Raw genomic sequence first — 60,948 nt, 5'->3', positions numbered from 1 at the left:
TATTAAAATCCGATTGTCCGGATCTCACGGGGTGGGGGCTACCTGCCTCGGGTTTCAAAATGGGGTAGGTACTGTGTCTCCATGCAGGATCAGGCGTGTTTTACACTATATTGTTTTACAGTACCTTTCACACTAGCAGTAAATTCAAGTTCTGGTAGTGACCGCCTATTCAGAAAAAACAAAAAAAAATTAAAAATAAATGGCACTAAGGGCCTGTGTTTCCTCCCGGCGAGGTCCCGCGCCCCTCTCCGAACTCCAACTCCCGGCGTGCACGGCGGCGCTGCCGCCAGGGGGGCGGGGCAGCCGCCGACAGCCAATCGTGCCTCGCCAGGAGCAAAGCGCGCCGCGAGTGGCGGAGAGGCGCGGGCGGGTCCGCACCAATCGGGTTGCGGGGTGGTGGACGGTGCCGGGGCCAGAGTGGGGCCTGGCGGGCGGTGTGTGTGCGGCGGGCCCTCCTGCCGGCCTCCTGCCGCTGCCCTCCGCAGGCTGTGCCTGTGCCCTCCGCAGGCCGTGCCGCCTCCGCGGGCGATGGGGGCGCGGGACTGAGCTGCTCGGCCGGGGACGTCTTTTGCGACGGTACGAGGCCGAAGAGGGGAACAGGCCGCGCCGGGGGACGGGAACCGGGGAGGCTGGGGAAGGGTGGGATGGCCGTGAGAGGGGGGCGGCGTGGCTGGCTGAGGTCCCTCCTGCCCTGCCTAACCGCGTCCCGGAGCTCACGTCGGACGGTCGCTGGAGGGTTGTGCCTCCGCCGGACGAGGGGCCTGGGAGCTGAGTCCCGGGGCCTTTACAGCAGCCGGGCTGTCAGCTCCGTCGCTTGGGGAACGCTCAGCGTGACGGCGGAGGTGTGAAGCGTTCCTCTCCTGGGCCTCCCTGGTGAGGACACAGTGGAGAGGGAGACCGACAGAGAGGTCTGCGGTGCCTTTGCTAAGCTTTGGTCTCAAAGCTGCAAGGAGGAGAAAAGAGCCGGTACCTGAGTAACTTCCCTGCTAGGCCCCCAAGTTCTAGGTAACTTCTTAAAACTTTTAGAATAGCTTAATTGTGTTTTCACAAAAAATTGCCAGGGGTCCTTGATGAAGTTGGCTGTTGTAGGTGATGGAGAACGTAAGGACTTAAGTTGTTTCTTCAGTTGTGGCTGAGGAGAGAGGAAGAAGGGTCTGGGGAGGACAGGAGTGTGGCCTAATGCGATAGAAGGCGGGTAAAATTTGGCTTCATGCTTTTTCAGGAGATTAGAAGGAAAAAGGCAAAAGGTGATCAGGATGGAGAGGGTGGTACAAATAAGCTGGTGCTTGGGGCACAGAACTGGAAGTCAGAGACTTTGGTTAGCATCAGCTCCACAACTGATCTGATTTTTAAGTTTTGAATAAGTTTCTTTGCCAACTGTGAAAAGTAATTAGTAATACTTAACAGAGAATTGGTTTTGTTTTTTTTTTTTTAATTTAGAGTTGTCTGCTTTGGAAATATAAGTTATTGTTTATTGGTTGAGCTGCTGTATCTCCCAGTTGATCTCTTTTGGGCTTGTGATAGTCAAAAAAAAAAATAGCCTGGAGACTAATCATTGGCATGTACTTTTTGCATTGGCACTCTCTTTCCTGAAGGAAGGGCCAATGACTTAGAGATTAACAGCATTTTTTCAATGTGAAAATGTTGGAAGTTATCATAACCAAAGTGCATATTTGTGGTTTGTGGTTTTTGATGAGTATGATTAATTTGTGTTGCTGAAGGGCCTACCTTCAGTAAGAAAACTATATAATGTTTGTACAATATGATTTATTTGGGAAATGATGTTTAAAGAATATGACCACCTAGAAATTTAATTTCTTTTATTTTTATGCAGGGAAAAATGAAAGAACACAAATTAACAATACTTATTTACTCACACTTCTGCACCTTAAGAAAAGTTACTTGCCTGAGTTGCTACTGGCAACACCAGGACCACAGTTAGCATTTAGTCATTTCAGAGGCATGTAATCAGTCTTTTGAAGGAAACTAGATTTTTGCACCAAGATGTAGCATTTCGTCTGAGTAAACTTATGCTTTTATTGCCTGTTAAATAGTTATTCCTTATTAAACAACTTTGGAATTGGATACTCCTAAGCTAACACGTGTCTCCTTTGAAATTGATATGGTGGCTTGGACTTCGGCATGAGCAAGGCGTGACCTGCTTTCTTTCTTTTTATTGAGAGAGTACTAGTGAAAAGAAAAAAAAAAAACAAACTCCCTCCTCTCAAACCCTTTTTGCCTTTGAATGAGGATGGCGTTACACTAGGTATTTGATACATAGATCCAGATTAAAACTTAATGTTCACTGTTCTTGATGCAGCGTTAATATTTTGCTGGCTTTTCTGGTTAATTTTTGTGTAAAATTTGATGATTGCTAAAGGTACTCTGAAAATACATATTTTGAATTTACATGTGTTTATACAGAAGGATGTTTATAGACTTCTAGGGTGCCTTGTTGTGAGAAAACTAGGGATTTCTCGGAAATATTTGTCAGTAGTGTAAAAAAACTAACACAAACATACTCCCGTAAGGGGTGACTGGTCTGAAACAAATCGAAATCCTTTTATGACCTGGTGACCCGCCTGGTAGATGATGGAAAGGCTGTGGATGTCATTTACCTGGACTTTAGCAAAGCTTTTGACACGTCTCCCATAATATTCTCCTTGGGAAGCTGGCAGCTCATGGCTTGGATGGGCGTAGTCTTCGCTGGGTAAAAAACTGGCTGCGTGGCCAAGCCCAGAGAGTTGTGGTAAATGGAATTAAGTCCAGTTGGCAGCCAGTCATGAGTGGTGTTCCCCAGGGCTCAGTTTTGGGGCCAGCCTTGTTTAATATCTTTATCAATGATCTGGATGAGGGGATTGAGTGCACCCTCAGTAAGTTTGCAGATGACACCAAACTGGGTGGGAGTGTCGATCTGCTGGAGAGTAGGATGGCCCTGCAGAGGGACCTGGACAGGCTGGATCGTTGCGCTGAGGCGAACTGTGTGAGGTTTAATAAGGCCAAGTGCCAGGTCCTGCACTTGGGTCACAACAACCCCATGCAGCGCTACAGGCTTGGGGAAGAGTGGCTGGAAAGCTGCCTGGCTGAAAAGGACCTGTGGGTGTTGGTAGGCAGCCAGCTGAACATGAGCCAGCAGTGTGCCCAGGTGGCCAAGAAGGCCAACAGCATCCTGGCTTGTATCAGGAATAGTGTGGCCAGCAGGAGCAGGGAGGTGATTGTGCCCCTGTACTCGGTGCTGGTGAGGCCGCACCTGGAATATTGTGTCCAGTTTTGGGCCCCTCAGTACAAGAAAGACATTGAGGTGCTGGAGCGTGTTCAGAGAAGGGCAACAAGGCTGGTGAAGGGTCTGGAGCACAGGCCTTATGAAGAGCGGCTGAGGGAACTGGGGTTGTTTACTGTGGAGAAGAGGAGGCTGAGGGGAGACCTTATCACTCTCTACAACTACCTGAAAGGAGATTGTAGTGAGGTGGGTGTTGGTCTCTTCTCCCATGTAGTTAGTGATAGGACGAGAGGAAATGGACTCAAGCTGTGCCAGGGGAGGTTTAGGCTGGAAATTAGGAGAAATTTCTTCACAGAAAGGGTAGTCAAGCATTGGAAGAGGCTGCCCAGAGAGGTGGTGGAGTCCCCATCCCTGGAAGTGTTCAAAAAACGGGTAGATGTGGCACTTGGGGACATGGTTTAGTCTAGTCTACCCTTGATTGGTTTAGTGTGGACTTGGTAGTGTAGGTTAATGGTTGGACTGGATGATCTTAAAGGTCTTTTCCAACCTAAACGATTCTATGATTCTATGAAATATTATTAACCAAACCTACCTGTTCTCTGCATAGGAAGTTTAGATTTCCAGTTTACAAATTTCAAGAGCCACATCCTTACCAGTTCCATCCATGTTCCATGAATTTTAGTCCTTGGTTTTTTAATACTTTTATGCTTATAACAAATCAGTGCCTTTGTGCTTTTGTTCTACCTGTGTTTTAATTGATGGTAAGTGTTGTGGTATTAGTAACAGATTTTTTTCCCCCCCCAGCAGGTATTTTGTATGCATGGTGCAGAAAAAATGAATTCTACTATGAGTGAGGAGCCTGATGCACTATCTGTAGTTAACCAGCTCCGAGACCTAGCAGCTGACCCGCTGAACAGACGGGCCATTGTTCAGGATCAAGGATGCCTGCCAGGTCTTATTCTGTTTTTGGACCACCCCAACCCTCCAGTTGTTCATTCAGCTTTACTAGTAAGTATTCTGGAGATAAATTTGTATGTCAGTAGGACAGTTTGTAACTGTTAATGTGTCTTAAACAAGTAAAAATGTGAAAAATAAAACCTGTTTTCATGTTATGTTGAGATTCATTATATGTGGTTTTTAAAAACATGTATTTCAAAAGTTGTTTAGCAATGACACATTATTCCAGGGGAATTTATGGGTTTTGGAAGAGATTAATTTACTTTGCATTTTTTCCCTAATACAGCTATTTCACTTTTTGTGGGGAGGGAGGTAAGCGCCCTTAAATCTCTTTGTAAAGATGAAGTCCCAGAGCTTGGCAAATATACACAATGATTTGACATTCATATTGGTTGAGGGGGAAAAAAAAAAAATCATAGGATGATTTAGGTTAGAAATGACCTCCAGAGGTGATGTAGTCCAATCCCGTGCTCAAATTAAGTGTACTCAGATCATGGCTCAGTGTTGTGTCCGCTTGATTCTTGAACACCTTGAAGGATGGAGATTCCATAACCTCTCCGGTACTGTGTTCCAGCATTTGACCACTGTCATGGTATTAAAAACAAAAAAACCCAAACAAAACCCACCCAAACCCCAAAAGACCCAACTCAAAATCTATTAATACCTAATACAACTTGTTCCAGGTTTTGTCTGTTTTCTTCTCATTCTAAATCATAAACGTTAAAATCCTGATTTCTCATCCTGATTCTAATTACTAACTTAAAAGAGTGTATTTCTTGCTTAGAAACAGGACAAACAAAAGTCAAGATTTTGTTAAAAGTCTAATTCAATTTTTCTAGTAAGATTTTAAGTTACTAAAATGTATGTGGTGGGTTTTTTCATATTCTTGTGTCATTACTGAATTCTAAACAATGTGAAACTAAAGAATAAAGGCCTCTGGCTTTTACATACAAGTATACATTATTCTTTACACCATTAAGACCTACCTGTACCCTAATTCTGTATTATTCATTTGTTTTACTTTCATAGTGGATATTAGTGGACTTCTTGGAATTACTTCAGTGTCTCTGATACTTTCTGGGTTCAGGGAATGAGGTCACATAATCCGGGAGAACTGTATCCTGCTGATTGGTTTTTAGGTTAGCCTTGCCATAGCATTTGTCAGACTGTAATGTTCTTCACTGGAAGAACTTTGAGTTGAGTTTGCAGTTCTTGGGAATACGTTGCATTAGTTTTCTTTCCAGTGCAGTTTCCTTAGGTTGTGGTCTTAAAAGAGGATCTTGTTTGGATGCCTCACTCTCTTTTTCCTTGCTTTGCTCCTTTGGGCTGTGTATTCTCATTGCCTGCACAAGATTCGATAATCAGTCTGTGATCATGTTACAAAAATTACATGAAAAGGACTGACTTTGTCAGATTGATGAGGGCTAATCCAGTTTGCAGTGTTGTTCCACAGCCCCAGATATTATTCAAGTTGTGTTGTAAGGGCATCCTGTTGGGTGGGGAGACAGCTGTATTGTTCCATTTAGTGATAACCTACAATTAGAGTGGATTAAGATTCAGTATTTAGAGGAGACCATGTTATATCCCAGGATGCTGGCTGCAGTCAGAAATGGATCAGTTTACTGTGAAAACATGTTTTTTGTCTGCTACTCAGACTTCTTGTGTTCATGAGTTCTTGAACCTCTTAGATTCTGTAGCTTTTAGTATCTTTGCTCATAACTTTTTAGTCTTTATTTTTGATATTTTTCCATTCTGAAAGGTCTTTTTGTTTTTGTTTTTCTAGCCATCCCATTAGTCAAAAATGTGCACTTTAAATTTCTTATTGTATTATTCTGTGATTCCCATAGCTGAAATTATAAATAATCTGTATCATAGTAGTTCCCTATTTAACTTTTTTGGTATGTTGCAGAATCTTTTGGGGAGGGTGTGTTCTTCCCCATGTGCAGTTTCAGTTCAGTCCTTTCTTCTATCTGATAGATAGAAGTGATATATTTTTCTATAGTTTTCTCTGGTTTTAATTCCGGGAATTCTTTACAGTATGCTTCAAATGCTAAAAGTTTTGAATGTGTTTTAAATAAAACAATCAGAAGTAACCCAGGCAATACTACTTTTTTTTTTTTTCTCCTAAATTTGGACTAAAATTTTCAAAAATAGGACTCTGAAGTTAAGAAACTACATTAACATCTCACAAAACATTAAAGGTGTCTTTTGTTATTAAGGTTGACAACAGTGTATTTTTATGTTCAAGTATGGAGATGGTCCTATTGATTATGATGAAATTACTTGTGAGCTTAAAGCTAATGTAGATAAGTGTTTTGCTGAACAGAGGCTGAGCCAAAGTCTGTAACAGTAATCTTCCTTGTGCCTTCAGTAGACTGCAATTTAATAAGCATAACTGATGTCACTTCCTTGAAGGTGCAGACCTTGCATCTCTCATGGCAGGCAGGGGCAATAGGACTTCCTAGGGTTGAAAAGTCAGGTCACTTAAGTCATTCTGATAACTTTGTCTTTGGTCTTATTTTAGTGGAAGTTACATTTGTGTGTAAGAGTATGTAACCAATGGAAAGAGACTGCCTACATTTTGACCCTTACAATTAGCTGTTAAGAGAATGGGTTTTTCTTTGACCAACAACATTCTATCCTTACTAAATTGCCTGAACAGAGACTAATAAAAATGAGAAACTTTTTCCACCAGTAAGGACACATTTCTTAACATGAAAGTTAGCAGTTCAGAGCTATCATTCAGGTTATTTCCCCATAGTTGAAAAGTAAGAAAATAAATGCATATACAGTATTTATAAACTGCAATTATTGATACTGATCCACATCGGGAAATAGCAAAAATCATATTTAGAGTTTTTATCATGCCAGGCTTTCTCAAAAGGCAAGAAAATGGTCTTGAATTTTACCTAATATGTGCTGAAGATGATTTAGGGGGAAAAAAAACCCTAGATAATTAGTTCTCTATCTCTGAAGGGATTAAGGAGCATGTTATTTTTAAAGCAGCTATTGAGCAGCAGAGCTATTATATGACTATTTAAAGAATTGGTGCACTTTTAAACCTTGCTATCACAAACCCCATTTTATAAAGCATTGCATTGTGTATTGCAGGATTTTGCAAGTGCAGTCCTTGTACCTACATCAGTAAAACACTGACAAGCACAACGCACAGTACGCCTTTGGAGGCTCTGAGAAAACTTTGTCACCACTAACAATAGAGAGATGTCTCATGAAAAGAAGGGCTGATGTTTTAACTGGAAGAGTATTATGTTAGGAGGATCATGCAAATATATACAGTTGCTGACTGGGATCAGCAACATGAAGTTGTGCAAAGAAAGTCAAATAACCAAAGCCTTGGGCAACAAGTAAATGTAAATTCTCAGTTTAGGTAACAGTAACCTTAGCAGCTTGCTGCTGCTTGTATTCTTACTACTGCATGGAGTGATGAATATTGCAGCTAGTCTTCAGAAGCTTATAAACATGGTAGACCTCTTTCTGTGGACAGTAGAAACTTGGCGGTGCTCAGTTTTCTAGTACTGGGGGAGCCCATAGAATTCATGGAGATTATACTAGAAGCATAGCGTATAAAAACTACTTTAGATCTCAGATCACATAAATGTTTGTTGGAAGGGACTTCTGGAAGTCATTCACTTCAGATTCCTGCTTGAATTGGGACTGTCACCAGCACTCGATCAGGTCAGTTGTAGCTTTGTCTCGTTGATTCTGCAGTCCCACTAGGTCATCTGTTCCAATGTTGAACTACCTTCATAGTGAAAAAACTTCTTGTAATATCTAATTTGAACTTCCCAAGCTGCAATTTGTGGCTGCTCCCCCTTGTTACATTGTTTGCTGCTGTAGAGGAAAGTTTGGCTTAATCGTTTTTGTAAAGACTTTTCGAGTAGTTGTAGACAGCTGTTAGATTGTCCCTTAGACTCTCTTAGCCATTATAAACAAACCCAGTCTCTCAGCCTTTTCTCATAGGTTAGATATTCTGTGCTTTCTGTGTATTTATAAGAATAAAACAATTTTTTTGATGTTCACAGTAGGTGATAATACTCTTTATCTTCTTACTAGAACTCACATTGTGAATGTTTTGCAGATGTACACTAATAAAAATGAATGATAGTATTTTGGACATGTTGCTGATTTGCTGTGGTCCTCTTTCCTTTAGGCTCTCCGCTATTTGGCAGAGTGCCGTGCCAACAGAGAAAAGATGAAAAGTGAATTGGGTATGATGCTCAGCTTACAGAATGTAATACAAAAGTAAGTTTGTGATGGGTTGTTGGATCCAAAGACAGTGTAAACTTAACATTCCGATGCAAAGTAAAACTTTGACCATGAATTCGTATAGGTTTTAATATTGCATCCTTGCTTGTTGAAGTTATGTGGCTGCAATAAATCAATGGTTTTAATTTTACAGTATAGCAAAGTAATTAGACTGTAGTCTACAAGAAATATTCATTTGAAAGTAATTTGCCAAACAACAAATTTCTTGCCCTTGTTGCAGATAACTAATTTTGTCTCTTCCCTTTAGGTTCTCTTATAATCCTTCTCATCATTGTATAAGGGTGCCTTGCACTAGTGCATTTAATGAAATTCGTTGGCATCTGCCCACTTATTCTTTGAATCCCACCTTTGGGAAGGGCAATTGTATATGCAATGTATTTGTTTCAATGTATTTTTGAAGGTGTATCTGCAGTTCTGTGTTGAGGAAACATCTTGCAGGTGTAGTACAAGTTAGCGAGGTTTGTAGTGGTCGCTAATTTCTTTGTAGCATGTGTCAACTGGGTTATGTCTCTTAAAATTTGCAACTTGGATTTTATTAAGATTGTTAACTGTTGAGTCTGGAATACTGGAAGATGTGTGGGTATATGCACACTGGAGAAGATGCACATGTGCACTTAACAACAGAAATTAATATGACGAACTAAGATGAATCATTATTAGCAAAAAAAACCCCAACCCGCTTCAAAGACTAGCCTGCCATAGCAAAAATGAAGGTGCCATCAAGTTATCAAAAGGTGATTATTTTTCACACAGTTTGATAGCGCTCTAGTTAACTGGACTTTTCAGATGTGAGCGACTGTTCCATGAGGGAGGAGAAAAGTCATATTGCTGCACTGTGTCTCAGATGAATGTTTAAAACAATTATTTAGAAAAGGGTGAAACACAAGTAAATCGTATATGGAAGATTCAAGTGGAAAGCTTTTGAATCTTTAATATGTTAGTTGAATCTCTAATGTATCACTTGTGGTATAAGTTACAAGTTTCTTTTAAAAAAAAAAAAAAAAAAAGCTAGACTTTGCTAGTTCCTTCATCCCATAGCCCCTCCAGTTTTTGGTGGTGTATCTTTTGTTGTTGTATCTCTGTCTGATACTGCTTATCTAAAGGTGTGAACCTTAAGAATTGGAGGGGAAATTCTGGTCTGTTCACAAGTCCTATGTGATATATGATCTAAGAAAGATTAAAATTGTTTACTTTTAAGTACTTCATTAATTCTGCTGAAACAAGCAAGATTATGTATTGGTGTGACATTCAGCTTTATGCCTAAATATCGTCTTGGTATTCACCAGTTACCCAAAACACAAGGATTTAAAACAAATATGTTAAATAGGATGTGGAACTAAATGACTAGAATTCAGAAGAGAATAGTTCTCAAGTTTTTTGAATAATGAAATAATTATAAGTTTTTAAAATTATAGGTGTTTTAATAGGATGTATGGGGGAAAAATGGAATTAAGTCTTACAGTATTCAGCTTTTTTAAGGACAAGCATATGGTAAAATATACAGAAGTCTTTGCTTGCTACTTCTATAATAACAATAAGAACTGAAATGTTTAGGTAATAACAAGCATGTATTTCAGAATAACTTACTTTTAGTACAGATTACGTGTCTATTTAGTACACAGAGACATCCTTAAGAAGTTGTTGAAAGGGGAATGGTAGTTCATTATCAGTCTGCAGCTTACAAATATTACTCAGGAAGCAGTCTAATTAAAACTTTTGTTTAAAGAATTTTATGGAAATCTCTTAGACAACATTTTTTTTCTACATTTCAATTTCAAGGACCGAAAGAGTGTGAAGTTCAGAAATGTGCAGAAAAGGAGAGATAAGTCAGTAAAAACTGGAAATCTTGTAGGTGTTCTTTTTTTCTAGAAAGCTCTTTGGCAAGAGTAAGAACATACATTTGATTTGTATGCTTGTAACATTTGGAAAGTGTGATATCATGAAAATTTAAAAACATAGCATCTTCGAACACAAGACTTTGTCATGTGCTTGTCAGGATTTTAGGCTTTAATGTTGACAGGAAATGCTGAAGCAAAGTTTTGTATTGCCTGCAGAAATATGGAGAAAGATGGTAGAAAAGTGCTGAGAAGATAGATGTAGAATTATTTTTGTCACAAAAAAACCAATGGTTTGGGGTTCTGTTTTTTTGTTAGAAAGTGTGTAGGGGAGAAAAGAAGGTCTCTGTCTTCTTCAGATTTGCTTTACAAAATGCAGATTCCACCTTTTAATGTGATTTCAGTTTACCAGAAGATATTGTAGTCCTTTGAACTGAAACTAACAAACGCAGTAATATATGCTTTGGTCTTAATGACTTCATGCTGTGCGTTCCAGTGTACTTTCCAGAATCTGCATATCTAGCTCATCGTTCTATCTAATCTAAAATCTTTTGATTATTTCCACAATTTAATTTGGTATCTAGAATATTTTTTTTTTTGTGATGTGTTATAAAAATGCAAACAAATCATACAAAGAGAGATAAACTTCTGTCAGTATTCTGCTTTCCCAGTTATTGCACAGCTCTTTCAAGCGAGACAGAGCCCAGCATCTTCTCGACCAGAAGGTGTAGTCACTGGCTTTTTGTTCTTGACAGGTTAAGCACATCGTGTGGTCTGAATCTTTCCCTTTCATCAAGGATTTTGTAACTCTCACTGTTCATTTTCATTGACTTCTCACTTAACTAAATAATATCCAGTGGCTTTCCTTGTTCGGTACTGAATCGTGACAAACTGTATTCTGCCACTGATAAAGCTGTGTTACATCTTTTCAAGCAGTGAAATGGAGCTCATGTGCACAGAGGCAAGTCGCAAACTGAGTATTTGTCATATTTCAAACTTAAGTTGATGTTCAGCAGCGCTGAGCTGACACTGTGCTTAGGAAGTGAAGAGTTTGTTTAGAATTCCAGTTCTCTTTTGCTTTCAGTTATGTAAATCCTGAAATTTGAGGGCTTTTCTTACCATGTGAGTGTCTATAAGCCTTGAAGGTCTCTGTATTAGAGACCTCAAGTTCAGGTGTGGATTTTCTTGTCGTAACCTGCCTACAGCTAACCAGTCTAACAGACCTTTAAATGGTTGATGCCATCAACTGGAAAGTAGTTGGAGTTGGTTTGCTACTTACGATTTCTCGTAATAGTACATGGGAGCCTTAGGCACAGGGCAAAACCCTTTTGTTGCAAGTAATATACAACCAATGGAAGAAGAATATAGCACTTGTTTGAACTTGTTATCATGAAAGTAAAGTACTATTTCCTTCATAAGACTACTGAGGATGAGAGTTGAAATTGAGTGCCACCTGTTTATCTAGTGATAAGCAGTAAATTACACTCTGTACTGCATCATGGAAAATGGGTAGGAAATACTTGAGAGACATCCAAGTTTAACTGTAGTTTTTGAGGATACTTCATGTCTCATTTCATGACTTATCAGTCACCTAGTATTATCTGATCAGCTTTTTGGTATTTGCTTATAACAAGCATTATAGCTCATTTGTGAAAATCTTTTTCCTGCTTAAAACAAATGTTTGGCAGACTCCTTAGTTGATACTATGTTTCACCTAAGGAATAAAGGATAGGTTTTAGGTTCACTGTGACAGTGATTTTTCAAGATGTATGAACACTAGCTTTTGCTAACAGAAGAGTAACAGATTTTAGATGTAAAGACTGGAGCTTATAGGCTCTAGAGCTGAAATATGAAATGTCAGCTCTGAGGAGTACAGAATAAAAATTTGAAGGCAGTGAGATATTTATATATTTAGGATTTTTTTCAGACTGAACTTGATTTGGAACATGTATGACTTTATGAGATACTTCATATGAAAGGCTTTATATACTTCCACATTTTCTAGGACATATGAGAAGCTGTTCAAGTTTCACTGAATACTTCAAAACATTTTTCAAATATAAAAATTTCTGTTGCCCTATTCTACACTTGCTGTTTTCTTCTTTAGCAGGGGAGATTTCTTTTTTGTTCATCCACATCTGCTTATTTTTAAGTGAAGCTTGATGCATCTGTCCATGTTATAAGCTAGGAGTAGTAACTGTGTTGGAGAGAAATCAGACCTTTAAAATACCTACCTGCATGTTTCCAGACTTTTTTTTTTTTTTTATGGCTGATACTGCTTTATTGCTATCACAAAAATGTTTCACTCCCTTGCCAGGTGACTGAGTACCTATAAGCGTATGTGTAGAAGTGTTTACATAAATAGATAAAAAGCAGAGGAGATACTGAGGCTCATTGGAGAATGGTGTTTCATTGTATTCCAGCAGTCATCAGCAGTTATTTAATACTGAAAACTGGTTTAGTTGCTGGCTTTATGAATTGTGTGGAGGACTTAATGTGTCCGTATGGACTTTATAAAATGTTATTAGCAGCTTCTAGAATTAAAATTAATTAGGATTTATAGCCTACAAGGAAATATACTAATTTGTGTTCAGAGCAAAAGTGACTTTTGATGGACAGTAAAGGTCAAAGTTCATAATTTTTCATAATCTTTATGAGCAGCATAATGGTACTGTTTAAATATAACTAACATGTATTTAAAAAAAAAAACTGATGAAGAGTCAATATACTAAATAGCTCTTACTATGGAACGGCAAATTACTGAGAGTAAAATTCCAATTACTTAGCTAAAAGAGCTTTTCAAGACAGTCTTCTTTGCCAGGGTGTCAGATTTAACAAGCTGAACTAAATCCAGTGCATTAATCAGCTCTTCCAATTTATTACTTGCCTAAGAAGATTAGGGCAATTAATATGTGTTTAATTAGAGTCCCTTGCAGATCTGGTAAAATACATGCAGTCTGTAATTGCTGACTTCTTACTCAATTTTAATTTTTGGTAGTCTTAATTACCTATACTTTTTGAAAATTTAATTATTCGTTGAAACCAGCAAAGTTTAAGTTTATTATATTTGACAAAAAAAAAGCCAAGTATTTCAGGTAGTATTTGCTGAAATTAAAATAGTAGGGATGTAGCATCAGAATAGTTTTATCATTTTTGTTGTGTGACATACTTTTTCTCCTTTGTGAGAAAGGAGGAATGGTTGGGGGAAGACAGGGCAAAGGCCGTGTATGATTAGCAAGAAAAGAAACTATGTATTTAAAGGGATATCTGATGATGAAGGGGATGTTGCCATCTCATAACTGGCTTCAAGATGATACTTTGAGAAATTATAGCTAAAAAATTCTGTAAACTTTCCACATCTACTGCATTTCTACATTTATGGTATTGATTGGAATACTTAAATTCTGATCTGCAAAGGAGGAGGAAACAGCTTTTTACAGACTGTAGAGATTTCATTTTTCTGTACCTGAATCACTTAGTAATGTTATTTTTGTAATCTTTATTATGTGCAGGTTTTTTACGCATCAAAATTGAGAAATAGTTGAGATTGGGTAATGGGAAGCATGTTTCTGTTGCACGATTATTTTTGGACTCTGCCATACTTCTGATTCTGTACTAAGAAGTTGTGTTTTTGGAGAAAAACATGGTTATCCTGCTTCTTAAATATTCCTGTGAGCAGGAGGTTCCAAAAACTTTGTTTCTAGAAATGATTTACAAATTGCAGTGTATCACCTGGAGCAAGAGTAATACACACATCTCTCTGTCTATTCCATGTTAACTTTCTGGCCTTTCCTTTCCTGTTATTTTCCCAAGCCTCCTTGTTTTACCCACTTTGTAACATCTTGTCTATTAGAAGGTAAGTGTTTCTAGAACATTACGCTATTGGTCGCCTGCGCATCTCTTTGGGCTGTGGGGTTCCAGTCTATTCAGTGTTGTATTAATAATAGATGGTCACAGCGGGAAGACGTCTGCAGGCTGTTTTATTCAGCATTGTTAAGCAAAGTGGCTTAATAGCCCACTCCCCCACACCTAGTTTCTTTAAGGAATGTTTTTATTGTGTGTTTTGTTAATCTTATGAGTTTCAGAAATAGATTGGGTTCTGAAATTATTTTTGAAAAAGCATCCTCTGCCAAAAAATGCCAATGAAATATTAGGAAATGTAGGAAACATCGGTATATACCATAAACATCTTTAAATATACCATGTTATTTGTTCTAAGTGGCTGAATGCTCTTTGGAGGAGATTATATATATATGGGAAGGAGTGGAGGGGCAGGGGAGAGGATGGGTTCTATGCTGTGGGCTACCTAGAGCACTAAGGCATGTGTTCAGTACATCAATTCTTTAAAAAATGTTTCAAGACCTTTTTTTGTATTCCTGTAGTATATTTAGCATTATGAAGGACATCGGAAGTCACGATCTCAACACAGAGATGCAGGCACATGGACAAATGGTAACAATAAACACAAAAAGCATTAAGTAATGAAATGGTGTAAAATCCTAAACTATTGGTGTTAACCTGGACTTTAGTTATGATGTGATGGGCTTTCTGGGAGAATCTTACGGGTTTTGTGAGATAAGAAAATAAGGTTTAAAGGTTTGGAAAGATGGATGTTGTTTGTAAGAATAGTCCAAGACTTGACTGCCAACAATTCAAATGTAACTGGTAATTTAAATGTTGAAATATTACTGTGGATTTAAACTTCGCAGGGGTTAATAGAAATTAGCAGTCATCTAAATAACTGTTCTAAAGGTTTATCATGAGAGGTGCAATTTAGGATGAGCTTATTGGTTTTGTTTGTGTATGTAGAATTGGTCACTGAGAAAAATACAGAAGAGTGACCAAATGGAAGGGTCTGCCCTGTGCTCTACAGGATGTACTCGATGGTCTTTTGATGTTTTGTTGTTGGTGTGGGGTTTTTTGGGTTTGTTTTTTTTTATCTCGGGACTTGTCTGTAGTCAAAGAGGTATTACAAAGTCATAGTTTCTTCTTGCATGCAACTTACTTGCTTAGTGAGCTTTGTGATCGGTACTATTTCTGTAATCAACAGTTCAGGTGGTGGCCAACTTCAAGATTTAGCTTTTGTGTGTTTGTATTATTATTTTTTTAATTCTGTCATGTGTGTAATTCCTATTGTAATGCTTTTGACTGCAGTCAGGAATACAGTTTGGTTTCACTTCTTGCTCTCCAAGCTACTACTTTTACCTTACAACATTCCACTTGGTATCTGGCATCTATATCGGGACTCTTGGTTGTGCAGCTTTTCATCATCTGGTGTCTGTCTCAATTTAATTCAGGTACTATACATCCATAGACTTTTTAGTATATCAGTTCAATACAATACTAGTTCAATAGACTAGGTTTTTAGTATATTAGTTCAATACATTTGCACACTCAATGACAGCGGACCAGCTATTTTTGTTACTGGTTTCTGTGCAGCACTTGCAGTTAATGCACAGCTTGCTTAGTAAATCTCTGACACGACAGTTCTGGCATTTCAACAGTTTCTCTCGTCCCTTTTCTTTGATATAAATATTTCATTTTCTTGGTATTTAGTGAATTCCACATTAGCTAATTGACAAATAACAAGGTAACAAAGTAATCAATCATTAATGCAGTATTTTTAATTGGTCATTTATGTAACATGAGATTTAGAGACTACCTGTAAGTTCTTCAAAATCATGACCTTCAGCTGGTTTACAGTGACTGCCATAAGAATATGATAACAAGTAGTGCAAATTTCATGCCCTGTTACCTAACCATGGAATTGCCTGAGTTCTACAGTGGTGATTTACATGCAATATTTGAAAAGTCACGTTATCAAATTATAGGTTCCTAAAGCTGGAAAAGAATTTTCAGTACCTGTTACTGAGTGAATAGGCGTTATTCTAGTGTTGCTTTTCTTGGCAAAAAGAGGGCCACAATAACAACTGCTTTGAGTGCTTTGTATTTAAATGTGGTGTAATCAGTTGGGAAGTTAGAAAATGAACTAGTAGCTTTTCATTATAGGCAAGCAATGTTGTAATGAGTATTGCAGAATAAAAAAAAATACTTTGAAACACTGGAAAAATGTGCATAAAGTATAAAATAACTTTGGTAAAAATGCTTATATTTGAAAGCCTTTTGTGCTCAATATCTTAGCCAGTTTCTTCTTTATTTAGAAACTGGCTGGAGCAGGGAGTTAAGTATTTTAGAAAGCAGTATAAGCTTAAGGTGTTTTTACTTCCTATTTTTTTTCTAGACTCTATAGTAAAACAAATATGGGACTCTGAGAAACATTATGATTTTGAATATAAAAAATGAAATTGTTTACAGAGTGTGGCATATTGTTCTGATATGTTAAAAAGAATAGAATCTGAATTGGCATTTAACTAATTGCTGACTGTATGATAGGAAACAAAACCGATACTATCATGCTGAACTCAGTGCCTCACATGGCATGCCAAAAGGCAGCTGTCTTCTCTTCTTGTGGTGGGGTTCAATACTGAGGTGGGAGGGAAGAGATTTTAAGTGGATTGGCAGAAGAGTCAGGAATAGTAATGGCAACACAGGGTGCCTTTAACACTCAATAAACCTTGTCATCAGCTGGTGTCAAAAGCATTTTAGGAATACAGTGACCTTCACTGGTTACTATTGAGTTTACGAGAAAAAGTGCTGAGGTAGGTTCTTTGATATGCTGGCTTTTTCTGACAGCTTACTAAAATAAAGAGCAAAGAAGGCCTAAGATGCTTTGAAAAAAAAAGTAGCAAGTTGTGTTGTGAAGTACTTAATACTTACCACAGGTGCAGATTAACAGTATTGTAGGCTGGAGCCATTTATCTATGAAAAGGGACTTGATATATACTTAGCACTGTGAGATTTCTCATCTTTCCTTGCCATTATCATGTCTGCTTTTGGGCTATAGTGAGCTTGTCCACAGGTGATGCTTGTCCCTCATTTTTGACCTTCATGCTAAGCATCCCCCAAAAAATTGCAGATTTTTTTCTATTAAATCATAAGTGTCTGGATTACACCCCTCACTGCATGCTCTTCAAGCAAGAAATGTAGTTAGGTGCTGCTGTATGATTAGAACTTACATAGTTTCACATGGGTATTACAGGCCACAAAGGGAAATTATTCAAAAACTATTAATTCTTCATTAGCAGTTTTTGAATGGAGCTGTTATTTCAAAAGCCAGTGAATTTTACTCTGGAACAACTAATGCAAAGTGAATATGTTATTCTGAATTAGATATATTTCTATGCAGGAATGTGTTTTTATACTTAGTTGTTTTGCAGTACATGTTACAATGTCTTTTTCTGCAAGATTTCTGTTGAATTTTGCAGGAAGAAGTCCTAACTTGGAACAAACTAAAATTGTTAATGCGTTCTGTAATTACACACTACATCATCAAATTCACACAAAAATTTTTTTTTAAACATTGGTGCATGCTTCAACCTATTTTGGATGACTGCTGTCCCTTTGGCTAGCAGTGAAGCTGCTAATACTGTCTCACTTTAAAAAAAAAAAAAATCCATTGCCAACAAATAAGTGGTTCAAAAGTATGAAAACAAGATATTTAAATAGTTGTTGCTTTCAAAGTTACCTGCTTCAAGTCTCTGCTGAATAGATTAATATTAAACTATATTAGCAAATGAGTCAAATACAAAGCTTACACACAGATAAGCCTACATAGACTAAACCTGCATTTTTTTGCTCTGGTACAGGTTGGTGCTATGGTTTAATTCTTATTATTCACGCGGGTTTTGTTTAGGGAAGCCTTTATCTCTAAGCTTGCAAACGTTTGGGTTTTTTTTTTTTTAATTTCTCCAGTAGATTTCAGGGAAATAATTAGATGAAGCTTACTTCTCAAAATTCAAATAAACTGTGGTTTTTTTGAAGACACAAAAGGATTTTCCAGATAATTATATACTATCATCATATATTAATATATGATATATGTAATGCTATTAGCATGCTGATGATACAAGCAGTGGTATTTGGCTTCCTTCAAGATGTTCCTAAAATGCTTCAGTACTGAGCCTAATTCCAGCAGTACCAATACTTCTACCTGGTCACTATAGCATTATTACCAGGAAGGACTGGCTTTTTAATGGCAGTATTTGATATCTTCCACTGGAAAGGGCTGGAGAGTTGTTACTCTTAAGATTTTTGTTATTAACCCTGATGCAATTTGTTGAAGCCATATAATAAACACGATTTGTGCCATATAAATGCATTAAATGATTACTGTTCATTAGCAGGCAAGATGTTGGAACTAGCTACTGTGAAATTCAACATGGAGTTTGTGTCTGTTACGCAGACTCTTGTCTAGCAAATGCTACTCTGAAGCCTTTTGAGTTTAGTTGAGTAACAGGCCTTGATTTTTTTTTTTTTTTTTTTTTTTTGAGATGGAGAATATGTCCATATGGTAGATACCAAGCTGTGGAAGATCAAAAGTTGATCTTCCATTTAGCATATAAATAGCAAGAGTTAAACAAATTGGATGAATAGCTGGGTTAAACATATGGCATATGTTCAAATCTGTTATTCCATTCTTGAAAGTTTGTTCTCTTGTGATCAGAGGACAATAGAATGAATCAGGAAAATGTTCTAAGCATGGGTAATTACTCAGTTTGCTAAATGTTTGAGATTATATCACAGTCACTGATTTTACAGCAGTTAATGCTACTGTACTGTGATTTTACTCAGATATACAACTTACATTTAGGCTTTTTTTTTGTTTTTCAGCAGTCTTCAGTACTTCCCAACATTTACATGGGGTTTCTCTAAATTTCCAGGATCAGTAGGCATATATCTTAAATTGAGCTGGAAGTGGCACTGGGTAATCCAATCCTCACTCCTAATTGCAGTAAGGTATCGCAAAATCAACTTCAAGACATCAGGTTTCCTCGTTCCGTTCCAAATTTTTCATAGTTTAGTGTCTCCTGGTCAAATCATCACAGCTAGTAGTGTGAGTAGAGTCTGGAAGACTTGCTAAGTGGCAGGCATCTTGCAGGTCTTGAAAACATTCTAGAAAAGTCTGTCTGAACGTGCCTTGTTTCCATGGCATGACAGCCTTGGAGTAAATAAAGGTGACATGTAGCTAGCACATGGTTGATACCATTTGAGTACAGTCACATAACACAACAGCACTCAGGCTGTACGTAGATTCATCGAGCAGTCCAGCTGCTTGGTTTTTTAATTTGGAGATTCATAGTGTTGCAGCTCAGTGTGTCACTTCAAACTTGCCCAGTCCTACAGGTTCATTGTTTTTCCTGTTCTACACCTATGAATTATTTTTCCTATTGTTAACCTACTCCTATGCTTGATATGTTGTTGTTGGCCAACATAAGAATCCTGCTGTCTGTATTCTTGAGGATTTTGACTTCTTTCTTTTAAGAAAGCAGGTGGTAATCTTGTCAGCTGCTGCAGAATGTTACCTGGTCTTACTGGGTATTCTGGGGCTAGAGGGAACTCAGGTGTACTGTAATGGGTAGCATGGTAATAGCACCGTACTGAGACTGTGAGAAAGTGTGTGCTGAAGTAATGCTTTTTTTCAAATGACTTGCCTGTTGCCTGGAATGAATCAGGAGAGCAGCCATATGCTTGTGAGCCCACCGTATCATGGGATGCGCTAAAAGCCCACAAGAAAGAGCAGCATTCTTGCAGATAAGAAAGAATCTTGCCCTGGCACTGGAGCAGAACAGCCAGAAGAACAGCCAGATCAGATAACTGTCTTGAAACAGATTGCTTTTTCTCTAATACCATGCTCTTTCTTTAGGCTTGTCATTCATGCTCAAAGTTTTCATCAAAATCATGTCAATCACTGTGTCTCACTTCCAGAATCAAGGATTACTGATTTCCCACCCCCCCTTACACAATGTAGCAATTCTTTGCAGCTTACTGCTCCCTTCAGTTATTGCTAGAGATAATTTCTGTCTTTAAATATAGGAAGAATGGGCTCTGAAAGAAATTGGTCACGTGGAAACAAATACATCAATGGTCTTAAGGCATAGTTGATAGGAATATCAATTTGTTAGCCATTTTTTAAACATAATTAAATTGAATGATAAATCTCTACCAAGTATATGCTTTAAGGTTACTAATACAGCTGTATTTACCCAACAAAATATTTAGACAGAATTCATGCCAATCCATTAAATTCTTACTTGAGCTTTTTGTGTCTGTCGTGGTTTAGCCCCTGTTGGCAACCAAGCACCACACAGCCGCTCACTCACGCTTCCCCCCACGGTGTGATGGGGGGGAGAATCAGAAGGGCAAAAGTAAGAAAACTTGTGGGTTGAGGTAAGAACAGTTTAATAATTGAAATAAAATAATAATGATTATAATAATAATAACAAATTGTAGTGAAAGCAACAAAAGAGGAGGAACAAAACCCAGGAAAAACAAGTGATACAACTGCTCACCACCTGCTGACTGACACCCAGCCCGTCCCTGAGCAGTGATTGCTGCCCCCTGGCCAACTCCCCCCAGTTTATATACTGAACATGACATCATACAACATTATTCTCTTACTAAATCCAAAACACAGCACTATACCAGCTACTAGGAAGAAAATTAACTCTATCCCAGCTGAAACCAGGGCAGTGTCACATAGGATACTACATTTATTGCAGTAAATGAGGTTCATTATAGAAATAAAATGATGGTTGAAAATATCACTACTTAGGATCCTAGTGAAAATTATTAGTTCTGCCTTATAGGGGCAGTACTTGCATGGATGAAAAGGATTGGGATCAAGTGAAAATACCTACTTCCGTGTGATCATAAGTTCTCAAACTGTTTGGAAAGGTGCTTGGGTCATTCTAGAAATGGAGTCTCTCAAACTAGTCTTTTGAACTAAAAATGATGCATTCAGGCCTTTGTTACATTCACTAATTTGCTTAGGATTTTTCTGTGATAAGATTAAGTTAAATCTGAGAGTTGTTTTTACCTTTGAGTAGGGTATTTAGTATGGGATTCAGCTGAGGTCTTGCCAGATATCTGAGCCTTAACTTGGATAATGAAGACATTTTTATTCTTCAAACTCTTCATTTTTGTTACACTTGAATTGTGTGGCGGAGTTTGTTTTTTTTTTAAAAAAAAAGATCTGTGCTTTAAGGTACTATTTTTCCATTAGTATGTAAACTCCTTGAGTTGTCAATACAGGAAATTTTACCTGAACTGACTTCAAAAGGTTGAGATCTATTTCCTTAGTTTTGTGGGTTGGGTTAATCTTTCCTTCACCACTGCTAGCTTTCTTTGCTTTTACAGACCTTAATTAATAAATATTAATTTTTCTGTGTGTTGGTTTCCCAAGTACTCATGAGCAAGAGCATAGTGATGAGATACACAATGCATGTCCACCTTTTCTACTTGGCTGTAACGCAGGCTTTCCCCATGAGCTGTAAGGCTGTATGCAATGCCCCTTCCCTTATGGGGCCATGCATACTGAAACTATATATAGTACAGACACTCTGTATGTGAAAGTGTCTATTACATGTGTGTAGGTGGTGTACTGCACATGTGCTGTTCTTTTATATTGTTTTCCTTACTTGGATCTTAACAGAGTTTTGGGGAGTGGGCTGTTCTATGATAGAAAGAGTTTACCTCTAGTTGCCCTATTCTCACAGAGGTTTCTCAGCCTTGTGCAGGGAATGAGCTGTAGCTCTTCTCCATGTATCCTGAGGTGTAAGTGGTGCCCCCTTCTAAAGCTAGAAGTTGAGAATGGTCTGTCTGTCTTTGGATCTCTTATTCCTGAGTAATCGGGGGAGGGGAGGTCCATTGGTACAAGGCTGAAATTGGTCCCTAGATTACAAATTGAGTACTCTTGAACTACATCAGATTTGGTTAAGAGAGTAAAAATGTAAACCCCTGAGTCAGCTTATATACATGGGCATTTTGATCTATGTCGTGAAATGACTTGAAATTAAAATATTTAGTTGGTATTCCTGTGTGATCTCATTTTTGGCTCTATACTAAATTTACTGAATACAATTATTGTGCTAAGTAAAACTACAAAAAAATGCTATAGATTGAGGGAGAAAACTTGGATCAGTGTTTTCCTAAAATCAATGTCATGTTTGAACCAGTAAACTATTGGATTTTTAAGTTTTGTATTAGAAGTTTCTAAATTGTTATTTTAAGGTGTAATAAGCTCAATAACTTTCCTTGATGACTGTGGCTAGTAAGATCATACTATAAGCTAAGGTGAAAACATTTGAAATAACAGTTGGCAAACTGTTTAATGACTTTGAGAACAAAGCCTACCCTTTTCCATCTAACCTTGCCTTTTGTTCATGATGCCTTAAGATAAAACAATGTAGGACTGAGCAGTGAACCATCAGTCTAAATATGAGAGCAGGAAATCTCTGAAATCAAAATCAAATTACACAGCTGCTTATATTTCAGTCTTTCTAAATTATTAGGTGCACTAGACTTATGTAAGCTGTCATGAAAAACTCCTTGGAAAACAGTATGTAAGGAAAATAGTTGGCAGGAAAATTACTTACATAAAAGCTTGACTTCTAAAATACTCTTAACCTGAAAAAATAGATATCCACAAGTAGATAAAAAGGGATATGATCCATGTACATTGCTGTTTGAATTTACCTAATGACTTCTCAATTCCAGACTCACAGAATGGTTGAGGTTGGAAAGGACCCCTGGAGGTCATCTGGTCCAACCCCTCTACTCAGGCAGGGTTGCCTAAACCACATTGCCCAGGACCACGTCCAGGCAGCTTTTGAATATCTCCAAGGATGGTGACTCCACAACCTCTCTGGGCGACCTGTGCCAGGGCTCAGTCACCCTCACAGTGGAAAAAGTGTTTCCTGATACTCGGAGGGGACCTCCTGTGTTTCAGCTTGTGCCCACTGCCTCTGGCCCTGGCACTGGGCACCACTAGAAAAAGCCCGGTTCCATCCTTTCTGCACCCTTCCTTCAGCTACTTGTATACATTGATAAGATTCCCCCCTGAGCCTTCTCATCTCCAGGCTGAACAGTCCCAGCTCTCTCAGCCTTTCATCATCAGCCCCTTAATCATCTTCCTGACCCTCTGTTGGACCCTCTCCAGCATGTCCATCTCACTTGGGTACTGGGGAGCCCAGACCTGGCCACAGTACTCAAGGTGTGGCCTCAGTAGTGCTGAGTAGAGGGGCAGGATCACCTCCCTCCACCCGCTAGCAATACTACTCCTAAATGCAGCCCAGGATACCACTAGCCGCCTTTTGCCACAAGGGCACAGTGCTGGTTCACATCCAACCTGGTGTCCATCAGGACCCCTGGCTCCTTCTCCACAAAGCTGCTTTCCAGCTGGTCAGCCCCCAGCCTGTGCTGGTGCCTGGGGGTGTTACTCCTCAGGGGCAGGGCTTTGCGCTTCCTCTTGTTGAACTGCATGACATTCCTGTCAGCCCATTTCTCCAGCCTGTACAGATCCCTCTGGATGGCAGCATGACCCTCTGGCATATCAGCCACTCCTTCCTGTTTTGTGTCATCTGCACATTTGTTGAGGGTCCACTCTGCGCCATCATACAGATCATTAATGAATATATTGAACAGGATTGGACCCACTGTTGACCCATGGGGTCAATAAATACTGCTAAATACTGGCCTTCAGCTAGATTTCATGGCCTTGATCACCACCTTCTGGGCCTGGCCATTGAGCCAGTCTTCAGTCCACCTTGCTGTCTGCTCACCCACTCCATAATTCATCAGCTGCTCTATGAGGATTGTATAGGAGACAATGTCAAAAGATAGTATCGCTGCACTCCCCTCGTCTACAAAGCCAGTCATTTCATTGTAGAAGGCTATCAGGGTGGTCAGGCATGACTTCCTCTTTGTGAATCCATGTTCACTATTCCTGGTCACCTTCTTGTCCTTCATATGCCTAGAGGAAATGGTTTCCAGATTTATTCCATCACCTTCCCAGGGGCTGAGGTGATCATTCAAAGATTATCAAGAGCCTTGAGATTTCATGAATGGGTAATTAACTTTGTCGTCTCATTGTGGGTAATGGACAAACTGAGCAATTACAACCAAAAGCAGCATCACTGTAGAAGTGAGACTTTTGGAATTAAATGACACAAATCTCCTTTTGATAGAATCTGGAATGTAATGGAATCTCTGGCAAAGAAAGATACCCTCTTTAGTTTGAAAACCTCCTGTCTCTAGGTTATAAACTCAGTAGAAACACTCTAATGAAATGCTATTATAGTATGTCTGTAAATGCTATTATAGTATGTTTGTTATCTGTTTGGCTAATATGTCTTTAGAGCATGATGCATGCCACTAAGGAAATGCATGTAATAGTTTCTGTGCTTGTGCACAGGGTCTGCTGTACTTTGAGCAAGGTTACGATTGCATTTATTTCCCCTGATATAGGAGTGTGTATTTTATGTACACATATGTATAGGTACATACATGTTTATTTTAAAATACATACATAAAATATTACAGCTTTAAAAAGGAAAAGGTGGTCTTTTACACACACATATGTGTGTGTATAAAACTACCCCCCCATATATATATATATTTATAAATGTATTTATATCTTGTCTTTCTCCAAAAGGGGAAAATCCACTATATTTCTCAGCCTTTGTATTTTTTCTAAAGGAAGAAACGTAACTTTCTATGTTACCTTTGTAACATCTATGCATCTATGTAACCATCAGATGGGGCTATGCTAGGAAGATTGTCAGGGACCTTCTATTATCATTTATTGATGCTGCATGTATACTTAAGTCACATGGTGGTTGTACACCCATAATGCTATATGCTGCATACACATTCTTTCCGAGCATGCATACTCAACCCACATCACATACACCTTTGGAGTTGTAGCCAGTAATTTTCATGTCCTTTAAGTTTAGCTAAAACTTTAAAAAATGTCATTATGCTAATAAAACCTCTGCAGCACTTGGACCATGTTTACAAAGTTATTTTTAATTGTGAAGAAAATGAGAACTATTTCTTGTATCCTCTTGTGACATATACAGTACATGTCACTTGGATTCTGTGTTCATATTACTTGTACAGCCAGCCTTGGGTGAACATAATGGAAGGACAGGCAGCAATCTAGGATGACAGGAATTCAAGAAGACAGTGAAAATTAAAGGTTTGGGTTTCTGACATGCATCTTCTGAATCTTGCTGAAGTAATGTAAGATGTTACTGCCTCTGAAAGAGATGACAACCAACTCTTAGCAACTGTTACTCTGCTCTAACTAGAGACTACTATTTCCCTAGCAGGTTAGCAGAACGCTAGTCATAGAATTGTAGAACAGCCCAGGTTGGAAAGGACCTCGAAAGATCATCTGGTCCAGTCTTTCCTGGGAAAGGGAACCTAGATGAGACTATCTAGTGCCCTGTCCAATTGCATCTTGAAAACCTCCAGCAATGGGGACTCTGCCATGTCCCTGTGGAGGTTGTTCCAGTGATTGATTGTTCTCAAACAATCTCTGACTGCATAGTGACTTTATAGTATGTACCTGCACCTTCAGTGGTGAATGAAGTGCTCTACTGGAGTGTGAACGGGGGTGGCAGAAAGGTGAGGAAGAGTTCCCTTCTTTCTGCTCCTTTCATGGTGGCAGGAGGCTGGGTCGGACAGCTGTGAGCAGTGGTATCTGAAACTGCTGATGTGCAGGTGCTGGGAGGGCCGGAGTCAGTGCCCTCGGAACCCTCTTCTCTTAAGGTTGCAGTTTTTTTCTCATTTCAGGCAACAAAACCACAGCCCATGTGTTACCCTTATTTTTAGAAACACTTCCACTATTTTACTACGTTTTAATTTTACATGTAGTTTCGTTGTATTTATCTTTTTGTTACCAATATAGTGTATAAAGAAACAGGGTCAGAGTTGAACTTCACCTTGGTTTTACAATAGAGAGGGTTTACTATACTTACGTCCAGTTAGATATTTTTTTCCGTAAAGATCATAGAATCATCATAGAATGATAGAGTAGTTTGGGTTGGAAGGGACCTTTAAAGGTCATCTAGTCCAACCCCCCTGCAATGAGCAGGGACATCTTCAATTAGATCAGGTTGCTCAGATCCCCGTCCAACCTGACCTTGAATGTTTCCAGGGATGGGGCCTCCACTACCTCTCTGGGCAACCTGTTCCACTGCTTTACCACTCTCGTTGTGAAAAAATGGTTCTTTATATCTAGTCTGATATTAAGGTTTCTATTATTTTTATAGCTGTTCTATAAATTACTTTAATGAAAGAATAACACATTGATGCAAAACTTGAATTCACTCATTTTACCAGTACACTAAAAATTGTAGGTGGCTTTGTGTGGATTTTTGTGTATCTTTGTTTTAATGGAGTTGCTGAAAGTGTAGTATTGCATTAGCTGCAGAATAAAACTGGCTTATACCTTTATTGGGAATTGGTTTGCAATCTGATCTTCTTATGTGACATCCGTTGTTCTTGCCCTTGTAGCGTCTGAGTTTCACGCTGCTTCTTACTGCACAGTCAGTTGCTTATTTTGCAACAGATTCTCTTTATATAAGATTAAAATCTTGTGTTTGGGATTTTATTTTTTTAAATGTAAGAGGGGTAACTAGAGTTATCATCTATAACTTAGTGGTAGATAGTAGTAATCCTCTATTTGGAAAAGTACAGGAAATTATCCTAGTAGCTTGTTTAAGTGTGTGTGTGCGCATATGCATAACACTTACCTGTACAGACTTGTTTTAGGAATATCTTAGAATACTTCTATTGAATAAGAGCGGATTTAAATTTGTGTTTTCAAATCAACAGGTTGTTTCAGTAGTTCAGTTAATGTTAGGTCATTGATTTTCCAAGAACTATGCCAACTATAATGTTGGGAGTACAAAACATGTATGAAAATCACTGTTGATTTTTTACTTTTAGGCACTTGTATTTTATATTTGCTGACATATAGATAACTTTAAATTCTCTTTCTTTTGTGTATGTATGTATATGTATGCATATATATATTATGGCTAATATTAAGTATTTTATTTCTCATTTGTCTTTCTGAATTTTTTTTTAACTCCGGGATGCAATAGTACAATTGCATTCAAGCAAAAACTCTTTACCAACAGCATAGTGGGTGCTGTAGGTGTGATAGTGACATTTTCAATAGTGTGCTTAGTTAACTGCATTTAAAATTCCCCCCCAAAAAGGTCCTCTATTGTAAATTGCTTGATATGGACAGGATTTTTGTTGTTGTTGAAAGAATTTGCGAAAACTAATGGGTGGGTAAATTTCTTAGTATCTTGATAAGATGTCACTATCGCACAAGCTAATTTATTACTACCTCAAGACATCAGCTTGCACAGCTTTATCATCTGTTCTATTACTTTATCTAATAAATTATGGAAGGTTGAAGTTGAAGCTTTGTGAGTTCCCAGCACTTGTTTCTGTGAATTAACATAAGCTGGTTTTTTGCTGTAAGAAAGCAGAACATAAGCATGTATTTAAAATTGAACATATGCTGAAATGTTTTGCTATTTTAGGTCTCAGTTCTTTGTTTATTACCCCCCCTTTTTTTTTCTTTTGTCTTTTTTTTCTTTGAATGCTATCAGTGTACTGAATGATCACAAGAACTCACATTTTCCTCTCCAAATGAGTGCTGTTCACAACAAGGTGCAGACAATTAAAAAAAAAAAAAAAGGCTAGCTGGGACCCCCACAAGTTGAGAACTCGTAACATCCTTGCTTCAGTGTTCTTTCTTGTCCATATGGTAGGATAGAAAATGTGTTTAATGTATAGTAATTAAAGAAGTCAAATTAAAAAAAAAATCTAAAGGTACTTGTTATTTAGTGTTTGCTAAACAAAGCAGCAAAGCTGCCACTCATAATTTTAAGATTAATTGCAAGTTGCTGCGCTAATAATTTTGTTTCTCCACATAGCTTTAAATCACTGGTATAATTATAACAGGGCTGAATTTGGATAACAGATTTATATTAGTACCTTATTAGTTTTAATTAATCATAAGAAATTAATATACGTTCAGTCTATTATCTCCTTTTTTTCCATCTTAAAAAAGTGCTATCATATAGTTCATACCATAAATTTTAGTCTAATCAGAAATAACCTTTTGATTCTTCAAGAAAATCTGGGATTCTGCTTTACTGTTGGTGCTCAGTAACTTTAGAGAAGAAAACATTTGGGAAGATTACAGTTCTACAGAGAAATTATTTTTATTATGCAATAAGCAAAGTAGGAAATGAAACATATCACAAGGCAGTTGGAGATCTTTTTTTTTTTAAAAAAAAAAAGCTCAACATGAACGAAGTAGCAGTGGTGTACTGAGCATCCACTACCATGTTTTGTTTGTATTTGTCAAACTGATATAAAAGAACACAGACTTGTTTATAATAATATTAGATCGACATAAAAAATTAGAGTATAGGAAAGGAAATAGTTTTTCCTAATTTCTCCTCTCCCCTTTTAAAATTTTTGCTATGTATTGACTGTGTAATTTTATTTCTGTAGCATGTGGAGTATTCCAGTTGCAAAGACATAATTGGCATCTGTTTGGAGTACTAATGTAAAAGCAAATATTTACAAATCTTAATTCCTTTTTTCTTTAAGGAGCACTACACCGGGAGAGACTAAACTTTTAGCTTCTGAAGTTTATGATATCCTTCAGTCTTCCAACATGTCAGACATGGACAATGTGAACGAGATGAATTATCGTCGACGGAAAGCGCAGTTTTTCGTCGGCAGCACAAATAAGCGTGCTAAGACAGTGGTTTTGCATATAGATGGCCTTGATGATTCGGTAAGGAAACCTTCAGCATTTATGTAAATAAGGCATGCTGTACTGAGCTGTATTTTGCCCACAGAAATAATGTATTCAGGCTACTTGTGTGGCATCATCAATTGTTAGCAATTTCTGTGAATCATACTTTGAATCACAAGATATGTATAAAATCTGGCATAAATTGAGTTTACTCAGAATATCTATAGGAGATGTTTTAAGGCAGTTTCCTTGATGGCTTTCTAATTACTCTAAAAAAACTATTCTGTTTCCACCTCTCCTAATTTTCTTTCCTTTTTCGTGAAAGAATGGGATAAACAGGGTACCTTCAGCAGTTTCACTTAAGGATATCTTGTGATTGTATCAGTGTGTTAAACTGAAAAAAAAGTTTCCTTTTAGCTATGAGAGATTTCAGACACTGTTGGGTTTTTTATTATTCTTATTTTAGAAATGCTGTATTTTCTTTGAGCTGGTTTTGCTACATCTTTTCATTGTCTGTGAGATCTTTTCTACTGTAGTGACCAGAATGGCATTTGAGTTAATGAGGTCTCACTGAGTCTTTATGTAATGTCAGAATAACTTCTACGGATTTATCTACCATACCCCTGTAGATAACACCCCAGGGCCATGTTTGCCTTTTTACGGCTGCCAAACAGCATGTAGACTGTTTAAGCATGTTATCCACAAGTGCCCTCCGGACTCTGTATCTTCAGTTTTCTACCCATTTTAAATGATCAAACCTGATCCTTTGCTTTGTTGCTTTACATTTTGCCAAGTAAGCGTGTCCACAGGCCCAGTTTATCAACAGCATACCCGTCGTACTGTTTTCATAAGACCATAGCTAATTCTTTTAGAAGTAACATGCTGCTCTAGCTCACTTTATACAAAGTAAATATTTTTTACAGTTTTGTCCTTCCAGCACTTGCTCTGTCTAGAAAGGCAGTGCTTTGTCAACACCATTGGCTTTTGTACTCTGAAGTTTTTTTTAATTCAGTCCAATCAGTTGTCTCCTGCTAAGTTTGTTTTGTTTTTAAGCTTGTAGTTGATTTGTGTGTTCACAGGTATCTCCAAGCAAGAAATTTAATCCAATTCGACTTTCTGATTTTAGATATTCTGGCTATAGTCTCATTCTATCTTAAAAGTGTTTCTTTGTGTTCTTCGTCAAATGGAACTTAGTGAGATCTGTAGAGCTTCTCTCTTAAATGCTGAGGCAAAGGTATTCTGAAAAATAGGATATTTAGACATTCAGCTCTAGAGAGCAACACTGCACGCTTCTGTAGCTGCCTAGAGCACGACAGCATCTTTTCTTAGCTCATTGTTGAAGAAAAGAAAAATCTGACTGTGCTCTGGCTGGAGATGACTAGTGTACAAGCTCTGTATTTCATCAAATTATTAAAAAAATGTTAGTGATACTCCAGGTGCCCACCCAGCAGTTAAATATCTATAATGCTGTTTTAAATGTCAGGATAAGTTAGGACTGGGAAAATGATGAAGGATATGAACAATAAAAGCAGCTTAGTTTCATTCAACAGTTTATTCCCTACTTAACTAGCAAAGAATATTAGGTGGCACATGTGAGTGGTAAAAGGCATAATAAGTAAACGCAGGGCTGTAAATACTGTGTTTTCAGTTTACCTGTGTTTTGTCATTTAGATTTGAAACAAGAAGCTGCTGCTAGGAATGATTGCAAATCCTACAAATGCTTGTGGATTTTGAAACCTCAAATAGTAGATATTGATTATTTCAGGAAAGGAGGGGAAAGATCGGTTGTTTAGTGTGGGGTTTGTTTTTGTTTTAAGATCTAATTATGAAATGTGATGATAAGCTTGAAAAAAAGGAAAAAATGAAGCAGTACAGTTTAGTAGTATTTATTAGGGCATGGTAATCAGTGTTCAGTAGTCTAGCAGGACTATGTGCTAGAGTACAAGGTGTGCACGAAAATAACCTAAATTTCACCTGTTCTACCCTGTGCCCATGCTTCAGGATTACCATGCAGAAAGATGTCTAGATGTGCATTGCTGGGGTTTGTCCCTAATTGCCATAGTTAGACATACTTTGCAAAAGACGTTTGTGCAGCAAGGCCAGTGGCTGCCAAGTTTCCAGCTTTTTGCGGAGTCTGTATGGACCTTGGTAAATTTTGTCTTTTAAGAAGTGATTCAGCGGTTATCTGATCACCGAAAGCCTCATTTTGAATTAAACTGAGGTGCCTGTGACTTAACCTGGGATCTCAGAGTAAAAAGCCAAAGGCTGTCACAGAATTCCTATACACCCATGTAAGCATAAATTACTTGTTTAGGATAATAAGCTGCAAATAAGCTGTTGCTTCTTGTGTCCAAAAGTAGTTTTGACTGTCACCCATGCAAGGCAGCCTATCTTTGCATCAGATATTTCCTGTATATGAGAAATGTAGCCTCTCCAGCAATATTATTTTTTTAACTGTCAAAAATGTTAATTATTTCAATACATAAACCTACACAAATGAATTGTTTTGGTATATGTGCTAAACTGCTTAAAAAAAAAAAAACCCACCTGCTTCAGTTAGTTCTTCCAGATATTAAAAGAATTTAATTTACTTGTTGTGCATGAAACTATCCCAAGTACTGACCAGTAATTATTTGATAACTAATAGAAATATGCTTTGAAATAGCTTATTATTTAAAACCTTGCAGAAACTTGCAGTAAAAGTTAAATACTTCATTATTTTGAACCTGCGTAAGGTTGTCAGTTTATTTCTGGTACAGTGTTATCTTTTCTTTTTTCCCCTTCTATGCTAGCAGTCTCTCCAGGTATATTTTAATCCTTTTTGTTACTACCATCTTGTGCAAATATTAAAGGAAAAAAAAATAGAACATTCTAAGATAATGTAGAACAGCTGCAACTAGTACAGGTCAATGTAATGTTACAGCACAGTAGGCGATGTCACTTGCTTTAAACATAACATTCCATGGGTTATCAACCAAATATTTTCCCTTTGAAATAAGAATTAAGCTTATGCTGTGCAGTGATGTCTGTGAGCTGCCACAGATGAAGCAGCTGAAAGATACAACAGCTGCTTTGATGCATTCAGTCAGTATGGAGGCAAGGTGTCTGATAAATAGCAACTTAAACACTAACTACTCATCAATGAGCACTTCAGTCAATCAGAACTTAACCAGAGGGGACTGTTTAGCTGATCATACGGAGAAAAACATTCTTTGCTTTTCAGCACTTTTCTCTAATTATTTACAGTTGATTCCATCCTTCTTTGACTTCTAAAGTGTAAGCAATTTTTCCTTTTTTTTTTGTGGCAAGAGAGTCTAATATTTGTGCACTAGAATGTAAGTCTTCGTTTTTCTTTTACAAAAATGCTGTTGCGTAGCCAGCTGCCCTCAGACATACAGGAATTCCTTAACAATTAACTGTTAGCATTTTCACATGGTGTATTATGCAAGTACTTTAATTGTGGGGTTTTTATTTTTTAGTCTCGAAGGAATCTTTGTGAAGAAGCGTTGTTGAAAATTAAAGGTGTTATTAGTTTTACCTTTCAAATGGCTGTTCAAAGGTGCGTGGTCCGAATTCGCTCAGACTTAAAAGCAGAGGTAAGTGCTCAATAACCCTCCAGATCCTCACATTACTGCATTCTGTCACACTAAGCTTTTGGTTTTTTCTGTGTACTTGCAGGCATTGGCAACGGCAATAGCATCAACCAAAGTTATGAAGGCACAGCAAGTTGTGAAAAGTGAAAGTGGTGAGGAGGTAGGATATGTATCTTTCTAAATACCAATTGTTTTAGCTCAGCTGTATCTTTAATACCAGCACCTCTGTGCCAATAATATCTGATGCCAGGCAAAATGCTGTAAGTGGGATTGCTACACATACAGTACAAGGAGAATAAAGGGTATCTTATGTCAGGACATGTATCCATAGACCAGTTTTACAGAACTTATTGTTCAGAAGAAGGACAAAAATACCATAATTGTTTCTCTCCTTAATGATATGAAAAGGATCACAGTGAGCCTTTTTTTTTTTTTTTTTTGGCTGCAGTTGAAGTGTTTTTATTTCACAACTACAGTAAAAGGGCTATGTCTTCATGTGATACTTTCTTCCATGTTAAGCCAAAACTTTTCTTGTGTATCTTCTAAGCATAGTAGATTCTGGATATATAGTAGGTTCCATTTACATTCATGCTGTATGGGGGATAGGGACGAGTCTCACAACATGCATGCCTGTCATCCTGAATGTGTATATATGTGTAACTTTCATTCATTCTTTTAAGTTAGAACTTTTGACGTAATTTTAATCTGTTTTGTTTTATCAGATGCTGGTTCCATTCCAAGATACTCCAGTGGAAGTGGAGCAGAATACAGATCTACCTGAATATTTACCAGAAGATGAAAGCCCTACTAAGGAACAGGACAAAGCAGTGTCTCGTGTTGGGTCACACCCAGAAGGTGCAGGAAGCTGGCTCAGCACGGCAGCAAACTTTCTATCAAGATCTTTCTACTGGTGACTTGTATTTGGTGTTAAAAGACTGTGTGAATGAACCAACAGGGGGGCCAGTTTTCCATTGGTGTGGTGAACTGCCAAGTGCAATTTGCAATAAATCATCACAAAAATTTTAGATTAAGCAAACGTATGCTGCATTTTACATTTTATTGGACATTTAGCCTGATAGGGCAGGGGTCAAACGACAGAGGCCTCCAATCAAATTGTTCTTTCATTTGTTTTTCATGTAGATTTTTATTGCTTCACTTTTTAAAAATGGGTCCACTGTTATATACCAAATGTTTATGCGTATAGAGCTTTAAGTTTGACTTCACATGAAACACACAAGGAGAATCCATTTAACTCAAGTCTCAGGGCCTCTGTGAAAGAAAATTCTTAATAGCTCTAGTTGTGCATTAAATAAAATGCCCTTTTTATTTCTGCATCCCTTTGGACTAATGTTACCTTGTTTAATTTTCTAGATTTTGACTCCAGAGAAAAATATAGTCTGCCTCTTTTTTTTGCCTTTATTTTTGCCAACCGTGTTCACAGCATGAACATGACGTTCCCTTTTGCTATTAAACTAGAATCACTACAGACTTGACATTTTTAACCCTTTTATGTATATTGAATGGTTTTCCAGCCTGCCCTTAACCATTGGAGTGCTTGAGATTAAGAAACAAGGGATTGAATAAACACAAATATGTATACATACATTGTACAGTAAATAAACAAGAACATATTTGTAATGATGGGTGTGACTGACTGATATATATAACTAATGCATACCACTGACTGCTCTTTAGGCTAGCTGGGAAGACTGTAGCAAAAAAACCTGCGGTCTGATGTAGTGATGACCTATTGCAGCTCTGTCTGCAGAGAATAGAGGGATGTAGACTGTATTTGGTTAAGAAATGGTGTTCACTGTTAGCAAATATTTAGTGGTAACTGAAACTTTAAACTTGAAGAATAAAGCAGAACTGAATGCCTCTTTTGCCACAGTGCCACACTCCTAAATTTTGACTTTAACCCTTTTTATTTTTTTCTTAACCTAACAAATCTGATACGTAATAACTATTCCCTCCTAATGTCTTTCATGAGACTCTCATGAAGGTACATCAGCTTGGATAGGCTTAAAAACATATGCAAAAATTGGCTTTACCTTGTTACTTACAGACAGTATATGTTTAAAGATGTCTTGGTAATTTTTGTGATCAGAAGTGATGATAAAAGCAAAACTTCTGTAGGTAGAGAATAATATATACCTGAGCTGTTAGTCAACATTGTGTGCCTGAGAGGATTCAACACACAGTGCTTAAAAACTGCAGTGCCACTGCTTTGTTGCACCAGAGAAATACAGCTGAGAACTTTAAATAATGTTATAAACCTCATTATACAATGCTTTTTTTGTGGTAATGTATTTGCTATAATTATATTTACCATTTGGAGGCTCATAAAAAAAATTAATGCATCAAAGTTATTCCCCTGTGCCTACGCACAAGGAATAAAAAAAAAAAATTCACAGGCTGTCGTAATACTACAGAAATGCTGAGGAAATGATAATGTCAAATAATAATGCAGGTCAGAGTTCACCCACCCAAGCTAATTGTCATTCTAGGATAAAAAAGAAACAAAAGCTTGTTGGCAGACTAGATGTCTCATGTTTTTTAAAATATCTAGTTTATTTTTGATTCAGGTTTACACGCACAGATTGAAAATACAGGCTTTTCAGGGCATGTATTGCTTTAAATATGTAATACTACTCATACTGCTGTCTAGAATGTTACAGTACCAAATGTGTTTGAAAAGTCCTCTGTTCTATAGCCATGAAAGCAGAGTTTTATTTTTCTGCATTAACATCTGTTTGCATTTGTGTTACTGCACATCTATTTACTAAAAGACTACACCCTTTGGATATTAATGGTTCAATACCAGTAGGTATTACAGTTTGTTTGTGCATTTGGTCTGTAGGTGTGCTTTTATGACAGTATTGCAGCTCTTGTAGAACAGTTTAAGGCATCTGTAAAAGTTTTTGAAATATATTGTAAAATAATAAAAGATAATATAACTAAACAAAATATGACTGGTGCCTTTTTAAATGTCTAAACAAAGGCTGGTGCCTTTTAAAATGTTCTGATATTCTTTTAAGCTAGTTGTGGTATTAGAAGTACGTCTTTTTCATCTGTAATTTAACAGAGAGGAGTGCAAATGTCCAGTCATAATGAGACCTTTGCTGCATATCACAATGAGGCTTTTGTGTGTGTTTAGAACATGCTTGCATTTTAAACAAAATTTTTGTAAAAAATAGGTAAGTAGAAGCTACTTAAGGACATCATCTCAAATTCATTCTTGGGGGAGGGGTTGGGCATTAGATTTGGGAGGCTTTTGGGGGGGGGAGTGTTTTGTTTTTTAATAACTGATGCTGTTTAGGTCATATTTCATTAGGGAAACTAAGAAGAATCAACATTCCTGAGAAACCTCTTATTTTGAAAAAGTAAAGAAGACGACACAGCACACAGTCATTCATTTTACGCTTGTACTTTTTCAGAGGTCAGATTAAGGATAAGAAAGCCCTTTGACCTAAGGAAATGACCAAAAAAAATTACTGCAAAATTAGAGGCTTCCAAAAAGAAGCTGAACTGGGAGACAAAGCACTGGTATCGCATTGCACTAGTTGCAAAGTACTTCATTGCCAAGGAAGCCACCACATACATCATGGTTTAAGCTCCTGAATTGCCCTAGGGTTATAGCCATGTACAGCATAATAGAATAATCACTACCATGTTTCTTCATAATAAGAGTAAATGCTGATGGGATAGGTAGAGGCAAAATCGAGGCTCGTAAGTGTGCCTCTGAACAGCTGTCAAAGTACTGTAAGCATTCTGCAGTATTGTGAAATACAATATACTCTAGCTTTCCCACCCCACAATCACCTATGGCTTATTCCGTACAAAAATAGCTGATGTTGCTGAGTTTTGCCACAGGCCGTGTAAGCTGATGGGGAGAGTACTGTGTGGGGCTAATTCGGAAGAAAACATTGAATACCTAGCCAGATGCAAACTGGCAGGTGTGAAATACTCCAGTAACTGCCTGCAATGTAAAATAAAATGTGGGTGCTCCTTGTTTTGCCTGTGAACAATGCTCCAGCTGTCAACTAGCAGAGTTTAAAAACATACCTAACAAAAATTAGCAGCAGCTTTCCTTGCTGTATTCATTTTGCAGGAGGCTGGATGATACTGTCTTTCCCATTTCTTCATCTGTACCTAATTATTCAGAGTTCCTAAAATGTTGAACAAATCTATTTGTTAAAATTAAGGATTGAAAATAAGATAGAGGTGAGAACAACCTCTCAACTCATCTCAGATTCTGATTGTAATTCTTCAGGAAAAGTTGAGAGCGTGCTATTTGGCAAAAGGGGGTGAGCGGTGGGGTCACTGGAGACTTCTTCAGTGAGGTAACAGCACCTAACTAGCCTCAGGGGCGAGACTGGCTGTTAAGATTCCTGCTCTAAAGCTTAATATAAAGTGTTACAAAAAGAAATTGTCCTGTTTCTTGTAGTTTACACTTAGCAGGCAGTGCTCTACTTGTTTAGCCTGCTTTACATGCAGGTTTTGAATAGGGTTGAAAAAAGCTGATTTAAATTTGCACTACTCCACATGTATATTGGTTAAAACATGGAGAGCAAGGTCTACCTCTGTAAGCTGATGCATGTGCCACATCAGAATTTACATTATTTTAAAATGTCTTCATATTGTTGTTCATTTATGTGTATGTGGCACTAGGCTAGTTAGTGACTGAAGAGTTAGAGTTTCCCCTGTGGAATAAATTAAGAGCCATTAAAGCAGTTAAAGTTGTCTGGAGATACAAAAACATCTCAGAGGAGATGCATGCTCTTACCATATTTTTGTGCCAGTTGTGGTAGGAGTTGTTCAATTACATTAGTATCTGAAGGCTGCTACCTGGATCAAATTCCCAGCAGCTCGGCTTCTTCATGGCATGAAGGCTGCACAGAAGTTGGTAGCTAAGTAATTTCCAGCAGCACCCCTGTGTTTAATACTTGCCCAGTGCTTACAGTTCAGGTCAGCCGGCACTGCTTGTGCTAATCTGACCAGCATTTCTAAGGAGCTGAGTAACATCACAACTAGAACCAAACTTCTCATGTGAAAAGCACTCCTGTGCCAGCAGTGTGTGGCAAAATACCTGATTGGCATAAAAAGGGTCTTTTAAGTAGCGGATATAAAAAAGTGAATACCACAAACCCACCATGTGACAGGTTTGTTGCTTTTATTTCCTATCTGAGCACTGAGTTAAGCATAAATACTGAGAATAAAGGAGTACTGCTGGTTTGAGGTAATGCCGTGTGTTTTTCACACCTCTTTCGCTGAGGTCCTTCAGGGACGTGGGCGTGCTAACCCACCGGTGCAGGGAATTGCTGTGTCAGCTTCTCCGCGGGAGCTGCCCCTCTGGATGTTTGCTCCTGAAAGTTTGCCGGCACTCTGTTGACACCTCACATCCCACAGAAACGCAAACATCCATAACACGAGGCCTTTACAAACGTGTTTTTCTACTAGCCTCATTTTACGGACTCTGCAGCTGAGTCTGTTTACCCAAATTGCTCAGGAATCCTGGGAAGGGCAAAACTTTGTGAGCTGTCTCTGATTCTCAGTTCATGCTTCACCTACAACAGTAAGCTGAACTGCCCTCCGTTTTAAGTGAGGCCTTTGCACTGTGTGAACTCCTCTGGCCTGGAGCAGTCAAACCTGTCATGAGTAACTTTCCTTACTGAGTTATACATAGGATAAGCAAGCCAGCCATGGTTGAAAGCCAGTTTTCCTCTCAAAACAGTCCTTACTGATTTGTTGATGTTCTAGGTAAGGAAGAACTTACGGTAACAAATACTCTTTCTAGTTGGTTTCCCCCAAAATACTTCGCTATCTTTGCATAAGTTATGGTATATTTGAAAAGCTCTGCTGATTTATTTCAGCAGTGCTACGTGCAATACATGCCCGAGGCATTTGCTGTCTTCACACATGTTAAAGCATCACCCTGACAGTGGTGTTTATGCTCTTTCCAGCAATTAATGTCATTAGTGGTTGTCTGTCCCTGAACACTTCTCTAAGAAGGTGTGATCTCCTTCATAGACTCCCCATATGTACACCATCGTATAGCTGATGATATGAACATGATACTTCTTTTCAGTTACTTTTCAAGAGCATGTTTTAGTTAAACTCCACTCCTGCCCCTGGATCACAGGTTGAAAATGATAGCACAACCAGCTGTCCCATTTGTCATGTGACCTTTTGGCCATGCTTCCTTCACTGGGGGAGAACCCGGGGTATGTTGGTTTGTATTAAACTTCGAAGGGCAGGTAGAAGATCCAGCATGGAGACTCCTTTTTTTTTGGGGGGGGGGGAAGGGTGGGAGGGAGGGGCGGGAAGCTGGAAGCCGGTTCCCAGAGAAACAGGCTTTCCACTTGCAAAGGGCTGCTCCTCCTGGCCAGAGGAACAGTCCTAATTTAACATTACATGACACTGTCTAAAGGTGATGGTTTAATTTGTATTATGGCAAGATTATTTTTTTTCTGAATAAAAACTTAAACTACCATAATAGATTTTTGATTATAAGGCCCTAACATGGAAGTCCCACGTTTAATATTGACAAAGCCATTCACGTTCATTATCTTGGTATAAAACTAAAAGCTCATACCTTGTCCTTGGTTTTCATGGCTTTACCTCCTTTGCTACAACAAATATGTGCTGTAATGTTTCAGCAAATAACCATTATTGTTTATACACTGTAATTCAGTGGGATGTAGTAAATGGCATATTTTAAGGAGTCTATTTCTTTGCATATAAACTACCTGCAAAGCTCACTGAAGGTGAAGAGTGGCTACTACTTAGCTCTCAATTGTTGGCTACATTACTGAAACAATGAAGATATATCACCCACTATAATAGGGAAATAGCAGCCATTTAACATAGTTGAGCATTAACTCTGTCATTTAGGCTGCTGAAGCAATCTTATTATTATAGTCAATGTAGCTGGTTTTGTTTCTCCATATGTGTAGATGTTCTGGTGTATAAAATGCATTGCTGTTTGTAACAGTAAATTACATGTGCTCAAAGGCTACTGTTGCTATTTAAATGAAGTTATATCTGGACCCTTCAACAGAATAAGCAAAGATAAAGTCAATAATGACTGGTTTTGAAATCGTTTTCACTGTAGTGGTTTCAACAATGAGAATGCTCTGTGGCATCCTGCAAAATTCTGTTCTAAGAGAAAAAAACCCAGCGCTTTTGTATATAAGCCTTCACATCTTCTTGAAACATGACTTTGTGGTGCTTATTACCAAATAATGGGTGCATGTTACCCATTTCAAAGCTAGGACCCTGTAAATGAATGGTGATGGCTAGTCCTTTACCTGGGACATCTCAAAAGTCATCACCTCTTTAATATGTTTGCAGTTTCTATTTGTGTGTCTGGGGTAGATGAGTTGAGAACGTCATATTGTGCTCTGGTTTCTTTTTTCTTCAGCCTTCCACATACATATATACCACCCTCGGTATAATGAACCCTGATGCAAGTATCACTAGTGCTGTAGTTAGTCAGGTACCATTCAATCAAGGGTCTATAAATTCTGAAAGGGAAATGGTAGTTATTAGGGGAAAACCCCCAAAATAGCTTTAGAACTTTTAAAAATTGTGACGTATCTAAATTTTAAAAACAATGCTTTATTGAGACAGTGTTCATAATATACAAGATAATACATAAGGAAGCATGATGCTGACCTCTCTGTAGAGTGGATTGACATCTGGTAAACTACAGTTAAGAGCTAGACCTGAATATTACTTGTGAAGATCCTTAGTGTGTATAAGTTACCTGCATTTAAATTAGTTGGAGTGGGAAGAAAGGAAGAAAAAACCCTAATACCACAAAATGAAGTGAAAGCTCAAATGTAGCCCAGCCCTGCCTGGTCCTTCTCTGCCCCTTGTACGACACCATCACCACCAGACTGCAGCAGGGCCTGTAAACTGAGAGATGTGGGGAGGAGTGGACCATTTGCTCATGGGAGACTATTATTAAGTGAAAAAAGATGGGGCCCACAGGTGTTGTTCCCATTAGCTCTACAGCAATTAGTACCTGAATATTCCAGTAATAACTCATAAAGACCCAAATCCTGAAAATGGGCTTTTGTCTTTAGAAGCCCCTCTTTGACCAGCCAAAGCGTTAAAGCTCCAAGAACAGTGTTTCTCAGGCAAGACTGATGTCCTACTATTCTTGCTGAACAACACTACGGTTGTCTTTGTGTTTGACTTGTTAGATAGCCAACCACCACGGGGGGAGGATAGAGGGCAGTCTTTAAACACTGGTGAAACACTGGAAGAGGTTGCCCAGAGAGGCGGTAGATGCCCCATCCCTGGAAACATTCAAGGTCAGGTTAGACGGGGCTCTGAGCAACCTGATCTAGTTGAAGATGTCCCTGCTCATTGTAGGGAGTTGGACTAGATGACATTTAAAGGTCCCTTCCAACCCAAACTATTCTATCATTCTATGATTCTAAACAAATTCTCCATTTGGAGAGCTGTAAAGATGCTCAAGTCTGGCCTTCACCTGTGTGCCCACCTTTAAACAGCTTTGTGCTTAAATGCCACCAGTGAACATTTTGTGTGTTTCCTTGAGGACGGGAACACCTAAACCCAAAGTGTCCCACTGAATCCTAAGCCCCGAGCCAGCTCTCTGTGCTGCGCGGGGGCCTCTGAAAGGCTTCCTCAGGAAGCAACCTCCTCGCTTAGCCAAGTGGAGCAGCAGCAAAAGCTCTAGCTAAAACACTTCTGGGGCTTATAGCAGCTGCTCAGTGATGATTTTGGGATCACCTAAATGGACGATAACAAGTACCCAGCAAACTTTCAATATGTGGTCCCGGCGGCTACAGCCCATCTCAAGTACCCACCTACTCCTAGACTGAAATGGCAGCTGGCATCAGCTACTCAACCAATCCAATTTACTTTCAATCACACCATTACTACAACCTCCCTCCTCCATCTGTGTAAACATATGTCTTTGTTAAACACCACCATTTGTACAGGATAAAAATTGTCAATGCTGACAAAAATGCCCCCACATAATGCTGTTGTGATTGCAATGTTGTCCTTAAGCTGATTTTAAAGAAGAAGTCTGCGAGCTGATCAACATCTTCCACTGCTATTAGTGGGAAACTTTCTTCAATAGAAATAAATCTTGTAAAAATGGTTTTATTTTGTCCATGGGTAATGTGGTCTCCCTTTTCTAAGACTCAACTCTTATAAGCCATATATGAATTGTTAGTAGCGGTTTGCAGTGCCACAGTAATACCCCAAAGCAATCGCTGTTTCATGAGTAGTCTTTTCTAATATTAGTGTGTTACCGTGGCAAGAACATACTTCCCTCATACCTTTCCGGGGCTGGCCCTTGAATCTGGCAAGGGAAAGAGTTACAACTCTGAAGAAACCATCTGGTTATTAGCAATTGCTCTTTGCACCAGCTTTTTCTTCAGAAATGACCACTAGTGGCCTCTGTACAGGAGTTCTCTTCTTTTTCCTGTAGTAGAGTGCAGTACAGCTAGGACTGTCCTACCACATAACTGAATCCCAGCATGATCGGGGGCCTCCACTCTCTAAACCTGAGCATTATAAAAGAATATAAAGTAGATGAAGGTAGCTGTTTGTACAAAGAAAGTGCTAAGTTGCTGTGTCAGACATCAAAATGAAAAGCTGAGAACCAAATCTCACCGCTGCCAAGGGGCGAGCTGTTCAGCGAAGTGGACACCCACCAGAATCGTGCAGCACTTCTTGCTGGGCCAGCCTGTAAAACACTGGCTTCATCAGCACTAAGGCAGGGAAACTAGTTTTTGTTTCTGGACCTGAGCAGCTCACTGTTTGGGACCTTAACTCCAGACACATAAAATTAACAGCCCCCTTCATAGAGCTAAATAAATTCAATACCGTCATGTCTGGGCTTCTCATCTTGCTCCAGTATCGATCAGCACAGTGTGAGATCCTTAAGCAAGTAAGTAGGCATTTTCTTTGGGCAAACCTGCTTCCTCTACTGCACACTTTGCTCCTTTCTTTTGCTCCTATTACAATACTTGTTGTGTTGTCATCATAATTGTACTCTTCCATCCTTTCAGTCCTGGTAGTAGTAAATACGAGTTTGTAGTTAACAAAGTCCCACCATAAACTGGACTTAGATTCCCTCAGGATTTAAAACCAATCATTTTGTTTCTTGCTCGGTTTCTCTAGCCATTTGGGTATGTTAGAATGCGGTTCCAAGCTTTTTTCGCCCACCCTCTCTGCAACTGTGAGGATTAAGGATGTTTGTTTTTTTAATGAAAATTGAGACTTTGCAGAGTTCCTTCCCTTACAAATCAGGGATTTGCAAAAGCAAGCATCAGAGAACCAAAACAAAGCAAAACAACCAAACCCTGTAACAAGATTAAAACAGCTTTCCACCCTTCTTCTTACTTTGCTAACTTACCCACTTTCTCACTGGCCCCTGTTTTATTCTGGCCATCTTTCTGCTGTTTTGTGCTACCTTTTCCTGTTTCCCTGACTCAGTGGTTTTGTGAAGCATTGTATTTTTTTTCCTGGCTTTGTTTATCGTAACTCTGCATCTCACTTTTCAACCAGGCAAAGCAGGGTAACAGAAAGTTTCTCTCTGCTCTGTTTTGATTTGGTCAAATGAAGCGCTTGCATCAAGTCAGAGGTACTTGACTGAGCAGCACGGATGTAAAGGCCTGGATGCGGAGGGGTCTGGTAGGAAATCTTATCCCACACATCTTATGAAATTGCAAAAAGTTGTTTCTGAGATGTGAAGATTGTGAAGAGAGGCTGTATCACCTCCCCTCCTGGATGATTTTTGTATAAACTAAAATGTGGGATGTTGGGAAACTCCTTTATTCTGTGTTTCAAAGTACTGTTGTCTCCCCCTGCTAGGGATTTGGGTGGCTGCTAGTGCAACCCACCAGTGCCAACAATAAGGACTCCTGCCTTGTACTGCTACCAATCCAGGTTATTTTTGGTAGTTGCTGATCTGGTCTTATGCCCCAAGCTGCTACTTAGTAGTTTATGACTAAACATTACGAAATTTCCAAGGAGGCGCTTTTTTATGGGATAATCCTGCAGTTCCAATGAAACAGGGGAAGTCCCGCTGTGGTTTTGTGGTGGAGAAAGGGTGGTTTCCTCCTCTGCCGGGCCTCGGAACCTGCAGTGCTGCCTGGACTTGAGGCTCAGTCTCCATTTCACCGGCTGTGCTTCCACCGCCTGCGTGAGGGAGCAAAGGGAAGGTGGGATCGACCGATGTCCCACATAACCAGGCGCTCGCAGCGACACCTTCCCCTGATGTGATTTCACTACAACTTTCTGATTCAGCCTTTGGAGTCCTAACATGTCCTTTTGCCCTTATTTTAAAAGGACTTTTAATTGCCTGCCTGGCCATGCAGATCTCCTGCTGCATCTGAAGAAACTCTACTTTTACCGTAACTCCGGTCTTTGCACTGCTCTCGGCTGCTGCGGTCTGCGCTCATTCCCATTGCTATTTGTTTGGTCCTGTATCAAACGTAGAAACTGTAGGCCCAGGCATTGGCAATGGACAGGCTGAGGGAGCTGGGGTTGTTCAGCCTGGAGAAGAGAAGGCTGCGAGGAGACCTTATTGCGGCCTTCCAGTACTTAAAGGGGGCCTACAGGAAGGATGGGGAGAATCTTTTTAGCAAGGCCTGTTGTGACAGAACAAGGAATAATGGATTTAAACTAAAGAAGAATAGAGTTAGACTAGACATATGGGAGAAATTTTTTACAATGCGGGTGGTCAAGCACTGGAACAGGTTGCCCAGAGAGGCAGTGGAGGCCCCATCCCTGGCAACATTCAAGGTCAGGTTGGATGGGGCTCTGAGCACCCTGATCTGGTTCAAGCTGTCCCTGCTCACTGCAGGGGGGTTGGGTGAGATGACCTCTAAAGGTCCCTTTCAACCCAAAGCATTCTGTGATTCTGTGATTCTGTGATTCTTCTTAAAAGGGGCCTATAGGAAGGATGGGGAGAATCTTTTAGCAAGGCCTGTTGTGACAGGACAAGGAATAATGGTTTTAAACTAAAGGAGGGTAGATTTAGGCTGGATATAAGGAAGAAATTTTTTACAATGAGGGTGGTGAAGCACTGGAAGGGGTTGCCCAGAGAGGTGGTAGGTGCCCCATCCCTAGAAACCTTCAAGGTCAGGTTGGACGGGGCTCTGAGCAAGCTGATCTGGTTAAAGCTGTCCCTGCTCGCTGCAGGGGGGTTGGGCTGGATGACCTCTAAAGGTCCCTTCCAACCCAAAACATTCCGTGATTCTATGGTTCTATTAAGCATGGCTATTCCCTCCCAGCCAGCAGCTGATACTGTCCGCTTGGAGAAGATACTCCAGCACCCTATGGAAAATCCCTCTGCAAATTAAGCATGAAGGAACGCTAATTAATTCCTAGCAAACGGGCTCCTGTTGTCATTATTGCCCGGACGCGGGGGGAGGCTGGAGGCGCCGTGCGGGGCCGGGTCGGGGTGCGGGTGCGGGCGGGAGGGGCCCCTCCGGCGGCGGCGGGTGTGCGGCGGGGCGGGCGCGCTAGGTGGCAGCATGGACGTGCCGTTGGGAGGGCGGGAGCGAGGGAGAGGAGGGGAAGGAGAGGGAGAGGAAGGAAAGGGAGGGAAGGGGAGGGGGGAGGAGGAGAGGGGGGAGCCCGCCCGCCGCCGGGGCACGCTGCCGCTGGAGCCCCGGGCCGCCTTCCCCGGCTGGGGTTGCAGGGCGGTAGGTGACTCCCCATCTTTACCTCCTATTTGTGTTTTTTTTAATTATTATTTTTTAAAAAAGCATTCTTCCACTTCGCTGAATTTTGTGTAGTTGTGAGAGACGGAGTGTTATACTTTCTTTGTTCTCACACGGATCTCACTGTTGTGGTTTTTGTTTTCTTTAAAAAAACTTTTATTTCTTTTAAAGAAAAACTTCCTGCAGAAGTGAGTTTTTGTCTCCAACTAAAGACCGCCGTTTGTTTTTTACAATGGATTTATTCATAACCGCATATACAGCAATACAGACAACCTTAATGACCCATGAAATGGAATTGATAGTGGGGATTGTATGTTCGTGTGTAAATATCTGCATATTTATGCGCCACGTACCACCTGCTTGAGTGGCAGCAGTCCTGATCTGATCTACCTGACAGCAATGTAAGCACAGGCTAACTTAATCTTAGTTTTATCCTGAATGCAGAGGATCCTGGTGGAACTGAAATCAGAATTTAGCCCAAGCTCTTTGCAAATAAGTGCCCCCTCCTAGGTCGTGCTCTGGTTACGGAGCAAGGGACATTCCTTTTGTTCCAACCTCTGGAGCAGCGTTTTTGCACAGACCCCAGGTATTGCCCAGGAGATCGCAGGTTTAGTTTGTATACGCAGTCACTGAGGCTGGTGCTCTGCTCTCAGACCTGCACAGCACACCACTAAGTCTTCTGCAACAGGTCTTCACCCAATGCCCCTGGAGTCTCCTCGCCACTAGTTGCCTTTAAAATACAGGAATGTGAGCAATGCCCCTCTTCGTCACTTATTCTGCTGTTTCTCATGGCAATACATATTGGAAGAGCACCTGCATAAGTGAGGAACTAGTGGCAGACACAAAAAAGTGGTTCCTGAGAAGTGGTCAAGGTTTAGTCTGTGTGTGTCTACTCTTATTTTGGACTCCTCCAGCACTGGGAGAGCAGGGAGGGCAGCCTGGCTCCTGCACCTTCCCAGGGTGAGCCGATTCCCTTGCCAAGATGGCACCAGCAATACAAGTGCTTCCCTGCTGCTGCAGCTGTGGGGCTGGTCTATGGGTGAGCGGAAGGGCGAGTGGGGCAAAGGAGAGGCCTAGGTAAAGGTCTGCACCCTTTAACTGTGCTGCTCTAAATAAAGTTAAGTCCCAGGTTAATGCAGCCAAAATTTGAGATCCAAGTTGCTTCTTCAGAAAGTGCTGCCCTTCCACGCTGTTGGTCTTAGCCTCCAAAAAAGAGAGGAATTAGTTGTGAATCTGGAGGAAACTAACCCCACTGTTATTGAGACAATCAGTGTAGAAGAGGTCCAAAAAGATATTTTAATTTAGAACCCAGAAGAGATGCACTGATCTTTTTCACAGTGCCCTGTATGCATTTTATTCCAAAAGACAGCAAGCGGAAACAAATATTTTTTCCTCTTGTAGGCCCCGTTTAAAATGCTTTGCTGAAAGGCAAGTTGACTTGGTGGATGTGGATGAATTTGTGCGCAGGAGAGAGAAATGCTATGGGTGTTAGTTCAAAGAGCCCTTCTTGTTACCTGGACTTTCCCGAATAGACAACAATCTGTTTATAGACTTCCCCCTGCCTCCCCAGTGCATATTCAACAACCATATCCTATGCAATATATATAAAAGTTAAATTTCATCAAACTGCTACAGCAGTAAATGCTTTAATATTCTAGCAGCATGTAGTGAACAGGACACACGATCATGGTTAGCGTTATTTCTCTCATGGGACTGTTCCAACAGAAGTCAGCTTGGTGTGTGGGCAGAGGTGCTGACCAAGAAGACCGGCCTACAGTAATTTTAGGAATGCCTTTGTCTTATGGTGCTGTCTGGCCTCGCTGAGGCAGAGTCACTGACCCTGGTTGTAAGTGCAACTGGAGATGTTGGTGTAAAGTCTACTGATACTTGTAGCGGGATTAAATACCCTCCTCAGGTCTCTAGACACTTCCCTGGAAAGGGTCTGACATGTATTACTAGAATGGCCTGCTCAAATCTAGGAGTCCCATCACTGAAATAAAAAATAGGGGTAGAATAATGCCATGGAAAAGTGGATGACGGTACCAATATTCGACAGAGAAGGAAGCAATAAATGAAAGTTGTGGGTGTTACTGACTATGCTACCAAATATTTTGATACCAATTAAAGTGTAGTGCCACTAGAGATGTTTTCATCACAATATGAGACAGAAGTACAAATACTGACTCAGAGAATGACAGTGGGGATACGAGCTTGTGCCACAACAGATGTATAACAGCAGAGAAGTATGTATAGCAGAGTGATTCAGAAAAAACAGGCACAGGATTGCGTTTTATGGAGATGACAGAAGTTGAGGTTTCTTGTGTGGGGACAGAAAAGAGATCTCATCCTGGCAGTCAGGCAGAAAAGAGAATTCAGTCTCAGCCTTTAGAAATGTCCCAAGTGGCTAAGACTCACGTCAAGTCTAGATGGTTGCAATCCAGTGACTTAGGTTGAGTTTCATAGTGCAATACTTGTTTTGTGGGTTCCCTCCCCACCCCCCCCCCCCGCCGCCTATTAAGTCAAACATAGTCATTATATGAAAACCTCCAAGATGCTTTACCCAAAGAAATACATTCTTGGTTCTTTTGTTCAAAATGAGGTTTGCGGTCTGGAGCTCAAGACTTGGAAAGTCTCCTTTGTCTTCTGTCCATCTCATATGGACATAATCAAAAGGAAATTGGAAGGGGTTTGAATTCAGTTTGGCTTCAAATGGACAGGCTTCCAGGATACACTGGTAGAGGAAAAAATATGTTCACATCAGCCTCTATGTTGTCCTCTTCACAGTATACATCTAACAGTTCAATGCACAAAGACTACTAGTTCTTTGTTTATGCCTATTGCTATCTTACTAGTAAGATGAAGAAACAACAGTGGGAACTGAAAACAGGAACAAACTATTGAACACAGGCATTCAGTGAATCCAGAAGCAAAATGAGCATTTTCTTCATTAATATTTCAGCAAAACTGGATTCTTTCTCCAAATAAAAAAATGCTATAAAATATCACAGATTCAACATCTGCTGGATCTTCATTAGTTTAAGCATTATGGTTCCATTTCATGAAATTTTATCAGCAACACTTAAAACTGAAGTAAAGAGAGTGCTTTTTCTACAAATATCAACACCTTTGTGCAATAGAAACTTGGGCCTGTTTGCTGATGATCTTTGTGGTACTACTTTAGGATTAATTCTACTGCTGCTTCTCTCTCCAGGTAGAAAAGTTGGTTGTTGTGAGCAGTAATTTTTGGCTGGTGATCCCAGGGCTCTGTTCCCTGCTGTACCTGGGTTACTTGGGGAAATAATCAAACCTTTCATGCTTCAGCTCCCACCTGGGCAAATGAAGGCTTCGTTGTGTTTTCCTCGTGGATGTGGAGGTTAATGACACTGTTCAAGACTGAATGCAGCTGCAGTGGGAGTTGGATGGCTTGGTGGATCCTGTGCCATGTGAACTGATGTACGCACACCAAACAGGGAAACATTAGTAAGAGGACAAAGCCCCTTGCAGCAGTGTGCCCACTAAGACCACACATAATAAAATGCACACATACTTGTACAGCTATGCAGGATCTGTATAAATTCCTCAGACTTGTGTCTGAGAACTTGTTAAAGGTTAATCTACAGCTTTTTTTTTTGTTTCCTCCTCCAATCCCCTCTAACTGGATCAGACTAGCCTTAATCTTCTTTCCAGTTGACCCTAAAGATGATTAGAGATGCTAGAGACTTCCAGAGACTAGTCTCTTCAAGAGACTGCAACACTAGAGACTTCCGTAGCAAATATCCCTTCATTTGTTACCCTAAATAGCTATTTAGTGTCTAACAGGGCCAAGCAAGTGATGATCTTTGCACTGAGGAACACCAATTCTGCTGGTGTGACTGTGTACCCTTCATGTTATGAGCAGAGGAAAAGGAGGATGGTCGCATAGCTCTTCAGGTCAGTCAGACATGTAATAGCCTCTCCCTCCTTTTTCATCACTGGTATCTTCCTAGCATCAGAAGTTCCAGAAATAGGGTTTTTAAGGAAGTTTTGTGAGTTGAGGTAAAACAGATGGGCTGAGATCTAGAGAGGTCAGACCAAACAAAGGTGCCATGGGAGGGCAGGGACAGAGGGGGACAAGTAGCTACCACTGGGTTGCTGAAGGTGGCAAAGTCAGTGGAGCAAGGTACCCCAAATAATGCCAAAGATGACAGAATGAGGCAGCATATATGTAAAATCCCAGCATTATTAAGTTCAGGAAGGTTTGGTTCACTTAATATACAGGCAGTTGTAACTTGGAGAAATGGGGGTCATTAGTTGCTGGCAGTTCTCTCTGGACACTCTCAATTTCACTAGCAGTATCAACTCTTTTGCCATGGTTCCCTCTTAGTTAGAATATGCCACGAGGTTCATGGGTGCTACCTATGGAGTATCAAAGTAAATACATGGGAAAGAACATCAAACATTACCAAAAATAGGGACAGAATTTCAACCTTATTGAGCTGTGCAGCAGTGGTATATAAAGAAAAATCGGAAAGGAAAAAAGATGGTGCTTTGTTGCATTTCTACTCTGTGCACCACAATCTGCTTGCAAATCTGCAACCACTAAAACACACAAATACCTTAAAATAATGTGGAATCAAAAGAAACTTGAACTGACCTTGGCACCTGGGAGACAAGGAGGTGGCTGAAATGGAGAATGGCATAGCACCATACAATTATTACTCATTTTGATAACTTTGTGCCTGGATGAAATAAATTCTCAGAATACTAGAGTTTCATTAACCATTTACTGATAAGCTGTCTGACTGCTTGCTTCTCATTCGGCTGGGAGACAATTTGTTTTTCACTGCATGGCTTGAAATGCTGAACAGGTGAGCTTACTATTTTTTATCAATAAACCTCCAGGGGCCTGAAGACCCTTTTTCTCAATTCCTTCTCTTCTCAGAGTTGTGACAAATGCTGCTGCGCTGACTGTCCACAGCCAGACATCTTAGGACAGACATCTCAGGATCAGAGCTCATGGGCTTACACAGGGACAGGATTTTAAGAAACACTTGATAGAGAAAGCAACGCTGGGCTGTCAGTAGGTGGTGTGCCAGCATGAAGTTGAGTAAGGCGGAACACGCTCGAGTGAAGCCCTTTAGGTAAAGTACAGAGTAAAAGTGATCCTGCCTATGAGACTGTAGAAACTCCTTGGTACTGCTTGCAAAAGCAGAAATGGCATTAATGTCCTGGTTGACAAGGTAGTCCATGGAAGTACATTGTGTGCATATGCATGCGGGGTTTCTAGTGTCGTAATCCAGACCTGATCTGCACATTAAAGGCTTTCGTGCAGCACTTGCAGATCTCGTAGGCATGCCTCTAATAGGTAGAACGTTGGACCACTTGGTTGAAGAGTCCTGTGTATGTGTCATAATCACATAAGTTAAATTCAGCTTGCTGCTTGTAGAGCTGTCAGCCCGAATGCTCTTGAAATTAAGCTTTCACAGTTTGCCATCTGGGTCCTGTATGAAGGCAAAAATGTTTCCTATCTCTAGTACCACGTATTAAGAGACAAAAATTGAAGTTTTCTATACACCTGCCAAACCCACATCTTGGTACCAATTATGGTTGAGAGTTTTCTTGGAAAAACATCCATATAACAAAATGAATCTTTCTGATAGAGTATTGGATGCATTTAGTTTAGAGTTTCAAGTCATGCGTGACTGGAATTTCATAGAATAGAATAGAATCATAGAATCATCTAGGTTGGAAAAGACCTTTAAGATCATCCAGTCCAACCATTAACCTACACTACCAAGCCCACTCTAGACTAATCAAGGGTAGACCAGACTAAACCATATCCCGAAGTGCCACATCTACCCGTTTTTTAAACACCTCCAGGGATGGTGACTCCACCACCTCTCTGGGCAGCCTGTTCCAATGCCTGACCACCCTTTCCGTAAAGAAATTTTTCCTAATTTCCAGTCTAAACCTCCCCTGGCGCAGCTTAAGCCCATTTCCTCTTGTCCTAAGAGGACTTCATGTTTATCTTCATAACCGTGGTTAAAAGTCTTGTATCTCTTTACTCTGTTCTTGTTCAGGCAAGAATCCTGCTCACCTGAGTGGTCTGAAAGGCTAGTATCTTCAGTACTTAACCCTCCAACATTAGGATACATTTGTCACGGAGGTTTAATTCAGGCTGGCTTGGCCCATGGGAGTGATTTCGAGCAACCTTAAGGCAAAATGTAAGGTGGCTTTTGTGACTTTTTGGCAGGAATAGTCTGCACCTGGTAAAATAATAGCATTTTGCATTTTTTAAAGAGATGAGATGGTTGCTATGAGTTTTGTTCAAATTGTAAATGTTCTCCTGCTTTTAGTTTCCATTTCCATCTACAGTTGACAATCTTTAGAAGGTCCCTTTCTCCTGTATTTCTGCAATAATGAACAGGCCTGTGTTTGATTTGGTTGTGTGACCAGATCTAACTTCATGAGATTGCAGGGAGATGAAGTCTCTTCACAGCCATCCAACAATTCACCCCTAAGGAATGCACATGAAGGAGATGGCTGAAATGGAGCATGGGATAGCACCGTGCAATTGCTACTCCTTTTGCTAACTTCATGACTGGATGAAAGAAATTCTCAGAATATTAGTGTTTCATTGACATGACAATAAAAGGTAGCTAGATAGGAAGGTGAACATAGTCATTGGAGAGCGCTGATGTAATACATTCCTGTTTCTACATTAATAACATAGATTTAGCTCACAGGGGTGAGGTGAAGCATGTGCCTTGCTTCACTGCAAGTGATCTTAGTCCCTCCATGCAGCCCTTACAAGCTGGAAATCCCATAGCCTTGGTACAGATAGATGCGAGACAGTTAATGGGTGGTTAAAGCCACTTTGAATTCCTGATTTTGGTTGCCTTATGGATGTGATGTTTTGTCTTATGTAGAAGTCACTTTTCTGGGTGCCAGTACACACCACTGACATCTCTCTCTTTCTCTAACCGTGGTCCCATGTCCCCTGCATGGCATCAGGGCCCTTATAATGGCTGGTCTAAAGATACTGAAAACATGGTGGTTGCTGGGGTGTTACACACTTTATGATTGTATATAGGAGATATTTTGATAATTCTGCAAGGGACCTCTCAGTTGTGGGTTTTTTTTGTGGTTTGTTTTTTTTTTTTTTTTTAAATTAGTGCTTGATATTGTATACCTGAACTGTAGGCCTAATAATTGGTAATATCAGCAAGTGTAGTTTTGTGAGAAGAGCTACAGCTCTAGAGGTCTCCAACACATCAGTGATGGTTCTTACAGATGTATTTGCATCTGGTGGGAGCTGCATAAGTATTTAGTTGCATATTTGTGTCTTTGCTGGTGACAGCAGATTAATAAGCACTTGTCCGTTTGTTAACAGGATCCTGTTTTAATTCAAAAGGAGAGAAAAAGCAACCAAGTTTTATGCACTTAAACTGTAGCAGCAAAGAAACATGTAACCAGAAAGAGGAATCAGCTTGTGAATGAGTCCTTAATTTAAAAAAGGCAACCTCGTTACATAATTATATTTTTAATTATTTGAATAATTATTGACTAATTGGCTATAACATGTGAAGGCAGTGCTAACAAATCATGGCTTTGGGAAGTGTTTACTTTCAGGATCAGTATAACACGTATTTGCACAAACAGTAATGCCAAATTGAAACATCTAGACTGCCTTAAAGCTGGGTATCATTGGTGAAAATAGGATGTGAATCTCAGTTGATTTCTTTAATTCTTTCTTCTGCAGCACATTCTTAAAGTGTAAAGATTGGGAGAAATAGCAATTTTGATTTGCAAATTAGTGTGTTTTTTCAGAAATGATTAGGATTTATTTTTTTCATCCGTTTCTGTATTTCTTCTAGAATCCTTGGTGGAGATAATATAAAACACTATAACACTATATTCTATCTCTTTTCTCTAGTGGAATAATTTACTGGGGTTATTATCACAACTATTTTGCCACATTCAATGAAATTAACATTGATTCCATTTGTTGAAATCATATGGAGACTGCAACTGCACTCTGCCTTATTACCAAATGAGTACAGTGTGCCCTTCAATAATTCTCTAAACTCTCAAATGCCTTGGAAATAATATGCTGGAGTGTTACCGAACTGTGACTGAAGCACCATTTGTGCGAAGTGTGACAGTGCACGAATGATATTCCACAATAAAAGTTCAAACTACATTAATCTTTCACAGAGGTTCATTGACTGGGAAGATGCTTCAAATACAAAATAAAGACACTGTGGCCCCACTTCAAATTATTTTGGAGTGGTTCCTCTGTATGAGTCCTTTAGAAATGTATACATTAATTTCTCTGTTATATACTTAAATGTAACCAATGAGAAATTAAAAAATGTAATAAATTATATTATTTCTGCAACCACAAACTTTACATCTGCATTTGGTGTAGAAAAATCCCTCTTGGCAGTGGTATCAAGTACTTAATGATAGGCAGTGTAATACACTTAGTTTCATTCCTTGTGGATGATGGTGCATAACTCATTTTGTGGTTTTGCTTCCCTCTGCCATCTTGAATTACAGCCTTTCCTCAGTCAAAAAAGGGACAGACTCTGGCCACAGTTATTTTTCTCACTGTCTTCATAAGATCCCAGTACAGAGGAGAGGAAACAGTGCTATCTAAAGGGAGATTTAAATTTCTGGAAATTTATGATGTATTAGTTTTGGAAATAGAAGGAGTGACCTCTGAGGGACTATGAAATTTGGTGGTAGGAATACAGGATGGGGAGCTGGGTTATTCCACTTTCATGCCCTCCTCTTTGGCTTACTTGGTTTTTGGCCCTTGGGCATGTCCTCTTACATTTTACTTCCCTCCCTGGTGAACTGGAGATAAGAAGGGCATTGCCCCCGGTGTCGCACAGTCATTTGAGAATTAATTACTCAGTATCTGCACAATTCTTGTAGTAAAACTTCCTGAAACTGGCAATCAGCATCCAATCTTGACTTGAAGAACTAAATTAATGGGGAAAATGTAGAACAAAGTGACGTGGCCGAGATTGGTCAATAAGATTGCGCCACCGCTGTTTATCAAAGGTGCAGTTCTCCCAACTTGTGATCCTGCAATGTAAATATCAGCCCATCTTTCTTTCCCCTGATTTCCATCATTTATTTAGCTGCATAGCACTGAGGATTCTGTACTTTGAAAGCCAAGACCTCATCGAAACTTACTGGTGTCTTGAGAGGCCAGAATTCACCTTTTGTGGCTGTGATTTTGCTAGGAACAGAGAATAAATGCAGATCCTGGCAAGAGCACATGCTGTTTGGTGCAGCAGTCCCTTGCCCAGCTGCTCAGTGCCTGAACATGAAAACAGCCCCCAGGGACCAGTGGAATCCCATCCTCATCTTGGAGTAAAAATTGATTTACCTTTTCATTTATCAGCAAGGAAATTGCCTTCTTTGGCTGTGATGAACCAACCTTCTGACATCATGTCAGAGATTAATTGCTTAAGACCAGAAGGGACTGCTATGACCATCTAATCTGCCTTCTTGCATAACACAGACCTTTGGATGTTCACTAAATAACTCACACTTGAAGGCCAGTATATCCCCAAGGAAAACAGCCAGTCCTGATTTTATTGCCACAGCCCACCGCAACTCTTAGCACATTTTCCAATGGAGCTATCTGTTAACTATTTTGTGGTCTTTTCAATGTGTGCTGTGTTAAATGGTTTTTTTCTTTGAATTTTTTGATCAAGAGCTAATCAAAGAGCTTCCTCTACACCACCAGTGAGGAGGAGACTTTTTCAAGGTAATCTGGTTCCTGCTCCAGGAGGCTTTATATTTTTCTTTTGAATTGATGAGGACCTCTGAGTGACAGAAACCATGAACCAGACCTTTTCCCCTTCTTCTGGGTGGCACAGGCAGGTTCCCTGTTTGTTCTCTGGTGCTACAAGTCCTGCACAGAAGCATGTAGTGGGACAAGAAGGCATGGTTTCAACAAAGACAGGGAACATCCCTTCCTGGTGTGTAACCTGCACAGTGGGATATTCCCAGGGAAATGGGAGCTGTGGGGTTGATTCCCCTCAGTCTGAAATACAGTTCAGGTTTTAGGTCCCCTCTTCCTGGGTTTGGGAATCTGCCACCATGTTGTTTTGCAAAGGCAGGTCATCACTGCCGCCGCCACCTCTATCAGAAGAATATTTCGACTGCTGAGTCCTCTCTGAGCAGGTGGTGGTGTGAAACTTCCCCAAGCTTCTGTGCAGACCCGCTAGGAACCAGCGTTTCCTACCACCATATTTGGTGTTCAGGAAGCCTAGAGGACCAAGGGGAGAAAAAGACATTTGAAAGGCTGAATCACATTCCCCATGGACTAGCTGGGGAGCTTTTGCTCTTATATAGGCAGCCTGAATCATCAGGCTGAGACCAGGCTTTTATTTTTCAGGTGTTGTAACCCTTAAAATTAAGTGCCTATAGTAGGTGGTCAGAAAATAGTCCATATGGCTTTTCAAATGCCAGCCCTCTGCTGATGTTAAAAATGGTGCTGAAGGGGTGCTGGAGTAATAATTATGGGATGTCTGGTAGTCCAAGAAGAGTCTGAGGGCCAAATGAAGGAAATCATAGGGGGGGAAAAAACCCAAGAGAATGCAACAATTATGAATGCTTGCAGCCAGGTTTGCCTGTGCAGCTGCTCTTCATGCAGCTGAGTCACTGTTCCTGTCAGGGCTTTTGCTTACCTATGAGTCTCAGTCAATGGTATTTTATTGCTAAGGACCATCTCTGCCCACACTCTATAGAGTCAGCTGTATTTGCTGCGACAAAGATTAATAAGCTACTGGGTGATGAGTAAATATTTAACAATATTTTTCTTTGCTTTGCTTTACATGTAAAATAAATGTATTTGCAGAATATTCATTTTCCCTAGGTCTGGCAGCTTCCTAGAGTCTTTCACTTTTGACTTTTAGCAGATATGTTCATATGCTGTATCTAAAAGGATGGTGAGGCAATCTTTATGTTTTGCATATAGCAAACATTATGTTTCATCTCCCTTTAAGAAAATCCCTTTCTGAGGTTTAAGTTAAATGTGTCTCATCTTCATATTCAGTATGTCTCTACTTATGCTGCAGCTTCCAAATTATTCTAACCCTTGTGTGCCTTTTTTTAGTAGGATTTTTCAAGGATTTTCAAGTTCCATTTTGCTCATAGTAAAATTTCTTGATGAGACAAAAGGGCTTCCTTTTAAGGATTGAAATAATGATACTTTTATCTTAATCAGTCTTCCTTATGCTATAGTCCACAAAATATATTACATTGCTGAAATCTTTGTTCTCGTAGATGAACCTTGTTTCCTCTACTATACCTGATTATCTGTCTTCAGGAAGAAGCATGCCAAACAAACTATTCTGAACATGGCTTAAAAAAGGCCTTGTAAGAGGGATTTGTTCCACCTTCTGTGGAAATTGTTCCCCAGGACTATGTGTCCTTGCCACTGGTAATTGGACTTTAATCTTTGTCCTGGTTTCGGCTGGAATAGAGTTAATTTTCTTCCTAGTAGCAGGCATAGTGCTGTGTTTTGGATTTAGTAGGGGAAGAATGTTGATAACACACTGATGGTTTAGTTCTTGCTAAGTACTGCTTATGCTAGTCAAGGACTTTTCAGCTTCCCATGCTCTGCCAGGTGCGCAAGAAACTGGGAGTTGGCACAGCCAGAATAGTCGATCCAAACCGACCAAAGGGCTATTCCATACCATATGACGTCATGCTCAGTATATAAACTGGGGGGGGTTGGCTGGGGGGCAGCGATCGCTGCTTGGGAACTGTCTGGGTATCAGTCGGTGGGTGGTGAGCAATCGCATTGTGCATCACTTGCTTTGTGTATTATTATTATTATTATCATTCTTATATTGTTATCATTATCATTACTATTTTACTTTATTTCAATTATTAAACTGTTCTTATCTCAACCCAGGAGTGTTTCTCACTCTTACTCCTCTGAATCTCTCCCCCATCCCATCGGGGTAGGGGGAGTGAGCGAGCGGCTGCGTGGTGCTGAGTTGCTGGCTGGGACTAAACCACGACAATCTTCAACTTTTGAATTTGCTGCATCTCTTCTTCTGAGTTTTCTTCAGCAAAATCCCATTGGTGGCAGTCTGCTGATTCCCCATGGACGTGCTGGTTTTTGCTGAGATTGCAAGTACCAAGAGGTCAAAGACACTTACGCTGCACCAAAAAACATTATAAGGGGTTGTAAAGAAATTTCATCATCATGGACAAGTGGTGAAAGGCATTGCAAATGAACTCGATTCATAGAATAACCCAAAAAGTCAGAAAAAACTAACAAATGGTTAATCAAGGAGAATTCACCACTGATGGTCTCTCTTCCATGCCTACAAATACTTGATTTTATCTTTGACAGCAAGGGGCCCAGGCTGTGGAAATGGTAGATACAGAGCTCCTTTCTCTCACAGAAGAAACTAGGAAAGCTCGAATTTAAGAAATAATTACGTTACAGTTTTCTGGCATTATTCAGGGAATTAAACACTTCCTCTTCACAATGAGGAAAAGATTTTTGGGAAGCGTTGCTGTCCTGAGACCAGGGCTACATAGACTCTAATGTTTGAATAAAAGATTTATTAGTCCCAGTGCTGAAGAAGGTTGTACTGATGTGTTATACCTTAGAAGGGAACTGCCCACAATTTTATGTGTGGTGGTGTTTGGGTCCCTCCTCCAAAGAGTAATCACACAAGAAGATCCTTGACAGCAGTCCAATTGGAAAATCTAACTAAGAAATCTTTGAATTACTGTATGTTCTTTCTTTCCATTCAAATGTAACAGACCCGGACCTGTATCTATGTACTCGATTGGACCACGGATTTAAAATTATGTCCACCATATCTTTGTTAACTACCTAAAATTTATAAAAAGCAATTTGAAAGTGTAACATTGAACATCCATCTGATGATAATAAATAGGATGCCAATAAATCATATTCTGTGCTTGACCTATACTAACAATATGTGCGTTGTGGAAAAGAGGCTTCTTATTTTTCAGAAAGAAAACAGTATTTTTGTGGGGTTTGATGATTCACTCTAGAATACCTTTTTTTTCACCAGATAACCTGTTATCTATACTCTTTCTCAACTTTACCATGAACAGATTAAACCATCCTCTGTCCCCTGCAGTATAATAGTATGGTGTATCTAGTTAATGAGAGCTACTCAACAGCACTGCAACTTTTATTACATGTCATCCTGTTAAGTTCTACTGATCTTATCAGTTACTTCTAGCTCTTTGTTTTCTAAATCCTTCAATTAGCCCATGTAATCTTGGCAGGGTCACGTCTGTAGGGAAGGGGTGGATGTGTGGCCCTTTGTTCCTTTCCTCTCCCCTCTCCTCACACGCTACTCAGTAAATATGAGCAGTGTGTGGTTACTCCTCAGCAAAGCTCATGGTCTTAACACAGAAAATCTTTGAGCTGCTCAGATGGAAGGCATGGCAATGCATCGTGTGCATTTATTGAAGGTAAATATTTAAGTAGCTTGTAGGACTTTTCTGCTCTGAATGCTGGTTAGCAGACAGCAATGCATTTTATAAAACGCAGAACTGCCCACAAATTGCTCACAACACTCCTGCTGCCTCTCGAAGCATCCCCTGTACATGCATAGGGCCAATAAAACCAGCTCCCAGTAAAAATACGGTTCATCTTATAAAAAGCATATTCTTGGAAAATAAAATATATTGAGATTGGCTTGTAAGTTCTTTGTAAGTATATTACCACGATAAATGATTTCTCCTGTGGTGTCCTGGATCAGGTTTTCTCCCAGAACAAAATCAATTCAAGTGTTTCAGTGAACAACGATTAGAAATACCATGAGAGACTCCAATTCTCACTCTGTTTTTGTTTGAGATTCAAAAGTACAACGGGAAGAGGGGGAATATCACAAACATGGGTGTAGCCCCACTTAATTCAAAGACTAGGACAGTACTCAGTGCAGTAGCCAGGAAACCTTCAGGTAACGTTGAGTGCTCTTCAAAGTTTTGAGGTCAAATTCTACTCTGAGTTAGAAATACCTAGCGTTCATTGAGGACTGTATGTGAATAATATGTGCACAGGGAAGGCTCAAACTCTAGTTAGAGGAAACGCTTCCAGAGTGTTATATTCTGAGTTGCCCTCTATGTTTTTTTCTAAAACAGTTTAATTGCAGAAAATTCCAGACAAGGGGGGAAAATACAGTTTAATGGGAACCAGGGGACCCTGCTCTCTTCATTCCCTTCTTTTACCTCCATTGCTAGTTTTTATACTTCACAACCCATAAGAGTTACATTTGATGCAATGATTTTTGTTCCAATTTTCTTTTGTAAGTAAGTGTTGCACTGAATCCAGGGCTAAAAGGTAACCATTGGAAATGTGACTGTATTTGAAGTTCTTATAAGACAATCATAGTTTAATATGAAAAAATGGGGTTTCCTATTCCTGATCATTTGTCAAAACTTTTATTTGATCAAATGATACACTTTCAAATGATCATTAATAACAAATGGTATTTGATTTAATTGTACACTTCCAAATTTGAAAGGATGTTGTCCAGATATGCTGGGCCTTGTTTCTGTTGACCTAAGCTTTTTGTTAATGACCTATCTTTATGAAGTAAGTGGTTTCCTTCTCTATTTTTGGCTTTTTTTCTTTTTTTTTTTTTTCCCCCCAAGGGGAACAAAGCAAAGTGATTGGTGCTTCAGGTCCCTGGAAAGAAAGCAAAATATCACAGGGAAATTCTTTACACTAAAGAAGGAGGAGAACAAAGCCTTTGAACAAAAGACTTAAATTCCATCTGTCATTTCCACCCACTACTAAATCTACCAAAGACTGAACATTTATCCCACTGAGCTGAATACACTGATATCTAACTGTGGTGCTATTGATCACTGCAGAGCATAGGCCTGGCTTTTTAGCTTTTTGAAACTGTTAACATAGATTTAAGTGCAACAGAGGAGGCATGAAGCCATGAATGTTTTATTGGAGTGCTCCAGATCATCTCTCAGCAGGTGAGTTCAGTGCCATCACTTAAAAGATTAACCTCCTATCCCTACAACAGCAATTACAACAGGAACTGCCTTATTAGGTAAAGCATATTAGAGAAATTGAAACTCTAACTCTATTGATAAATTCATACAGTAAAGCTGACCTCATGGCTCCCAAGCTACATGGGAAAATCTTCAGTCTTTGTCCTTTCATGCATAGGAATCAGCAGGCTAATGAAGAATTAGTGAGTATCCATGTGACTTAAAGAGCATATTAAGAATGTGTCTCTTTTGCAAATGTCTAACCTTTTCATGTACCATACAGTCTTTGGGGTCTCACTTCAACAGTCAGGCCCAGTAACACGTAACATGTGTCCCTTCCCTTTCCTAGAAGGAACTTGCTAAGTAATCATTCCTCTGAGGCAGCTTCTTCCAAGCGTCTTACATTATTTCTAAGCTTTGATTTCAGCTTCATAATGCCCTGGTGTGTTGAGCAGGTACAGCATTTTTCTCTAGAGGGGAAAACTCAGAGGAAGACTTGTTAATATCCAAGTTTTCAAAAGCAGTGGTGGATTTTCATGTGTGACTCTTCTGTTCTTTGACCTACTTGAGTCTCCACACAACCAGTTTTCAGGAAAGCATGATTCAGCTGTACCTCCAGGTAAAACAGCAT

The 60,948-nt window shown here is 39.5% G+C and overlaps 1 protein-coding gene across 2 annotated transcripts; it reads left to right on the top strand.

Moving 5' to 3' along the window:
- Positions 1 to 548: 548 nt before the first annotated feature.
- On the top strand, positions 549 to 35,538 carry ARMC1 (armadillo repeat containing 1). 2 transcript variants are annotated; one of them, XM_075705866.1, is made up of 7 exons: positions 549 to 576; positions 4,028 to 4,228; positions 8,349 to 8,440; positions 28,843 to 29,032; positions 32,473 to 32,589; positions 32,672 to 32,746; positions 33,309 to 35,538. In XM_075705866.1, exons 2-7 carry the CDS (start codon positions 4,037 to 4,039, stop codon positions 33,498 to 33,500), a joined length of 858 nt encoding a protein of 285 aa, XP_075561981.1. In that variant the 5' UTR covers positions 549 to 576; positions 4,028 to 4,036; the 3' UTR covers positions 33,501 to 35,538. The 2 variants fall into 2 exon arrangements, with proteins under 2 accessions (XP_075561981.1, XP_075561982.1); XM_075705867.1 differs by lacking the exon at positions 32,473 to 32,589.
- The last annotated feature ends 25,410 nt before the right edge of the window (positions 35,539 to 60,948 follow it).

This window comes from Pelecanus crispus, chromosome 2, assembly GCF_030463565.1.
Source record: "Pelecanus crispus isolate bPelCri1 chromosome 2, bPelCri1.pri, whole genome shotgun sequence".
Classification (NCBI taxonomy): domain Eukaryota; kingdom Metazoa; phylum Chordata; class Aves; order Pelecaniformes; family Pelecanidae; genus Pelecanus; species Pelecanus crispus.
The sequence above is the reverse complement of the archived record's forward strand: the minus strand, read 5'-3'. Positions and strand labels throughout refer to the sequence as shown.

Bases quoted from the DNA above. Each gene is read 5' to 3' on its own strand.
- ARMC1 (XM_075705866.1), top strand. From the start codon at position 4,037: ATGCATGGTGCAGAAAAAATGAATTCTACTATGAGTGAGGAGCCTGAT. The intron at 29,033-32,472 runs GTAAGGAAACCT...TTTATTTTTTAG, and splicing joins TAGATGGCCTTGATGATTCG to TCTCGAAGGAATCTTTGTGA. The intron at 32,590-32,671 runs GTAAGTGCTCAA...GTGTACTTGCAG, and splicing joins GCTCAGACTTAAAAGCAGAG to GCATTGGCAACGGCAATAGC.